Source organism: Hordeum vulgare, chromosome 4H (assembly GCF_904849725.1).
Source record: "Hordeum vulgare subsp. vulgare chromosome 4H, MorexV3_pseudomolecules_assembly, whole genome shotgun sequence".
Taxonomy (NCBI): domain Eukaryota; kingdom Viridiplantae; phylum Streptophyta; class Magnoliopsida; order Poales; family Poaceae; genus Hordeum; species Hordeum vulgare.
This window is the reverse complement of record NC_058521.1, coordinates 385909575-385981663: the sequence shown is the minus strand read 5'-3', so window position 1 is coordinate 385981663 and position 72089 is coordinate 385909575.

The following is a 72089-nucleotide window of genomic DNA, read 5'->3' as shown; positions in this document are numbered from 1 at the left end:
CACTGTCCCTAGTAAGCCTCTAGTTGACTAGCTCGTTGATCAAAGATGGTCAAGGTTTCCTGGCCATAGGCAAGTGTTGTCACTTGATAATGGGATCACATCATTAGGAGAATCATGTGATGGACTAGACCCAAACTAATAGACATAGCATGTTGATCGTGTCATTTTGTTGCTACTGTTTTTTGCGTGTCAAGTATTTGTTCCTATGACCATGAGATCATATAACTCACGGACACCGGAGGAATGCTTTGTGTGTATCAAGCGTCGCAACGTAACTGGGTGACTATAAAGATGCTCTACAGGTATCTCCGAAGGTGTTCGTTGAGTTAGTATGGATCGAGACTGGGATTTGTCACTCCGTGTGACGGAGAGGTATCTCGGGGCCCACTCGGTAAACAACATCAGACACAAGCCTTGCAAGCAATGTGACTTAGTGTAAGTTGCGGGATCTTGTATTACGGAACGAGTAAAGAGACTTGCCAGTAAACGAGATTGAAATAGGTATGCGGATACTGACGATCGAATCTCGGGCAACTAACACACCGAAGGACAAAGGGAATGACATACGGGATTATACGAATCCTTGGCACTGAGGTTCAAACGATAAAGATCTTCGTAGAATATGTAGGATCCAATATGGGCATCCAGGTCCCGCTATTGGATATTGACCGAGGAGTCTCTCGGGTCATGTCTACATAGTTCTCGAACCCGCATGGTCTGCACACTTAAGGTTTGACGTTGTTTTATGCGTATTTGAGTTATATGGTTGGTTACCGAATGTTGTTCGGAGTCCCGGATGAGATCACGGACGTCACGAGGGTTTCCGGAATGTCCGGAAACGAAGATTGATATATAGGATGACCTCATTTGATTACCGGAAGGTTTTCGGAGTTACCGGGAATGTACCGGGAATGACGAATGGGTTCCGGGAGTTCACCGAGGGGGGCAACCCACCCCGGGGAAGCCCATAGGCCTTGGGGGAGACACACCAGCCCTTAGTGGGCTGGTGGGACAACCCACAAGTGCCCTATGCGCCAAGGAGAAGAAAATCAAGAGAGAAAGAAAAAAAGGAGGAGGTGGGAAGGAAGGGGGACTCCCTCCCACCAAACCTAGTCCAACTCGGTTTGGGGGGGAGAGTCCTCCCCCTTGGACTCGGCCGACCCCCTTGGGGCTCCTTGAGCCCCAAGGCAAGGCCCCCTCCCTCCCACCTATATATACGGAGGTTTTAGGGCTGATTTGAGACAACTTTTGCCACGGCAGCCCGACCACATATCTCCACGGTTTTACCTCTAGATCGCGTTTCTGCGGAGCTCGGGCGGAGCCCTGCTGAGATTAGATCACCACCAACCTCAGGAGCGCCGTCACGCTGCCGGAGAACTCATCTACCTCTCCGTCTCTCTTGCTGGATCAACAAGGCCGAGATCATCGTCGAGCTGTACGTGTGCTGAACGCGGAGGTGCCGTCCGTTGGGCACTAGATCGTGGGACTGATCGCGGGATGGTTCGCGGGGCGGATCGAGGGACGTGAGGACGTTCCACTACATCAACCGCGTTCACTAACGCTTCTGCTGTACGGTCTACAAGGGTACGTAGATCACACATCCCCTCTCGTAGATGGACATCACCATGATAGGTCTTCGTGCGCGTAGGAAATTTTTTGTTTCCCATGCGACGTTCCCCAACAGTGGCATCATGAGCTAGGTTCATGCGTAGATGTCTTCTCGAGTAGAACACAAAAGTTTTTGTGGGCGGTGATGTGCGTTTTGCTGCCCTCCTTAGTATTTTCTTGATTCCGCGGTATTGTTGGATTGAAGCGGCTTGGACCGACATTACTCGTACGCTTACGAGAGACTGGTTTCATCGTTACGAGTAACCCCCTTTGCTCAAAGATGACTGGCAAGTGTCGGTTTCTCCAACTTTAGTTGAATCGGATTTGACCGAGGAGGTCCTTGGATGAGGTTAAATAGCAACTCATATATCTCCGTTGTGGTGTTTGCGTAAGTAAGATGCGATCCTACTAGATACCCTTGGTCACCACGTAAAACATGCAACAACAAAATTAGAGGACATCTAACTTGTTTTTGCAGGGTATGATTGTGATATGATATGGCCAACGATGTGATGTGATATATTGGATGTATGAGATGATCGTGTTGTAATAGAAATATCGACTTGCACGTCGATGGTACGGCAACCGGCAGGAGCCATAGGGTTGTCTTTATAACTAACGTTTGTGCTTGCAGATGCGTTTACTATTTTGCTAGGACGTAGCTTTAGTAGTAATAGCATGAGTAGCACGACAACCCCGATGGCGACACGTTGATGGAGATCATGATGATGGAGATCATGGTGTGACGCCGGTGACAAGAGGATCGTGCCGGTGCTTTGGTGATGGAGATCAAGAAGCACGTGATGATGGCCATATCATGTCACTTATGAATTGCATGTGATCTTAATCCTTTTATGCACCTTATTTTGCTTAGAACGACGGTAGCATTATGAGGTGATCTCTCACTAAAATTTCAAGACGAAATTGTGTTCTCCCCGACTGTGCACCGTTGCTACAGTTCGTCATTTCGAGACATCACGTGATGATCGGGTGTGATAGACTCAACGTTCACATACAACGGGTGCAAAACAGTTGCGCACGCGGAACACTCGGGTTAAGCTTGACGAGCCTAGCATGTGCAGACATGGCCTCGGAACACATGAGACCGAAAGGTCGAGCATGAATCGTATAGTTGATATGATTAGCATAGAGATGCTTACCACTGAAACTATTCTCGACTCACGTGATGATCGGACTTGAGATAGTGGATTTGGATCATGTACCACTCAAATGACTAGAGAGATGTACTTTTTGAGTGGGAGTTCTTAAGTAATATGATTAATTGAACTAATTGTCATGAACATAGTCTAATGGTCTTTGCGAATTACGATGTAGCTTGCGCTATAGCTCTACTGTTTTTATATGTTCCTAGAGAAAATTTAGTTGAAAATTGATAGTAGCAAACTTTGCAGACTGAGTCTGTAAAACCGAGGATTGTCCTCGTTGCTACGCAGAAGGCTTATGTCCTTAATGCACCACTCGGTGTGCTGCACCTCGAGCGTCATCTGTGGATGCTGTGAAACATCCGACATACACGTTTCTGATGACTACACGATAGTTCAGTACAAAAATACTTAATGGCTTAGAATCAAGGCGCCGAAAACATTGTAAAACGTCACGGAACATAAGTGATGTTCTAAAGAGATGAAACTGTGATTTCATGCTTGTGCCCTTGTTAAGAGGTACGAGACCTCCGACAAGATTCTTTGTCCACAAAGTAAAGGAGAAAGGCTCAATCGTTGAGCATGTGCTCAGATTGTCTGAGTACGACAATCGCTTGAATCAAGTGGGAGTTGATCTTCCAGATGAGATAGTGATAGTTCTCCAAAGTCACTGCCACCAAGCTGTGAGAGCTTCGTGATGAACTATAACATATCAAGGATACATACAATGATCCTTGAGAAATTCGCGATGTTTGACACTGCGAAAGTAGAAATCAAGAAGGAGCATCAATAGTTGATGGTTTGTAAAACCACTAAGTTTCAAGAAAGGCAAGGGCTAGAAGGGATATTTCGTGAAACGGCAAAACAGTTGCTGCACTAATGAAGAGACCCAAGATTGAACCCAAACCCGAGCCTAAGTGCTTCTGAAATGAGGGGAACAGTCACTGAGGCGGAGCAACTCTAGATACTTGGTAGATAAGAAGGCTGGCAAAAGTCGAAAGGGTTGTATTTGATATACATGATGTTGATGTGTACTTTACTAGTACTCCTAGTAGCATGAGCGTATTGGATACCGGTTCGGTTGCTAAGTGATTAGTAACACGAAATGAAAGCTATGACATAACGGAGACTAGCTAAAGGCGAGGTGACGATACGTGTTGGAAGTGTTTCCAAGGTTGATATGATCAAACGTCGCACGCTCCCTCTACCATCGGGATTGGTGTTAAACCTAAATAATTGTTATTTGGTGCTTGCGTTAAGCATGAACATGATTGGATCGTGTTTGTTAGAATTCAGTTATTCATTTAAGGAGAATAATGATTACTCTATTTTCTTGAATATTCACCTTCAATGGTTCATTGAATCTCGATCGTAGTGTTACACATGTTCATGATATTGGTGCCAAAAGATACGAGTTGATGATGATAGTACCACTTACTTGTGGCACTGCCGCTTGAGTCATGTTAGTATAAATTGCATGAAGAGGCTCCATGCTGATGGATCTTTGTACTCACCTGATTTCGAATCACTAGTGACATGCAAATCATACCACATGAGCAAGGCCTTGTTTTCATTGAGATGAAATAAGATAGTAACTTGTTGGAAGTGATACATTTTGATGTATGCAGTCCAATGGGCGCTGAGGCACGTAGTGGATATCATTATGTTCTTACTTCACTGACGATTTGAGTAGATACAGGAGTATTTACTTAATGAATCACAAGTCTGAAATGTTGAAAAGTTCAATTCCGTTTCAGAGTGAAGTTCGTCGTAACAAGAGGATAAACTGTCTACGATATGATCATGGAAATGAATATCTGAGTTACGAGTTTTGGTACACAGTTGAGACAATGTGGAAATTGTTTCGCAGTTCATGCCACCTGGAACATCATAGTGTGATGATTTGTCTGAACGTCATAGCCACGCACTATTTGGTATGGTGCATACTGTGATGTCTCTTATCGAATTACCACTATCGTTTATGAGTTATGCATTAGAGACAACCGCACTCACTTTAAATAGGGCACCGCGTATTTCCGTTGAGATGACACAGTATAGACTGAGGTTTAGAGAAATCTAAACTGTCATTTCTTGAAAGTTTGGGGTTTCGACACTTATGTGAAAAAGTTTCAGTCTGATAAGCTCGAACCCAAAGCAGATAAATGCATCTTCATAGGATATCCAAAACAGTTGGGTACATCTCCTATCTCAGATCCGAAAGCAAAGTGTTTGTTTCTAGAAACGGATCCTTTCTCGAGGAAAGGTTTCTCTCGAAAGAATTGAGTGGGAGGGTAGTGGAACTTGATGAGGTTAATGAACCATCACTTCAACCAGTGTGTAGCAGGGCGCAGGAAGTTGTTCCTGTGGCGCCTACACCAATTGAAGTGGAAGCTAATGATGGTGATCATCAAGCATCTGATCAAGTTACTACAAGCCTCGTAGGTTGACAAGGTCGCGTACTGCTACAGAGTGGTACAGTAACCCTGTCTTGGAGGTCATGTTGTTGAGCAACAGTGAACCTACGAGTTATGGAGAAAGCGATGGTGGGCCCAGATTCCGACAAATGGCTGGAAGCCATGAAATCCAAGAGAGGATCCATGTATGAAAACAAAGTGTAGACTTTGGAAGAATTACTTGATGGTCATAGGATTATTGAGTAAAATGGATCTTTAAAAGGAAGACAGACGATGATGGTGATAAGTCACTATTAAAAGCTCGACTTGTCGCAAAGATGTTTTCGACAGATAGTTGACTATGATGAGACTTTCTCACTCGTAGCGATGCTAAAGGTCTGTTATAATTATGTTAGTTGTTGATGCATTATTTATGAAATATTGCACGTAGGATGTCAAAACATTGTTTTCTCGACGGTTTCCTTGAGCAAACATTGTATGTGATACAACCAGAAGGTTTTGTCAATCCTAAAGATACTAGCAAATATGCAAGCTCCAGTGATCCTTCAATGGACTGGTGCAAGCATCTCGGAGTTGGAATATACACTTTGATGAGATGATCAAAGATTTTGGGTTTGTACAAGGTTTATGAGAAACTTGTATTTCCAAAGAAGTGAGTGGGAGCACTATAGAATTTCTGATAGGTATATGTGGTTGACATATTGTGGATCAGAAGTAATGTAGAATTTCTGTAAAGCATACAAGGTTGTTTGAAAGAAGTTTTCAAAGGAGTACCTGGATTACGCTACTTGAACGTTGAGCATCAAAGATCTATGGAGATAGATCGAAAGCGCTTAATAGAAGTTTCAACAAGATGCATGCCTTGACAAGTTTTTGAAAGAGTTCAAAATAGATCAGCAAAGAAGGAGTTCTTGGTTGCGTTGTGAGGTGAGAATTTGAGTAAGACTCAAAACCCGACCATGGAAGAATAAAGAATAGACGAAGGTCGTCTTCTATGCCTTAGCCGTAGAATCTGAAGTATGCCATGCTGTGTACCGCACCTGATGTGTGCCTTGACTCAAAGTCTGTTGAGAGGTACAGAGAGTGATCCATGATTGAATCACTAGCAGCGGTCAAAATTTATCCTTAGTAAATAATGGACTAAGGAATTTTTCTCGATTATGGAGGTGGTTAAAGAGTTCGTCGTAAAGGGTTACGTTGATGCAAGCTTTGACACTAATCCGAATAACTATGAGTAGTAAAATGGATTCGTATAGTAGAGTAGATATTTGGAGCTTTTCCGAATAGCACGTAGTAGCAGCATCTATAAGATGACATAAAGATTTGTAAAGAACGCATGGATCTGAAAGTTTCAGAACCGTTGACTAAAACCTCTCTCACGAGCAAGACGTGATCAGACCCCATAACTATATGGGTGTTGGATTCGTTGGAATCACATGGTGATATGAACTAGATTATTGACTCTAGTGCAAGTGGGAGACTGTTGGAAATATGCCCTAGAGGCAATAATAAATTAGTTATTATTATATTTCATAGTTCATGATAATCGTTTATTATCCATGCTATAATTGTATTGATTGGAAACACAATACTTGTGTGGATACATAGACAAAACACTGTCCCTAGTAAGCCTCTAGTTGACTAGCTCGTTGATCAAAGATGGTCAGGGTTTCCTGGCCATAGGCAAGTGTTGTCACTTGATAATGGGATCACATCATTAGGAGAATCATGTGATGGACTAGACCCAAACTAATAGACATAGCATGTTGATCGTGTCATTTTGTTGCTACTGTTTTTTGCGTGTCAAGTATTTGTTCCTATGACCATGAGATCATATAACTCACGAACACCGGAGGAATGCTTTGTGTGTATCAAACGTCGCAACGTAACTGGGTGACTATAAAGATGCTCTACAGGTATCTCCGAAGGTGTTCGTTGAGTTAGTATGGATCGAGACTGGGATTTGTCACTCCGTGTGACGGAGAGGTATCTCGGGGCCCACTCGGTAATACAACATCACACACAAGACTTGCAAGCAATGTGACTTAGTGTAAGTTGCGGGATCTTGTATTACGGAACGAGTAAAGAGACTTGCCGGTAAACGAGATTGAAATAGGTATGCTGATACTGACGATCGAATCTCGGGCAACTAACACACCGAAGGACAGAGGGAATGACATACGGGATTATACGAATCCTTGGCACTGAGGTTCAAATGATAAAGATCTTCGTAGAATATGTAGGATCCAATATGGGCATCCAGGTCCCGCTATTGGATATTGACCGAGGAGTCTCTCGGGTCATGTCTACATAGTTCTCGAACCCGCAGGGTCTGCACACTTAAGGTTCGACGTTGTTTTATGCGTATTTGAGTTATATGGTTGGTTACCGAATGTTGTTCGGAGTCCCGGATGAGATCACGGACGTCACGAGGGTTTCTGAAATGGTCCGGAAACGAAGATTGATATATAGGATGACCTCATTTGATTACCGGAAGGTTTTCGGAGTTACCGGGAATGTACCGGGAATGACGAATGGGTTCCGGGAGTTCACCGAGGGGGGCAACCCACCCCGGGGAAGCCCATAGGCCTTGGGGGAGACACACCAGCCCTTAGTGGGCTGGTGGGACAACCCACAAGTGCCCTATGCGCCAAGGAGAAGAAAATCAAGAGAGAAAGAAAAAAAAGGAGGAGGTGAGAAGGAAGGGGGACTCCCTCCCACCAAACCTAGTCCAACTCGATTTGGGGGGGGGGAGAGTCCTCCCCCTTGGACTCGGCCGACCCCCTTGGGGCTCCTTGAGCCCCAAGGCAAGGCCCCCTGCCTCCCACCTATATATACGGAGGTTTTAGGGCTGATTTGAGACAACTTTTGCCACGGCAGCCCGACCACATATCTCCACGGTTTTACCTCTACATCGCGTTTCTGCGGAGCTCGGGCGGAGCCCTGCTGAGATAAGATCACCACCAACCTCCGGAGTGCCGTCACGCTGCCGGAGAACTCATCTACCTCTCCGTATCTCTTGCTAGATCAAGAAGGCTGAGATCATCGTCGAGCTGTACGTGTGCTGAACGCGGAGGTGCCGTCCGTTCGGCACTAGATCGTGGGACTGATCGCGGGACGGTTCGCGGGGCGGATCGAGGGATGTGAGGACGTTCCACTACATCAACCGCGTTCACTAACGCTTCTGCTGTACGGTCTACAAGGGTACGTAGATCACACATCCCCTCTCGTATATGGACATCACCATGATAGGTCTTCGTGCGCGTAGGAAATTTTTTGTTTCCCATGCGACGTTCCCCAACAAAATCCTATAAATATAGAAATATCTAGCAATAACCCTAGACGAGAAGTTCCACCGCTGCAAGCATGTATATCCACGGGGGCCCGTCCTGACACCCTGCCGGAGGGGGAGATATTCTTCGGTGGCCATCTTCATCATCCCGGCGGAGGCCCATGAGTTGGGAGTAGTCCACCCTCAGGGTTGAAGGTTTGTAGAGTAGCTATGTGTTTAATCTCTCTCTCTCTCTCTCGTGTTCTTGAGATGTCACGATCTTGATATATCACGGGCCTTGTTAATATAGTTGGATCATTTGGTGTTTGCCCATGCTATTGTTGTGATGAATTGAATCTTTCACTTCAAGATTTCGTTATGCTGGATCGAATATTCAGGTTTGAGAGCACATATTAGATTTTTTGCATGCGGATACCCGTAGTGACATTTGGGTATTCAAGTCATTCACTTGATAAATGTTGTGCCATCAACTCGCTGATTCCAGGGGTGACAATGGGGCAATCTAGGCATAGGGGTTGATTGCATGTTTTCATATTATGTTGTGTGATAGAAATCTTGTTGTGCTCCTTGAAGTTATTTGTGTTGGATTTAATATTATGAATGTGAATTTGTTATGTCATTATTTTAGTATGAACTCTTGATAGATCGATCGGAAAGGATAACTTGTTATCTTAGTACGAACACTTGGGAAGATTGATCGGAAAAGAATAACCTTGAGGTGGTTTCGTACCCTACAAACAATTTCTTTTTATGTTCTCTGCTAGATAGGAACTTTGGAGTGACTCTTCATCGCACGTTGAGGGATTGTTATGTGCTCCAATTATATTATCACCGTTGAGAGATTGCACTAGCGAGAGTACGGACCCTAGGCCTCATTTTCAAGCATTGCAATACCATTTATGCTCACTTTTGTCACTTGTTACCTTGGTATTTTTATATTTCCATATTACAAAAAACTATATCTACTATCATTACTACACTTGTATCACCATCTCTTCACCGAACTAGTGCACCTATACAAATTACCATTGTATTTGATGTGTTGGGGACACAAGAGACACTTTATTATTTTGTTGCAGGGTTGTTTGAGAGAGACCATCTTCATCCTACGCCTCCCACTGATTGATAAACCTTAGGTCATCCACTTGAGGGAAATTCGCTATCGTCCTACAAAACACTGCGCTTGGAGGCCCAACACGAGTCTACAAGAACAAGTTGTGTAGTATACATCACGCCTTCCCACAGATGTTTGTGGATATGGATGCGGTTTGACAAACACATAGTCGCGTTGATGAAAATTGTGTTATGTCCATTTCTTATCGTCTTGAGCCTTCCTCATCTGATGGCACAATCAAGATCTTGTTTCAAAACCTGCTACATACTTGGTGTTCCTCTAACCATTCATTCAAGGCAGTAGTCTTGCAGGTAGAAGCGGACGTAATCCCCAGTGCCTGGGTTCATGACCATAAAGATAAGCAAAAGGAGATGTCTTAAGAGTTGAATGATAGCTGGAATTGTACTAGAATTCTGCAAGAAGTAAGAACTGGTTCCATTTGCTCGGACATGTGTGGATGAAACATCTCAAAAAAAATCTCCAAACAATGATTGACCCTTTCTGTTAGACCGTCAGTATGGGGATGGTAAGGTGTACTCATCTTTAGTTCAGTACTAATTGTATGAAAGAGCTCCATCCAGAATTTGCTGGTAAAGACTGGATCATGATGTGAAATGATGGCAGCTGGTAGTCCATGAAGCTTGTATACATTGTCCAAGTAAGAGTGTGCTACTTTAGCTGTTGTGAACGAGTGTGACAGAGGAAGAAAATGTGCATATATGGTGAACTTATCTACGACTACTAGCATGCAGTTAAACTTGTTGGACTGAGGTAAGGCATCAATAAAATCCATGGTAACAACTTGACATGCTCCTTCAGGGAGCGGTAATGGCTCAAGCAAGCCCGGATACCTGACATGCTCCGGCTTAGCCTGTTGAAAAATAATGCATGATTGGATGATAACCCACAAGTATAGGGGATCGCAACAGTTTTCGAGGGTAGAGTATTCAACCCAAATTTATTCATTCGACACAAGGGGAAGCCAAAGAATATTCTCAAGTATTAGCAGTTGAGTTGTCAATTCAACCACACCTGAAAGATTTAGTATCTGCAGCAAAGCATCAATAGCAAAGAAGTGTGATAGCAACGGTAGCAACGGTAACCAGTAGCAGCAAAGTGACAGTAGTAGCGGCAGAGTAACAGCAGTAGCAACACAGTAACAGTAGCAGCAGTGACAGCAGTAGCAGCAAAGTAATGTAGCAAGGACCAGTAGGAAAAACTCGTAGGCATTGGATCGGTGATGGATGATTATGCCGGATGCTATTCATCATGCAACAGTTGTAACACGGAGAGATATGAAACTAGCTCCAGTTCGTCAATGTAATGTAGGCATGCATTCCATATGTATTCATACGTGCTTAGGGAAAAGAACTTGCATGACATCTATTGTCCATCCCTCCCATGGTAGTGGGGTCCTAATGGAAACTACGGGATATTAAGGTTCTCCTTCTAATAGATAACCGGAACAACGCATTAGCACTTCGTGAATACATGAACTCCTCATACTATGGTCATAAAACATAGTAGGTGACTACAACTTGCAAGATAGGATCAAGAACACACATATATTGGCGAGAACATAATAGGTTCAGATCTGAAATCATGGCACTCGGGCCCTAGTGACAAGCATTAAGCATGGCAAAGTAGTAGCAACGTCAATCTCAGAACATAGTGGACACTAGAGATCAATCCCCGTCAAAACTAACTCGATTACATGATAGATCTCACCTAACCCATCACCGTCCAGCAAACCTACGATGAGATTACTCACGAACGGTGAAGAGCATCACGGAATTGGGGATGAAGGAAGGTTGGTGATGACGATGGCGATGATCTCCCCTCTCCGGAGCCCAGAACGGACTCCAGATCTGCCCTCTAGAGGAAGAATAGGAGGTGGCGGCGCCTCCATATCGTAAAATGCGATGAACTCTTCTCCTTGATTTTTTTCTGGACGAAAGGGACTAAATAGAGTTGAGATTGGAGGCAGTGGAGCAGCGTGGGCCCCACAAGCCTGCCAAGCGCGACCAGGGGGGCCGCGCCAGGTGGGCTTGTGGGCTCTCAGCTCCACCCCTCCGGTTGATTATTGCGCCAGTATTTTTTATATATTCCACAAAAATTCCCCGTAAATTTCCAGGTCATTCCGAGACCTTTTATTTCTGTGCAAAAACAACACCATGGCAATTCTTTTTTAAACAGCGTTAGTCCGGGTTAGTTCCATTCAAATCATGCAAATTAGAGTCCAAAACAAGGGCAAAAGAGTTTGGAAAAGTAGATACGACGGAGACGTATCAACTCCCCCAAGCTTAAAACCTTGCTTGTCCTCAAGCAATTCAGTTGACAAACTGAAAGAGACAAAAGAAAAACTTTTACGAACTCTGTTTGATCTTGTTGTTGCAACTATGTCTAACTCATATCTAGAATTTCAGCAAGATCACAAGCTAACCACATAAGCAAGTCTCACGGTAAACTCATACCAATAACGTAATCAACTAGCGAGCAATAATAATAAGTTTCAAACGTAAGCACTTCAATCAAAACAATCATAAAGCAGTATGAACAGATGGTATCTCGCTAGCTCTTTCTGAGACCGCAAAACATAAATGCAGAGCACCTTCAAAGACCAAGGGCTGACTAAACATTGTAATTCATGGCAAAGAAGATCCAGTCATAGTCATACTCAATATCTGTCAAAAGCAAAGCGTAAAAATGACAGAGGTGCTATCTAATTGGTGCTTTTATAAGAAGAGGATGACTCAACAGGAACATAAATAGATAGGCCCTTCGTAGAGGGAAGCATTGATTTGCAGAGGTGCCAGACCTCAAGCTTTGAAAACAGAGATAATAATTTTGGGTGGCATGCTTTCATTGTCAACGCAATGACCAAGAGTTCTCACCATCTTCCACGCTACACATGCTATAGGCTGTTCCCAAACAGAAAAGTAAAGTTTTGACTCCCCCACCATCGAGCAATCACACTCCACGACTAGCAGAATACTCGGGTGACGTCCATACCAACATCAACCTAGAGGGAGTTTTGTTTGCAATTATCTTTTCGATTTGAGCATGGAACTGGGCACTCCAATTACCGGCCCCTTTCTCCTGAGTTATTGTGAATAAACACATATCGAGGATAACACGCCTAGCATGGGAGATACTGATAGCCCCCTGTCACCACATGAGCGGTTCGGGCATGCAAAACAGATTATTTCTTGAAGGTTTAGAGAATGGCACATGCAAATTTACTTGGAACAGCAGGTAGATACCTCATATAGGTAGGTATGGTGGACTCATATGGAACAACTTTGGATTTATGGAAGTGGATTGACAAGCAGTATTCCCGCTTAGTACAAGTGAAGGCTAGCAAAAGACTTGGAAGCGACCAACTAGAGAGCGACAACAGTCATCAAAATGCATTGAGATTAATCAACATTGAGTGCAAGCATGAGTAGGACATAAATCACCATGAACATGAATATCATAGAGGCTATATTGATTTTGTTTCAACTACATGCGTAAACATGCGCCAAGTCAAGCCACTTGAATCATTAAAAGGAGGATACCATCCTATCATACTACATCATAGTCATCTCAAGATTCATGCTGGCATGCAAGGCAAACCATTATAAGCTCCTAGCTAATTAAGCAAGGCACCAGAAACTATGATCTCTAAGTTGTCATTGCAAACATGTTTCTCTAACAACAAAGCTGAATCAGGAATGATGAGCTAGTCATATTTACAAAAACAAAATAGATCAAGTTCATACCAGCTTTTCCAGGCTCAGTCACTTCATCATATATCGTCATTATTGATTTTCACTTGCACGACCGAATGATGTGAACAATAATAAGAGTGATCGTGCATTGGACTACGCTGGAATCTGCAGGCAAACAGAAAGGAGAAGACAAAGTAATATGGCTCTTTGACACATAAACAAATATGCATGCGAGAGCCACTAAACATTGTAACCATGGTCTTCTACCTTGACACAAAGAAAAACAAAACTATTTACACGGGAATGCTCCCAACAAGCAAAAGAGGAACAAGAAAATCTTTTTGGGTTTTTCTCAAACTAGACAAACACATGAAAAGAAAACGAGAAAAAGAAATAAACTAGCATGGATGATACAGTGGCAAAGTGTGAACACCGACTAACAAAGTGAAAGTGTAAGCAAGAATATAAAGTCACTGAGAAACACGTACTCCCCCAAGCTTAGGCTTTTGGCCTAAGTAGGTATACTCCCAAGGATGGTCCGGGCGATACCCAGAATCATAACGGGGGTTGTACGGGAGCGTTGCAGCCACTGCCTGAATAGCTGCCTCACGGAGGCGAGCACACTTTGCCTCCCTCTCATACTCCTCTGCCTCTCCTCTGTATAGGAGGGATTCATCATCCCTCTCAAGGAACTGATAGCGTGTCAAAGCGGCGCGATCAAGGAAAGCTGTATGGCGTGCAGGATCTCCTTCACGGATGGGTACTCCAAGAAAATTTGCTATGAGAGTGGCATAGATCCCACCAAAGAAATCCCCTTCATTAGCATTATTATTCAGCCTCCTTGCTATTATAGCTCCCATGTTGAAACTTCTATCACCCGTTACTGCACTCTTAAGAATACTAAGTTCAGGTGCGCAGAGGTGGCAATGCTCAATCTTGCCGTTAATGCATTTACCTATGAAGAGGGCAAAGTAATGCAAGGCAAGAAAATGAATGATCCCCATGGTAGCCTGTGTAATATCTCTAGTTTCTCCGACAGTTATACCAGAGAAAAAATCTCTAACCAAAGATTTAGGAGGATCATTGAGACTACCCCAAACAGGTATCTTGCAAATTCTATTGAAATCCTCTAAATCCATGTAATATAATTTGTCATAGAGATCAAACAATACGGATGTGTCACGGCGAGCTGAAAATTTGAATCTACGAACAAAAGAGGCAGTGAGAGAAGCATTCTGTTCTCATTTATCGAAGATGAATTCTTCGAGTCCGACGTTGTGAACAAGTGTATCAAACTCGTCTTTGAAACCTGCCTCAATTATGAATTCATTAGAAGGCCATTCACATGGTTGTACCTGTGCGTTCCTTCATTGGTAGGGATCGGGCTCCCGAATCGCGAGACTGGGACCTCTCTTGCTTGAGGAACCACCATGATAGTTTCTCCTGAACATCTTACTTTTTTGAAATTTTAAGTGACTCTAAGGAAAAGTGAAAAAGGCCCAACGAAACTCATAGCAACTACTCGACAAGTGCCTAGAAGCCGTATCATGCATCAAAACTACTTGGGAACAGCTAAAATTAGCATGCAATGCTCAAGAACGGGGTCACCAAGGCAGCAAAAATACGCAACGTATAAGGCACTAGAGCAAAATCTAATTGGACCAATGGAGGAGTTACATACCAAGGAGCAATTTCCCCAAAACAGCTTGGTGAATGGTGCTTGGCACAAGGAGATTGAAAATCCCAGCAAGAAGAGAAAGAACACGGGTTTGAGCTGTGAAACAATTTTTTCTGAAGGTAGGAGAAGCAGATGGGAGCTAGAATGAGTGGAGGGGTGCACGTGGGCCCCACAAGCCTGGGTGGCGTGGCCAGGGGGGTGCACGCGCCTCCAGGGCTTGTGGCCCACTGGTGCAGCCCCTTGACTAGCTCTCCGTCTCAGTATTTTTCAAAAATTCCAGAAAAAATCATACTTGATTTTCAGGACGTTGAGAGAACTTTTATTTTCGGGGTACTTTTCTAAGGGATGCTAAAAGCAGAAAACAGGGAAAACTAAACTAAATCTATAATTTTTGTTCTAAGCAACCGAAGGTGAAAGCTTGGAACCGAGGTTTGTGACTCCTCGATTCATCCATCTCATGGTCATCGAAAGAAATCTGTCAATGAGGTTGATCAAGTCTCCTTGACAAACTTTTTCGAATCGCAAAAGGAAACGTAGAATGTTTCGAATAGTCACTAGGCTACCTCAATGGGGATGTGGATATCCTGAACAATCAAATCATACTTCATCTTGACAGTAGGTATAGGGAATTCAAAGCTCCCAATAAGAATCGATGAAGTTTTCTCGATAGCATTGATGCAATGTACTCAATATTGTTTCTTCGGAAAGTGCAGCGTATGCTCATTACCGTTGACATGGAAAGTGACATTGCCTTTGCTGCAATCTATAACAGCCCCTGCAGTGTTTAAAAAGGGTCTTCCAAGGATGACCGCCATGGCATCATCCTCGAGAATATCCAGAATAACGAAGTCTATTAAGATAGTGACGTTAGCAAGCACAACAGGCACATTCTCGCAAATGCCGATAGGGAAATCATTTGATTCGTCGGCCATTCGCAGAGAGATTTCAGTGGGTGTCAACTTATCCAGTTCAAGCCTACGATAAAGAGAGAGAGGCATAACACTAACACCGGCTCCAAGGTCGCATAAAGCAGTTCTAACATAGTTTCCTTTAATGGAGCAAGGTATAGTGGGCACTCCGAGATCACCTAGTTTCTTAGGAGTTCCACCCTTGAAGGTATAATTAGCGAGCACGGTGGAAATCTCAACTTCAGGTATCCTCCTCTTATTAGTCAGAATATCCTTCATGTACTTAGCATACGGAGACATTTTGAGAATATGTGTCAAACGCATTTGCAGAAAGACAGGTCTAATCATTTCAACAAAGCGCTCAAAATCCTCATCATCCTTTTTCTTGGATGGTTTGGGAGGAAAGGGCATGGGTTTCTGAACCCATGGTTCCCTTTCTTTACCATGCTTCCTAGCAGCGAAGTCGTGCTTATCGTATCTTCTATTATTAGGTTGTGGGTTATCAAGATCAACAGGTTCAATCTCCACATCCTTATCATTGCTAGGTTGAGCATCTTCATGAGCATCACTATTGATATTATCATTAGGCTCATTTTCATCACGAGATTGTGTTTCGGCATCAGAGACAGACACATCGTTTGAACTCTCAGGTGTAGCAGCAACAAGGTTGCTAGCGTGCAAGTTCCTATCATATTTCTTATTCTTTCTAGGATGACTAGGTGCATCAGTGCTAACTCCTTGAGAATCTTGTTCAACTCTCTTAGGATGACCCTCAGGATACAAAGGTTCCCGAGTCATTCTACCGCCTCTAGTGACGACTCTAACAGAATTGTCATTCAACTCATTGAGCAAGTCATTATGAGCCTTAAGTACTTGTTCTACCTGAGTAGTAACCATAGAGGCATGTTTACTCAAGAGCTTAAGATCATTGACGTTTCTGTCCACACAAGCACTTAAATGACTAAGCATACGAGGATTCTGTTCCAATTGTCTGCTAACGTAATCATTGAAACTTTGTTGTTTGGCAACAAAGTTATCAAATTCATCCAGGCATAAGCTAGCAGGTTTATCAAAAGGAATATCACTTTCATTGAATCTACGAAGATAATTTACCTCTACTACCTGTATCGGGTTATCGAGACCATGGATCTCTTCGATAGGTGGTAGATTTTCGACATCTTCAGATTTAATGCCTTTCTCATTCATAGATTTCTTAGCTTCCTGCATATCTTCAGTATTGAGGAATAGAATACGTCTTTTCTTCGGAGTTGGCTTAGGAGGTGGTTCGGGAATAGTCCAAGCATTCTCATTGCACAAGATATTATTCAATAGGATCTCAGCTTGTTCTAGAGTTCGTTCCCTAAAAATACAACTATCACAACTATCTAGGTGGTCTCTAGAAGCATCAGTTAGTCCATTATAGAAGATATCAAGTATTTCATTCTTCTCAAGAGGGTGATCAGGCAAAGCATTCAGTAGCTGGACGAGCCTCCCCCAAGCTTGTGGGAGACTCTCTTGTTCAACTTGCGCAAAGTTGTATATTTCCTGCAAGGCAGCTTGCTTCTTATGGGCAGGGAAATATTTCTCAGAGAAGTAGTAGATCATATCCTGGGGGCTACGCACACAACCAGGATCAAGAGAAGTGAACCAAGTCTTAGCATCATCCTTTAGCGAGAAAGGAAATAGCTTAAGGGTGTAGTAGTGGCGAATCTTTTCCTCACTCGTGAATAGGGTGGCTACATTGTGCAGTTTGGTAAGATGGACTACAACCGTTTCAGATTCAGAACCATGAAAAGGATCAGATTTGACCAGAGTGATTAACTCAGGGTCGACAGAGAATTCATAATCCTTATCGGTCACAAAGATAGGCGAAGTAGCAAACTTCGGGTCGTATTTCATCCTAGCGTTCAAAGATTTTTATTTCCACTTGAGCAGTAATTTCTCAACATCATAGATATCCTTACAAGCACAAAAGTCCTCAGCTATATCTCCCTCCATAACATAACCCTCAGGCATATCAGGCAATTCATATCTAGGAGAGCTAGTTCTAACAGGCAAAATAGCGGGTTCTACTTCAATAGTATCAGCAGTTTCAGAAGTATCATCACATCTAGCAGCAACTCTAGCAATTTGTGCATCAAGGAATGCACCTAGTGGCAAAGCGGTATCAAGCATAGCATGATCATAAGCATCATGGGCAGCAGAAGTAGCATCATCGAGCACAGGCGACATATCAAGATTTCTAGCAGGAGGTGGTGTCGAAAACTTACTCATAACTGAAGGTGAATCAAGTGCACAGCTAGATGACAGTTCCTTACGTGTCCTCGTAGTTGAGGGCAAGACTTTAGTTCTTGGATCTTTCGGATTCCTCATAGTGACCAGCAGACGTAAATCCCAAGTGACTTAGAGAATATAGTTGTGCTTCCCCGGCAACGGCGCCAGAAAATAGTCTTGATAACCCACAAGTATAGGGGATCGCAACAATTTTTGAGGGTAGAGTATTCAAACCAAATTTATTGAATCGACACAAGGGGAAGCCAAAGAATATTCTCAAGTATTAGCAGTTGAGTTGTCAATTCAACCACACCTGAAAGATTTAGTATCTGCAGCAAAGTATGAGTAGCAAAGTAGTGTGATAGCAACGATAGCAACGGTAACCAGTAGCAGCAAAGTGACAGCAGTAGCAGCAGAGTAACAGCGGTAGCAACAGAGTAACAGTAGGAGTAGTGACAGCAGTAGCAGCAAAGTAACGTAGCAAGGACCAGTAGGAAAAACTCATAGGCATTGGATCGGTGATGGATGATTATGCCGGATGCTATTCATCATGCAACAGTTATAACACGGAGAGATATGTAACTAGCTCCAGTTCATCAATGTAATGTAGGCATGCATTCCGTATGTAGTCATACGTGCTTAGGGAAAAGAACTTGCATGACATCTATTGTCCATCCCTCCCGTGGCAGCAGGGTCCTAATGGAAACTACGGGATATTAAGGTTCTCCTTTTAATAGAGAACCGGCACAATGCATTAGCACTTCGTGAATACATGAACTCCTCATACTATGGTCATCTTCGGGAGTGGTTCCGGCTATTGTCACTCCGGGGTTGCTGGGTCATAACACATAGTAGGTGACTACAACTTGCAAGATAGGATCAAGAACACACATATATTGGCGAGAACATAATAGGTTCAAATCTGAAATCATGGCACTCGGGCCCTAGTGACAAGCATTAAGCATGGCAAAGTAGTAGCAACATCAATCTCAGAACATAGTGGATACTAGGGATCAATCCCCGTCAAAACTAACTCGATTACATGATAGATCTCATCCAACCCATCACCGTCCAGCAAGCCAACGATGAGATTACTCATGAAAAGTGAAGAGCATCATGGAATTGGTGATGAAGGAAGGTTGGTGATGGCGATGGCGACGATCTCCCCTCTCTGGAGCCCAGAACGGACTCCAGATCTGCCCTCCAGAGGAAGAACAGGAGGTGGCGGCGCCTCCGTCTCTTAAAACGCGATGAACTCTTCTCCTTGATTTTTTTCGGACGAAAGGGACTAAATAGAGCTGAGATTGGAGGCGGTGGAGCAAGTGGGCCCGACAAGCCTGCGAGGCGCGGCCAGGGGGGCCCGCGCCTGGTAGGCTTGTGGGCTCTCAGCTCCAACCCTCCGGTTGATTCTTGCGCTAGTATTTTTTATATATTCCAGAAAAATTCCCCGTAAATTTCCAGGTCATTCCGAGAACTTTTATTTCTGTGCAAAAACAACACCATGGGAATTCTGCTGAAAACAACGTTAGTTCGGGTTAGTTCCATTCAAATCATGCAACATAGAGTCCAAAACAAGGGCAAAAGAGTTTGGAAAACTAGATACGACGGAGATGTATCATTCGACATAGTCACGTATGTGCTCTTTCATTTTGGGCCATGCAAAGAGTTGTCGCGGTCGTCTAATAATAACCAGAAACCCAGAATGGCCCGAACAGAGCGATCATGAAAAGCATGCATGGTCTTGTGCTGGAGTTCCAGAGCTCCCCCAGCCAGATCCTTTTAATGAAGTATAGTATGCCATTGCCTATACCGAATATCTTTTTGGGATCAGGTTGGACATCCAACTCAGCAAAAATATTCTGAACTTGTGGATTAGCAGCATAGCGAGCAGTTACTTCAAACAACCATGAGGCTTGGCACATGGAGATAGCTCCACTAGTTTGAGAAGTGTATTATCCCCGAGATAATGCATCAGGAGTATTATTAGTTGAGCTCTACGTGTAACATATCTTGTACCAAAGAACAAGAAGTTTTGTAAAAGCTTTCTGCTGCCGGGCTTGCTCATGTAGGCTATGGAGTGCCCACCCTGTTGTAGAACTGCACCCACACCATACTCACATGCATTGGTGTCAATAGTGAAAGGCTGACTAAAATCAGGAAGTTGGAGAACAGGGTGCAAAAATGAGACTCTATTGGAGAAATTGGAATGTTGCTTCAGTTTCATAAGTCCAGATAAATGGTTTGTTTTTCCTCAACAAATTGAACAAGGGTCGAGCAATGATGCCGAAGTTCTTGATGAACTTGTGGTAGTAACCTGAGCGACCCAAGAAGCTCGTGACTTCTTTGGTAGAGGAAGGTGTTGCCCACTATTCAATAGCTTTAAATTTGCTCGGATCAGTAGCGACTCACTCTTCAGTAATAACATGACTAAGATAAGCAATTTGACGCTGTCGAAATGAACACTTGGATTGTTTCACATATCATCGATCTCGTTTGAGGAGCTGTAGACATTGTGTTAAGTGAAGAACATGATCAGAAAAGGTTTGACTAAAAACTAGTATGTCGTCGAACAAAATGACGACACACACATGTAACAGAGGTTGAAGTGTTGTGCTCATTGCGCCTAGAAATGTGGGTGGTCCTGCTGCTAATCCAAAGGACACGACATGGAATTCCCAGTGCCCGGTGTGCGTTTGAAATATTGTTTTGTATTCCTCTCATTTAGCGAGACAAATCTGGTGATACCCAGCGTGGAGGTGTAAGGGATCACTAGAAAGGATGTCTAGAGGGGGTGAATAGACTACGTGACAAATTAAAACCTAGCCTTTTCCCAATTTTAATTGTTGCTAGATTTTAGCATTTATAACAAGTCGTACACACCCTACACATGCAGGTCTACGAGTATAGAAGCGGAAAGTAAATACATGCACATGCAAATTAAGGAGTAGAGTTTAGGAATATCAAATGCAAAGATGTACACGGTGATTTTTGGCGTGGTTCTTATTGGAAATATGCCCTAGAGGCAATAAAAAATAGTTATTACCATATTTACTTGTTCATGATAATTGTCTACCATCCATGCTTTAATTGTATTGATTGGAAACTCGGATACATGTATGGATGCATAGACAACAACGTGTCCCTAGTGAGCATCTACTAGACTAGATCTTGATCAAAGATGGTTAAGGTTTCCTAACCATAGACATGAGTTGTCATTTGATAATGGGGTCACATCATTATTTTACTAGGAAGCTTTCGAAAGGTTCCAAAAGGTTCCGGAGGAGTCCGTAGGGGTCCCTCCAGCCCTAGGATGTGCATGGGTTGTAAGGGCGCGTCCTAGCCTTGGTGGGCCAGCCCCAAGGGCACATGCGGCCTGGGGGTTGAAAACTTGAAAGGCAAGGCAACTAGAAGGTGCCTTGGGGAGGGAGGACTCCTCCCTCTTGCCCGCCCCCCTCGTGCCTCTTGCCTCCTATAAATAGTGGAGGGAGGTGAGGGCTGAACACAACAAGTCCTCTACCTTGACGCAACCCTCTCCTTCCCGTCTCTCATGTTTTTCCTCGTTCGTAGTTCCGGAGGCGCTTGGCGAAGCCCTGCTAGGATTGCTCCACCACCATCTCCACCATGTTGTCATGTTGGTCAAGATCCCATCTACTTCTCTGCCCTCACTTGCTGGATCAAGGAGGCGGAGATGTCATCGAGCCACACGTGTGCTGAACGCGGAGGTGTCGTCCGTTTGGCGCTAGATTGGAACGGATCGTGATTAGATCGTGAAGACGTACGACTACATCAACCGCGTTATATATGCTTCCACTTAGCGATCTACAAGGGTATGTAGATGCACTCCCCCTCTCGTAGATGTTGATATCCATAGATTGAGCTTGGTGAGCGTAGGAATTTTTTTGTTTCCCACACGACATTCCCCAACAATTTCGATAAGTGGTGCTACCATACGCCCATGTTGATGGAGACTTCAACCCACAGAGGGTAACGGTCGCGCGAGTCCATGAAGGGCTCAACCCACGAAGGGTCTACAAAGAAGCAACCTTGTCTATTCCATCACGGCTTTCGTCCGTGAAGGACTAGCCTCACTCGGGGTAGATCTTCATGAAGTAGGTGATCTCCTTGCCTATACAAACTTCATACTTCAACTCCACAACATGAAGTAGGAGGCTCCCAAGCGACACCTAACCATATGTAGGTTCCTTGGGCATCCCCAAGCTTATGTTCTTGCTGCTCCTAATTTTCCTCATATTGGTATCTCACCCAAAACTTGAAAACTTCAGTCACACAAAACTTAATGGAACTTCGTGAGATGGGTTAGTATGATAAATATAGATCATTCACTTAGGTAATGCCAAGACAAGATTCATAGTTCTTATCACATGATGCCTACTATATTATATCGTTCCCATAATTTATATCACTCAATATAAGTTATGGAAACACTAAAACAAGCAAACTATGCATGCAAAACAAGAATATGTCAAAAACAAAACAGTCTATGAAGACCTGAATGAAAACCATACTTCCCTAGTAGTACAAATTCTAAAAAATTAGGGCAACACGCAGAATTTGCATACCAAAATTTGTAAAAATTTCAGAATTGTTTACACTCTAGTAAAATTAGAAAAATTCTGCACTGGATGTAAAAGTTTCTCGTTTTGCACAGAAACAAAAAAACAAGAATCCACACTATCCCAAAGGCTTTACTTGGCACTTTATTGAAATAAAAGCTATAAAACATGATTACCATACTAGCTTAATTATGTGAACACAAAAAACATAAAGTAAATGTGTTGGGTTTTCTCCCAACAAGCTCTTTCCCTTAATGCCTTTTAGCTAGGCAAGATGATTTTAATGATGCTCGTATAGCAACAATAGTTGAAACATGCAAGAGATCATCGTGAATCACATGGCAAGCACATTTAACTCTAACTCACTTCCTATGCATAGGGATTATGCAAGCAAAAAATTTAATGTAGCAAGGATCAACTTGCATAGGAAGGCAAAACAAGCATAACTTCAAAACCTTGAACACATAGGGGGGAAACTTGATATTATTGCAATTACTACAAGCATATGTTCCCCCCTCATTATAACTTTCAATCGAGTCATGAAGGAATTCAACAATATGACTATCGCATAAGGCATTCTTTTCATGATGAACAAGCACATAATTTTTTTACTACACTATGATGCCCTCGATTTAATCGTACGCTAATCATACACGCAAATGCGTACAATAAAACTCAAGGACTCACGGGAAGATATCACAACACAACTCTAGACACAAATAAAACATACAATCTTCATATTACAAGCCAGGGGCCTCGAGGGCTAGAATACAGAAACTCGATAAATACACGAGTCAGCAGAAGCAACAAAATCTGAGTACAGACATAAACGTGGGGTGCCTTAGAGAAGGCTAGCACAAAAGAAAAACGATCGAACGAGGCGGGGCCTCCTGCTTGGGAACCTCCTAACTACTTCTCGTCTTCAGCGACCTCCACGAAGAAGTCACCATCGGGGCAGGCGTCGGCAGGAAACTCCATCTCCTAGCCTCCAACATCTTGTCGCAGCAATGGATCAAGGGGGCAAAAGGGGGAGCAAAGCAACGGTGTGTACTCATCCAAAGTACTCGCAAGACTTACATCAGAACTAAGCTAAGTATGCATCAGTATCAAAGAAGGGGTTTATATGTGGACTGACTGAAGCAAAGCAAGAATAGAGAGAAGGCCTAGTCCTATCGAAGACTAGCATCTTTAGGGTCTTGCAGCAATAGACAAGAGTAGAACAGTGTAACACAATTAATAGTCATATTGTTGCAGCAATATTAATATGAGGTCACGCCCAGAGATGCTCCCTCGACTCCCTGCGAGGAAGCAACTCCCAGGACAACAGTTCCAGTTAAGTAACAATTGTAGTTGTATAAGATCAGGGCACAACTCCAAGTCGTCCTGTAACCATGGACACGGCTATTCGAATAGATAAGTTCTTCCCTGCAGGGGTGCACAACATATTCGCCGACGCGCTCGATAACACTCTGGCCGGACACACTTTTCTGGGTTATGCCCGGCCTCGGAATATCAACACGTCGCAGCCCCACCTAAGCTCAACAGAGAGGCCAGCCCGCCGGTCTAACTCCTAAGCACAAAGGGTTCATGGGCCCACTTGCCCTTTGCGTTCCTACATGATGCGTGGGTGGCCGATGTCAGTCCTAGCACCCCTTAATACAAGAGCGATGCATCTTGGGACCACTCGGGAGCGCGCCCCTCCATCGCTGACGACTGAAGAGCTTCGGCTGATACGGCGACGTTGAGTACCCATAATTCTTTCCGCGCAGACGGTTAGTGCGTAATAAGGCCTTCCGACCAACCCAGATCAAATACCCAAATCCATTATCATTTTAATTAAGTCATGGACACAAACACGCGGTAATCCACCCGCCTAACATCTGTTAATCAAAGATCCCAGTAACATGGTCAAGTAACTGTGTGGTTGTAACATCAGGGGGGATCCGAGGCATCACCCTCGTTGGATACCGAACGATGTAACCGTCAAGGTGGAACTAGAGGAATCACCCTCGACGGTCCCACACTTGAGGGTTTGCACGACAGAGACATCGTCGGGAATGGTGAAAGAGGAATGACCCTCGATAACCACGACCGACTAGCCGTACTACAGAGATATCATCATGATTACTTCGCGAGGTGTCACCCTCGGTACCTGATAGTAATTCTGTAGCGTCATACAACTAAGGGGTGTAAGTGTTGTGTCGGGTCTGGCTCGTCGATCAGGGATCGAGACTCGACAATTAAGTGGGGCAACTGAACTAAGGGGTTAGAGGCGATGACTGATCAACCAATACTAAACTGTTAAAGCTGCAGGTATTGAAAGTAGTAGTTCATCAAAATTAGGCTAAGCATCAGATATAGGAGCTAACTACAATAGTAGCAAAATTCTAATGCAAGCAGGAGGCAGAAAGACATAGACGATATAGGGATGATCAAGGGTGATTTGCTTGCCTTGTTGCTATGTGGAAAAGGGTTGGTCGGCAGGCTCGTAGATGTACCCGGCAGCAGCGTCAGTCTCGGGGTCTATAGGTAAGAGGGGGGAGAAACAATAAATAACATCAACATGTGTAACACGATGCAAGACATGGTAACACGCAGTTCATAGACGGGATGGGAGAATATCAGATGATATTTCCCGGGTCCCTGGCTACTACCGGTCAGACTGAAAATGATGAAAAAGTTCCATGTTTGCTATGCTAGGGACGCGTGACAGATGAATAGACCGCGGGTCCGGGTTCGTCTCGTTCTGCTGATCAATTTTCATGTTGAAACTATTTTCATCAGAGTTGCGGATTATTTTATATTAATTTCAGCAGTTTTTAACCATTTTTGAAATTAACAGAATTAAGTTGAATCAAAATGCATTTACTGCATCAGCATAACATCAGCATGATGTGAGGAGTCAACAGACCAGTTGACTAGTCAACCTGACGTGTGGGACTCACTGTCATTGACTGTTTAGATTCACTAACGGATTAATTAAGTTAATTAGGTCATTAAGTTAATTACACTTCATTAGTTAATTTAAGCACACTTAATTAGGTTAATTAAATTAGTTAACTAATTAATCATTTATTATTATTATTTTATTTATTATTACTTACTTATTTATTTTTCCATTTATTTTTTTTAAATTAAACAGTTTAGGGGGGTGGGGCCTTGTGTCATAGAGAGTGGGGGGGCTGGCCCTACTAGTTATTGGCCCATGGCCACACACACACACGCACAGGCCAGCCATAGGGGCTTGCCTGCGGCAGTGGGGCGGCGGTGGGTGCGAGGGGGCGAGGCCCTCGTTGGTGAACGACGGCGGCAGGGGGCTTGACAAAGGCGGCTACGGGCGCGCGAGGGCGCCGCCGCGCGGGGCGCAGCACAGACGCGGCGAGCGCGACCAGGCGCGGGTGGAGGCGCGCGGCGAGAGGATGCACCTGCGCGTGGGGAGCAGGGCATTGGACATGGTCGACGGACGCGGAGGGAGAGGGGAGGGAAGGGAGGAGCCCCGGCGGCTCACCGACGACGTGCAGTGGAGTGATGACCCACAAGTATAAGGGATCAATCGTAGTCCTTTCGATCAGGAACAGTGTCGAACCCAACGAGGAGTAGAAGGCTGTGATAGATAGTTTTCAGCAAGGTAATAACTGCAAGCACTGAAAGTAGCGGTAACAAGTCATGGTGTAGTGAGGTGAAACGTAGCAAGTGAAAAGTAAAAAGTAACAAGTAGTAGCAACGGTGCAACAAAGTGGCCCAATCCCTTTTGTAGCAAGGGACAAGCCTGAACAAAGTCTTCTAGGAGGAAAAACACTCCTGAGGACACACGGGAATTTCTATCATGCTAGTTTCATCATGTTCATGTGATTCGCGTTCGTTACTTTGATAGTTCGATATGTGGGTGGACCGGCGCTTGGGTACTGCCCTTACTTGGACAAGAATCCCACTTATGATTAACCCCTCTTGCAAGCATCCGCAACTACGAAAGAAGACATAAGAAAACGTCTAACCATAGCATTAAACTAGTGGATCCAAATCAGCCCCTTACGAAGCAACGCATATACTGGGGTTTAAGCTTCTGTCACTCTAGCAACCCATCATCTACTTACTACTCCCCAATGCCTTCCTCTAGGCCCAAAGATGGTGAAGTGTTATGTAGTCAACGTTCACATAACACCACTAGAGAAAAATACAACATATAGCATATCAAAATACCGAATGAATACCAAATTCACATGACTATTATCAGCATGACTTATCCCATGTCCTCAGGAACAAAAGTAACTACTCACAAAGCATAATCATAATCATGATCAGAGGGGTAAAGAGTAGCATCAAGGATCTGAACATAAACTCTTCCACCAAGTAATCCAACTAGCATCAACTACAAAGAGTAATCAACACTACTAACAACCTTACAAGTACCAATCGGAGTCGCGAGAAGGAGATTGGTTACAAGAGATGAACTAGGGTTTGGAGAGGAGATGGTGCTGATGAAGATGTTGATGGAGACGACTCCCCTCCGACGAGAGGAGTGTTGGTGATGACGATGGCGAAGATTTCCCCCTCAAGGAGGGAAGTTTCCCCAGCAGGATCGTCTTGCCGGAGCTCTAGATTGGTTCTGCTCAGTATCCGCCTCGTGGAGGCGGAGAATCCATGAAAAATCTCCACCCTCATTTTTTTCCTGGACGAAACCCTTCATATAGCAAAAGAGGGGGGCCAGTGGGCCACCAGGGTGCCCACAAGCCCAGTAGCCGCCACCAGGGGGTGGCGGCTACCAGGCTTGTGGGCCCCTGGTAGCTCCCCTCTGGCACTTCTTTCACCCAGTATTTTTTATATATTCCCAAAAAAATCCACGTTGATCTTCAATGCATTTGGAGTTGCGCAGAATAGAGGACTCAGACTTGCTCCTTTTCTAGTCCAGAATTCCAGCTGCCGGTATTCTCCCTCTTCAAATAAACCTTGCAAAATAAGAGAGAAAAGGCATAAGTATGGTACCACAAAGTAATATAAGGGTCCATAAAGCGATAAATATCAATATGAAAGCCTGATGCAAAATGGACGCATCAACTCCCCCAAGCTTAGACCTCGCTTGTCCTCAAGCGAAAACCAAGATCCATAAACATGTCCAGCTGTTTAGGGATGAAGGTGTCGATAAAACATAATACGGACATGAGGGCATCATGATCACACATAGAACAACAATACATCATAAAGATTCTTATGGGAAAGTAACAATTCCTTCACAAAGCAATGTATGAAGCAAAAACCTTACCGAGAAGTAGCCAACAACAGTCCATAGTCATTGAAGTAGTTGCAATTTATCATAACATCAGAAAGAGTCAAAAAAGAGCTTGTAAAGCAAAACCACATACTCACGTGGTACTCATGGTATCAAAGTTTCAGCTGGACAGAGAGAAAGATAGGGGCTTATAGTTTTGCCTCCCAACCATTTACCTCAAGGGTAAAGTCAACAATAATAAAGCATAAGTACTCATCTCCAAGTTGATATATGAATATAGATCTTTCCCTAGCATGTGACAGTAGCCAAGACAAAGGCAAAATAAGGAATTGGTGAAGATCACCATGACACTTTCAAGGGCAAAAAGTAAAGGTACAAGATAGGCCCTTCGTAGAGGGAAGCAGAGGTTGTCATGCGCTTTTGAGGTTTGGATGTGTGTCCTCTTAGTGCGGAGGAACGTCACTTTACATTGCCTCCTGTGATAACGAACTTTATTATGCAGTCTGTCGCTTTTATGTCTTTCTCATCACAGGTTCGTACAAAGCTTATTTTCCATACATATTAGAGAGCAATTTTATTGCTTGCACCGATGATAACTTACTTGAGGGATCTTATTCAATCCATACGCAGGTATGGTGGACTCTCATGGCAAAACTCGGTTGAAGGTTTATGGATGCACAAGTAGTATCTCTACTTGGTGCGGGAGTTTTGGCTAATATGAGGTGGAAGCAATCGTCACAAGCTAAGGGATCTCTAGGCATATAACATTGTTTGGAACCAAGCAAACACAATTCATTATGTTGTCTTCCTTGTCCAACATCTACTTCTAAGCATGTAATAATTTGGTGAGTTCTCACAATTGTAAAAAGTGTCTAAGATGATATATTTATATGTGAACCTCTTTTTCTTATTACTTCTTATTAATTGCAACAATGACTGGGGTCTATGTTGGTCTATTCTCAACAAGTTTCAATCATCATACTTGTTTTATGTGAAGCTATCACTTTCCATAAGATCAACTCATGATCTTTCATGCTATCATTCTTTTAATACTTTTGATCACGGCACAAAACAAAGCCCTTGACTAAGATACTCTTTATTATATAGCTCGCAAGCTCGAATACATCGGGGGAGACACAAGGCAAAAGACTCAAACTAAACACTAAAGACTTATTCCACTAAGAGAAGAAATAAAAACTGAAAAGGAAAGAACTAAAACAAAGGTAAAAGCAAAAGATATAAAGGTGATACGATACCAGGGCAACTCCCCCAAGCTTGGCAAAAGCCAAGGGAGTTGCCCATACCAATGCTTAGTTGTCTTCCTTTGGTGGTGATGGTGGTGGTGCTGTTGAAGTAGTCTGATCCTCCGTCTTCCAAGGCATAGGTGCTCCATCACGGCAGGCTGAACGAGTCGCCAGAATCCTCAAATCTGCAGCCAACCGTATTGATTTAAATCTATACTGATACTCACAGTTTTGGTTCTGCAGGTCATAGATCTGGCCCTGAAGTTGATCAACCCTGCCATAGAGCCTAGAGAGGTGCTTCCCGATGTCAATGGCATCCATCTTGTGATTGTTGGTGAAGTCCGTCATCATCATGTGGTTGGCGTTGAGTCCATGCTCCACCATCCCTTGGTACTTGAAGACTTGTTGCTCCATTGCTTCAAGCCTCATCTCCATGCTTTCGGTCTTCTTAGGCCCCTCAATATCACGGATGTGCAACATCCCCTCACTCATCTTGATAGATTGAGGGTGTTTCAGCACTTCCGTGAGGTAGGGATTGATGACCTTCTCGAAGATCTTGTCCTTAGGAGCTTTTGGGGAAGTCATGACGATCTAGATCTGCAACAGAAACAGGCTCGAAACAAAAAAAGAGGAAAACTGCATGATACGGAGATCGAAACCCTCGGGCGTATATATAATGATTGTTTCTGGACCAAAAGGAGTGCTCCACAAGAAAACGGAGTCCGGAAGGCACACGAGGTGCCCACAAGCCCTGTAGCCGCCGCCAGGGGGCAGGTGGCGGCTACCAAGCTTGTGGCCGCCTCGTACGCTCTCCGGACTACTTTTTATTTTTCTATTTTTCCATAAATTCCAAAACGGAGAAAATTTCCTATTGGAAAATTTTCGGGGTCCAATTACTTACCGAAAAGCATACCTCTTCGTTTTCATGGTCTGAAATAGGCTGATAAACATCCCTTATGTACTCCTCTGGAGTTATGATATTGATGATATTGGTCTCAACATTTATGGTAGAATCAGAGATATAATGCTTGATTCTTTGCCCATTTACCACTCTAGGAAAATTACCTTCCATGTTATTGATTTTGATGGCACCGGAACGATATACTTCCTCGACAACGTAAGGACCTTCCCATTTAGAGAGAAGCTTGCCTGCGAAGAATCTTAAGCGAGAATTATATAGCAGGACATAATCACCTACATTGAACTCTTGTTTTGTATTCTTTTATCGTGCCATCTCTTAACCTTTTCCTTGAACAACTTGGCATTCTCATATGCCTAGGCCCTCCATTCATCTAATGAGCTGATATCCAACAACCGCTTCTCACCGGCAAGTTTGAAATCGAAGTTGAGCTCTCTGATTGCCCAATAAGCTTTGTGTTCCAGTTCAAGAGGTAAATGACAGGCCTTACCGTAAACCATTTTATACGGCGACATGCCCATGGGATTCTTATAAGCAGTCCTATAAGCCCATAGTGCATCGTCAAGTTTGCTAGACCAATTCTTACGAGATCTATTGACAGTCTTTTGTAAGATCAATTTGATCTCCCTATTACTCAACTCCACTTGACCACTAGACTGAGGATGATAAGGAGATGCAACTCTATGGTTGACATCATACTTAGCAAGCATCTTGCAGAAAACACCATGAATGAAGTGTCAACCGCCATCAGTCATCAAATACCTAGGGACTCCAAATCTTGGGAAAATGACTTCCTTAAGCATCTTAATAGAGGTGTGATGATCAGCATTTCTAGTGGGGATAGCTTATACCCACTTGATGACATAATCAACAACAACTAAGATGTTGTGGGGACCCCGACTAGCAAGTTGAGTTCGCCGTGCCCAGTGACCCCGAGGATCAATGTTCACTGAACACAGATACTGAATAATAGAGTCTTACATCCAAGTACCAAATTATTACATCAAACGACCAGAAGGTCAGGTTGAAGAGCAAGGCCTAAAGCCAAATAAAGGGATACATCGAGTAGCGGAAACTCGTAAGGGCTAAGTGGTGCCCATGCCATCAAGCCTACACCGACAGGCATTCTGACTCGGAAGCGTCCTAGATCGCAGGTCCGTCTCCGACGGCGTACTCATTGCCAAACTCCGGTCCTTCCATGTTTGGTCAATAACATAACCAGTGGCAAGCCAATGAGTACTTTGAATGTACTCGCAAACAGCCCATGACATATTACAGGGTAATGAATAACAGTAATAGATATCTCGATTGGAATGCGATGTGGTGGTATGATCAAGTATATGCAACGAGTTAAACAACTACTTTAGAAGAACAGGTTACAGATATCATCATCTCTGCTAAGGGTTGAACACACCGGGTTCACCCTATATGCCAAGTCATCGGACTTGTCATGATCTCAAGGTATTAATGAGGGCTAAACCATCCGGGTTTACCCTATATGTCAAGTCAGCGAACTTGATCATATTATTGCGATTATCATGATTATAACGACACCTTTTTAACACCACACACACACACACACACTTGGTTTATGCGGAAACTCATGACGTAGTTTAAGAAGCACCACCCAACTTTCGTTGACCGTGGACACGGATATTTGAATAGTTTACACTCTGCAGAGGTAGTACGCTGGACCCACGAGAAACGGAATACTTCCGGGTTATCCACGACTCACGGTATATCACATATACCCGAGGTAAGTATCCGATCATCATCTTTCCCCTGACGATACTAGACAAAGAGATCCACTCGATTGGTACCCAGCCCACATGTTGTACGTCTTACGAGCACCGACTCTGGACTGTATCAACCATGCAGGGACCAACGGTGTGCCTGGTACTCATAATAATGGCATAGTCGTCCTACCTGGCACGACCACATCATGAGAGTGACACCGATCACTCCCGCCACTAGTAATGTGGCTCTTTGCTAGCACCGACCAGAGTAATCAACAAAGCCCGGTCCCATAAAGGGGTATCGTGGTCGTACTGGGTAAGGTTGGGACGGTCGACACATCATAAATCTAATCCATTTCAGAAACCATACTCACACCAAAATCACCGGTGCATCACTTCACCAAAAGTGATCACCAACTCATCATCACCTTCCGGCATTAGTGGCACCCGACGGGGTTTTCATAAACTCTTTATTTAACTCCACATCATGCTCATGATAGAATGCTCTATTATTACTTGTCAACATGATAATATCATGACCCTCACGGGGTCAAGCTCAATGCAGTGATTAACTCTACTAGACAACATGACAGTAGCAAGATCCTCGTAGATGGTAGGATCAAGCTCATCATGTTTATGCTCCGAGGAGCCATGTAATAACACTACTATAATTGCAAGTGCTCCGACGAAGCCTTCGGTACCATCACATCGGTGATGAACCGGCATCGTGATCACATGCAACGAAAAAATACTTGTTATACTAGCATGCTTCATTTTATTTACTTAAGTCATGGCAAAAGGGCATGCTTGCCTTGGTCAGCTAGGTATCCGGGGCCTTCGAGGTCTTCCGCTCCGGATCCTCTGTCACTCGGTAATTCTACCGTCGAGAAAGGAATAAATAAATACTAGCTTTTACTAAAACAGTTCACAAGGTGCTTTTAAAAATGTTGCAAGGCTTGAATAAATTCAGGTTATTATTTTGAAAAATGTTCCTTACTGTTTTATTAGCTAAGCATATTTATTTAAAAGCAAACAGAAGCAAACAAGTGCTTTTTAATATCATTTTATTATACCAAAGTAGTTTCTGTTATTGATAAATGTCAACTATTACAGAATTAAATACTATTCATTTTTAGAAAAATACTGGTGGAAGAATTATATTTTTCTACTGGCTAAATCTTTTTATAAAAATCATTAAGTTTGCTGGATTAAAACAAAAGGAAAAGGCCAGGGAAACAGATCCAGCCAGCCCAGCCAACAGGCCTGGCCACCAGGCGCGCGCGGGCCAAGTTCAAACCTGACCTGCAGGCCCCTGGGGTCAGCATCAGCGGCTGCGCGCGCTGGCTGCCCTAGCACACCGACAGGTGGGCTCCACCTGTCGGGTCCTTCTCCTACCTTTGGCCAGAGAGGTGGAGATGGACGCCGGCGAGGCTGCCGTTGTCCTCAGGCCTAGCTACGAACGGGAACGGGTTCCACGTGCCTCCGCCTACCTGCTCGTGGTCGGGACATCACCGGAGGTGGTCAGGGTCGCCGGCGACGAGGTGCTCGTGGAGGAAGGTTTTCGGGCTCGTGTTGAACTAGGGGCTAGAGGTATGGATTTGCTCGGGAGAGTTAGGGGAAACGTTCCTGGTGTCGAGGGGAGTGTAATGAGAGGTCGGGCAGCGCAGGAGCCGACGTGTAGCCGGAGATCGACCGGAGCTCCGAGGCGGAGGGGCCTCAGTCGATCTCAAGCACCGGGGCTCTGCGAGCTCGATTGGCTGGTTAGGGAGTGTCTACTGGTTGTGCTGAAGCTGCTTGGAGGGTGCTGGAGTGCCGGGGGGGTCTATTTATAGGCCAACGACGGTGACCCGACTCGGGCACGCCGGTGACTCACCGTGGCACGCGTGCAAGCACAGTCAGGTGTTGGCCGTGAAACCACGGGTTTGGGACGTGGTTTAGGGACTCCTGATGCAACGGCCGCACAAGGAAAGTGAGTGGGGACGAACTGCAGCGACCGTGCATGCTCGGCCGCGTCGGGCGCGCACGGGCACGTGTCGCCTGAGCTCTTGCGCGAGGGGGAGAGGGTCCCTGGGGTAGCTTTTCACTGACGAGCTGTCGGGGGAGCGCTTGGACACTACTGGGGAGGCTGGGACGGGCCGGAGCGTCGGCCCCTTGCGGGTGGCTCTCTGCAGCGCGCCCAGAGCGCAGTTTTGCATGCCATGGCATGCTGGCTCGCTCTGGGGCACTTGGGACGTGTCCTCCATGTCATGAGTGTTGCTGGGAGTGTGCCTAGTTGCTGTGGTTTAGTGGGAGCTCGAGCTAGTCAAGGGAGCAAGGAACACTAGTGTAGCCAGTACTGTCCTGCAGCTTACATTGGAGTTCTTGTCACTTGTGCTTGGAATTGGGGAGGGGCTGGTTGACTGGGTGCTCAGGGTGTTCTGGTGCTCAAACCCACCAAGTTTGGGGCCTTGACATTGGGTAAAATAGTGGCTAGGAAGGTTTTTACCTTCCTGTCAGTAGGTGTTCGACAGTGACTTGGGGTGCTTCCACTCCACCACTGTAGATGAAACTTAACAGGTTTGGTCTTGGGGTAAAAACATGGGGTTCCACCAAATATGAGCTCCATTGAACAAGTTTGGCTTTGCAAACATGAAAATGTCTCAAGGTGACCAGTACTGTCCCTTACAAAGGAAGTGTGGGCAAACAGAGTCTCACAAATCCCATTTTTGGTGTGGAGTCCTCATTTGGGGTGTTAAACACCTGTGCAAAGTTTCAGCTCCATTGGAGAAACTTTGCAATGTAGAGTTGTTCCAACTCTACTCTGGACAGAGATGGTTTTGGGCTCTCTAAGTGCACTTACCCACCTTGGATCAAGGTGAGAATTTAGGTGAGCACCTAATATGGTTTGGGAGGGCTCGTGTAATTTTATGGTAATTTACTGAGATACTTTCCTTTGGAAACATCTCAAAAAGCTAAAACAGACAGAAATGGTTTTCAGGGTTTTACTCAAATAATATTAATATAAAATAGGGTTGCAAATCTTATGTATGGAAAATATATGTCCTTCTGAGCTTCCATGAATTTACTTAGAATTTTCTAAGGCAGGAAAGAAATTTTCCTTGTGGAATTATCATTACTGGCCTTAGAAATAGACATAGATATAAAATAGGAAAATAATATTTTAAATCACCAAATAATGTTTTTAATGAGTGAAAATGATATTAGGATCAGATCACCAACTTTAGTTGGAAGTGCCACTTGGCTTCATGAGCTAGTAGTGTATCCCAACATGGTGAAGATGATCTTGATGCAAGAGAAAAAGGGTTTTTGATGAGAGCAAAATAATAAGTTTTTCATGGGTTTGAGTCATCACACAAGCAAGCATACACTCCAACAAGGGTTGACATTGCACTCGCAACATTATTTGAAAAAATTTTAACAAGCTCTGATTTTTGCAACACAGAAAACTTGGGATGAAAAACAGGGTGTGACAGACCTATCCCCCTTACAAGAATCTCGTCCCCGAGATTCCTAAGCTAAGCATTAAACAGCTCGGGAAATTCTGATCGGAGATAGTCTTCATGCTCCCATGTGGCTTCTGCTTCGGTATGGTTGCTCCACTGAACCTTGAAAAACTTGATGGTGCGGCTTCTGGTGCAACGCTCTGCTTCGTCCAAAATGCGGATCAGTCTCTCGCGGTAGGTAAGATCCGGTTGAAGGTCAATAGCTTGATGGTCAATTTCCTTGTAAAGATCGGGACGGTTCGACACTTGCAAACACTTCCTGAGTTGTGACACGTGAAACACGTTGTCCACACCCAAAAGTTCAGGAGGTAGCTGTAACTGATAAGCTACTTCCCCGCGCCTTGCCGTGATCTTGAAGGGTCCAGTGAACCTTGGAGCTAGCTTCCCCTTGACGTGGAAACGCTTGGTCCCCTTGAGAGGCGTGACTCGCAAGTACACTTGGTCTCCAGGAACAAACTCCACGTTTCGGCGGCGAGGGTCCGCATAGCTCTTCTGCCTTGACTTAGCTGCCTCCAAGTTCTCTCGGACAAGCTGAACCTTGTCCCCTGCTTCCTGCAGTGCTTCTGGCCTGAAAACTAGCCCTTCACCGGTTTCGGACCAATTGAGCGGGGTGTGGCATTTCCGCCCATATAATGCTTCGAATGGGGCCATTTGAAGACTGGACTGGTAACTGTTGTTGTAAGAGAACTCAGCAAATGGTAGGCAGTCTTCCCACTTGGCACCATGGGCCAAAACACAAGCGTGGAGCATGTCCCCAAGTATCTGATTTACCCTCTCGGTCTGTCCGCTCGTCTGAGGGTGGAAAGCCGTACTGAAGGAGAGTTTGGTTCCGAGAGCTTCTCGAAACTTCTTCTAGAATCTTGAGGTGAACTGCGTGCCGCGGTCGGACACAATCTCTTTGGGAACTCCATGGAGACTCACCACTCGATGAATGTACAGACTGGCGAGCTGGCTGCCGTCGTAAGTGGTGTTAACGAGGATGAAATGGGCCACCTTGGTCAAATGATCAACTACAACCCAAATGGAGTTATGACCCTTATTCGACCGGGGCAACCCGGTGATGAAGTCCATGCCGACTTTATCCCACTTCCATTTTGGAACTTGAAGAGGTTGTAGCAATCCAGCGGGTCGTTGGTGTTCATCCTTGACTCGCTGACATACATCGCATTTAACGACATAGGAGCCAATTTCCCTCTTCATGCCATGCCACCAGAATCGTTCTCGGATGTCTTGGTGCATCTCGGTACCACCTGGATGTATAGAGTACGGTGTGTCATGTGCCTCTTGCAGGATCAAGTCCTTAAGTTCGGCCTTATTGGGTACGCATAAGCGTTTCCCATACCACAATATTCCTTGCTCATCAATCGAGAATCCTGGGGCTTTGCCTTCTCGCACCTTCCTCTTGAGGCCTTCGATACTCTTGTGCCCCTTGTGGGCTTCCTTGATATCGTCTGCCAGAGTAGGCTTGACTTCGAGGTTGGCCAGGTACCCTGGTTCGACTATCTCAAGTCCTAAGCCCTCCATCTCTTCATACAAGGCGGGTAACCTTTCCTTGAGCGCGACGTTCAAGGAGCCTGCCTTCCGGCTCTGGGCATCGGCTACCACGTTCGCCTTGCCGGGATGGTACTGAATGCTGAGGTCGTAATCCTTGATTAACTCAATCCATCTCCGCTGTCTCATGTTTAGCTCTCTCTGGGTGAAGATATACTTCAGACTTTTGTGGTCTGTATATATCTCACATCGCTTTCCCAGAAGGTAATGTCGCCACGTCTTCAGAGCATGCACTACTGCTGCTAGCTCTAGATCATGGGTGGCGTAGTTCTCCTCATGCGGTCGCAGTTGCCGAGACAAGTATGCCACGACACTGCCATCTTGCATCAGGACTCCACCGAGCCCGGTTCCCGAGGCATCACAATATATCACGAATTCCTTGTTGATGTCTGGGTAGCCAATACCGGAGCGGTAGTTAGCCTCTTCTTCAACTCCTGGAAGCTTGCTTCACACGCCGGGGTCCACTCGAACTTCCGGCCATTCTTCAAGAGCTGAGTCATAGGTCGAGCGATGCTGGAGAATCCCTCGACAAACTTGCGGTAGTATCCCGCGTGCCCGAGGAAACTCCTGACATCCTTCACGTCCTTAGGTGATTCCCAGTTGGTCATTGTAGAAATCTTGGACTAATCCAGGGCTAACCCGTGTGCCGTCAGGGTATGACCCAGAAATCCAACTTCGTTCAGCCAGAACTGAAACTTGCTGAATTTGGCATAAAGTTGGTGCTCTCAAAGCTTTCCCAAAACTAGCCTTAGGTGTTGTTCATGCTCTTCTTCGGACTTGGAGAAGATTAGTATGTCATCGATGAACATGACAACAAACTTGTCCAAATATTCCATGAAGACCTTGTTCATGAGGTACATGAAGTAGGCTGGGGCATTTGTCAAACCGAAGGGCATGACCGTGCATTCATACATACCATACCGGGTCACGAGTGCAGTCTTGGGTATATCTTCTGGTCGGATCTTCAAATGGTAGTATCCCGATGGGAGATCGATCTTGGAAAATACCCTAGCCCCGTTTAACTGGTCAAACAGATCTTCGATCTTGGGAAGAGGGTACTTGTTCTTAATTGTTACTTCATTAAGGGAACGTAGTCGACGCAAAGTGGAATGGTACCATCCTTCTTTGAAACAAACAGAACAGGTGATCCCCAAGGTGACGCACTCGGACGAATGAACCCTTTCCTGAGTTGCTCATCCAGTTGTTTCTTCAGCTCTGCCAACTCCTCGGAACCCATCCTGTAAGGATTTTTATAAATAGGCCTCGATCCGGGCATAAGCTCAATGATGAACTCAATGTCTCGGTCAGGAGGCATTCCAGGTAGCTCGTCAGGAAAGACGTCCGGGTATTCACAGACTATAGGCACTCGATCAAGCTCTACCTCGGAGAGACTGTTGATTCGAGGTGCGTGAGCCGATACTGGTTCGGAGATGAACTTGACCTTGACCCCTTGGTAGCTTATCATGGTAATGGCTCTGTTGGCACAGTCCAAAAGACTCTGGTGCTTGGCCAACCAATCCATACCGAGGATTACTTCCACACCTTGTGATTTAAGCACAATGAGGTCTGCCAAGAAACTCGTCCCGTTGATAACTAGCTCGACCCTTCTACACCCTAGGTTGGTCCTTAATACTGCTCCCGGGGTTTGAATTGCCATCTTTCCGCGGAGTAAAGTGGGTTTTAAACCGCATTTCTCCGCAAACCCATGAGTAACAAAAGAATGCGAAGCACCACAATCAAACAACACTGTTGCTGGAGTTGAGTTGACGAGGAACGTACCCAGAATGCAGTCCGGGTCTTCCTGTGCTTCTTCTGCAGTGATGTGATTGATCCGGCCCCTACCATTGAACTGTTGGTTGCGGGGGGCCTGGTTCCTCCCTGGTGCACCTTGACCGGGGTTGGGTGCATTGGGACGCGGTGCGTCGGGCTTCTTGTTGGGGCACTGCCTGGAATAGTGCCCAGTCTGACCACACCCAAAGCAGGTGACTTGCCCTGCAGGGTTGGTTGTCACATCCCTGACACCTTAAGCAAGTTAGTCTTGTGCTCATGTCTTCTTTGCATTTGCATCTAAGAAATTGTCAACAAGAACAAAGAAAGAGGTGAAGGAAAAACTCAAACCCTAGCCACTTCTTTAAACAAAGGAAATCTCAAACTAGTTAAAATCAATGAACCCAAAATGGCCTCAAGAAATGTTCAAACTTTCTGATAAATCATGAAAGTAAATGAGCATTGGAAAAACTATTTTCTTGACACTTTAAGCATTTTAAATAAATGCAAAAGCTACTGGTTTCAAGTATTAAATTTGAAAACAGAAACTTTAAATTTGCAAAAATGTTGAAAACTTTGGTAATAGTTGGAAATATTCCAACAAATATTTAGGTGTGTTTAAAATAGTTTTACAAACCATTTTGGAGCTGAAATAAGTAGCAAAACAATAGTTAGCAAAACAGAAACAAAATAGAAAAGAAAGAAGAGAAAGAAAACCCTTACCTGTCGCCTGAGGAGGCCCAGCCCACCAGGGGCAGGGTCGTCTTCTTCCTCTGCCTTCTCGCAGAGGGGAGATCGACCACGGCGGCCCCCTCCACCTCCTGCTTCGCCGTGGCGAGCTCCAAAGCCCCCCGGGACAGCGCGACAACGGAGTTATCCTCCCCGAGGCCGACCCTATCCATTCCCCAGCACCAGTTCCCCCCTCCTCTCGGATCTTTCCTCCCTCCTGCTGCCGCCATTACCACGAGCTCGAGCTCGAGCCGCAGCGCCTCTAGCCACGGGAACCTCCCTCCGAGTAGTCCAGCAGCTTCGCCTGGTCGAGCTGGTCCTCCCTGCAGAAGGCGAAGTCTCCCCGAGCTCTGCGTCGCCCCCAACGCCATCGTCTTCCACCTTTGGCCGCCGGCAAATCGACGGTGAAACGCCGGCAACAGCCCTTCCCCGAGCCGTCTAAGCCCTGCTCTGCACTCCCCGTGAGCATGCGGTCATTTCCCCTCTCTTGCCCCTCGGATCCGAGCCCCCTAGCCACTGGACCTTCGAACCCGTACTCCGACCGTCGCCCCGGCTCGTCGCCGGCTTACTCCGTCCACCTATAGCCCTCCCTGAGGCCAGCAGTGGATGTGGTCGAGCCTGGAGATCACTCCAGTGCTCTCAGCTTCCTGTTCCGAGCACCACAGCGCTTTCAGCATGTCTCCGGCGAGGTTCCGCCGCGGTTTTGGTCGCCGCCGGCCAGCCTCCGGCGAGGGCCGACGTGGTCAAGCTAATCCAGTAATTAAAACGCTTAAACTCTCGCTGACAGTGGGCCCAAGGCCAAGTCAACTTAGTTAAGGGGCCGGTCAGCGCGGGTGTAACCCAGAGAGGCTGACCAGTGGGTCCCCCTGTCAGGTTTGACCTGAACAGGTCGGCTGACCTGCTGATGTCAGGCTGACGCAATAAAGAGAATTTCGAGTATAGAAATAATTCCAGAAATGTTTAAAACTCAAAAAAATCATAGAAATTAATCTGTAACTCCAATGAAAATAATTTATATATGAAAAAGTATCAGAAAAATTCAAGGAATCTGAATATGCTATTTTCAATCTTGTTTGAAAAAGTTACAGAACCCTAACATGTAGAATAATGAATAATTCAATTCTTATAATTACTTTATAAATGGAATTTGGAAAATATTCAAATTTCATTATGAAATGACATGATCACACACTGTCCTAATTACAAATCAGTATCTTAACATGACCTATCATGCATGTTAACATCAATTTGATCTGAGCATCAGGTCGAATCAATTAAATCGGTATCCGAGAATACCCCGTTTGAATTGATATTTGAATGTGATTCAAATCAACTCAAACCCAACACATGATGATTATAATAGTTTATCATCTTGCATTCTCATGCCATGCTCATGCATCATCTTGTTTGCATATGATTGTTATTGATTGTTGCCATTCATTTCGGTAGGCTCCGCACCCCCGGATTCCACCGAATATCCGTCTGACGGATATTGTCCCTCCTCTGAGCAACAAGGCAAGCAACCCTTTTGATCATCCCGATAATTCCCATGTTCTTGCTCCTGCACTTATTTATTGCATTAGAATCAAATGCTTCAACTGCTTTTGCCACGTTAGTTGAACCCACTTCCTTTGCATGACCTAACCTTGTCACAGTAAATAGCCGAACCTTGCAACCTAGCATACCTGGTAGTTGCTTGAGCTATGTTGTGCCTTATCCTGCTATGCATGCTATGCTTAGAGTTGTGTATGGTCTGTCATCTGGGAGATGAACAGAATTGTGAGAATGTGTTCGATAAGCAAAGGTTGTGTGTTGAACCTGACTTGGTAAAGGTACCGGTGAAAGGATGTGTAGGAGTACATGGCGGGTTGTTTCATTGGAACCGTCCATAGGAACTGAGTTCCGTGTATGTAATCCAGGACTAGATACTACCACATGCTGGGCCCTGAAATATGACCCCGCTCGGCCTATTAATCGCGTAGTACTCGGTCCAGGAGTTGCAAGTAGTTTCTGGTGTTTATAGTAATGCTCGAGGCCGTGCATGGTGCTGACCTGAGAGGTGGGCCGTGATGCGGTAGGCAGTGGCACGGTGTACCAAGTGGCACTCGGATGGTGGGCTTGGGAACCCTGCGCACATCATTTGAGGCCGTGGCGGAAACCTCGGCCTGACTTTCGTACGGGTTACTCTCAGATAGGCGATAAACCTGGACTAGGTACTAGTGTGGTTATCGGTCGTGGCCGACTCCCTCGCCGGGCTTTCGCTTGAAGGTTGCCGAGGTGCATGACGTGCACATGGCGATAAGTGGCGAGAGCGTGTGTGACGAAGTACACCCCTGCAGGGTTATGATCTATTCGAATAGCCGCGTCCGCGGATATGGACTACTTGGAGACATATGTTGTTCATAGATAACTTCAATGGCTACTCATAAAATTGCCAAGATAAGCGTGAGTGTCGTGGACGGCATTTCTGTATGGAGACGGAATGATTCCACGATAGTGTATTGTTGTGGTGTTAGTGGACTCGTGTGCGAGAAATCAAGTTGTCAAAATTATTTAAAAATGCAAGTTGTCTAGCCACGAGTCAAATGCTGGCTTTCCGCATGAAACCCCACAATACCTTCTTGATACCTTGCATGAGTAGTTAGATATCCTAAAGTCTTGCTGAGTACCTTCGTACTCATGTTTGCTTAATAAATGTTGCAGAGGTTGCTAATGACCCTAATGGAGGGTTCTTCGTAGACTTCGACGACGACGAGTAGCTGGTGTCCCAGCTACGATCTGGCCCTACGTTGGATCTGTAGTATAGTCAGGCCATGTGCCTTCTAGTTGCCCTGTCTGTACTCAGACAGTTTAAACTCTTCCGCTGGCTTGTAACTGAATGACTGCTATTATGGGTCGTGAGACCCTTAATGTGTAATATTATGTGTGTGGCTCTTCCGAGCCTCTTAAATAAAGGTTGTATGTTTATGGTTATGTTGTGATGCCATCGATGTATCTATACATATCGGTATGCCATGCGTACGTGTGTCGTACTTGATATGTATGGGGTTCGATTACTTAGTCGTGAACTTTAGTAGCACTCCTTACAAGGAAATGCCCCTTTGTGATCCAATGAGCCTTGGTAGTTCCCTACTGCTCCGGACACATTGGTTGACCGGCATGTGTCCTTCTTAGCTGCTGTGTCTGTCCCCTTTGGGGAAATGTCACGCGATCTAATGGAGTCCTTGTAGCTTGCTACGACTCGTCTACATTCGCTGATGACCGACACCTGCTTTGTTGGGTCATGTATGCCTGTCCTTGTGCGGTACTGCCACTTTGGTTTATGACTAAACATGTCGATCCGGGTTCTTTGAAATTGGAATGCTAGCAACACTATTGCATACGTGAGTCAAAAGACGCAAACGGTCCCGGCTAAGGTAAGGTTGCAGCCGTGGAGTTAACCGTGCGTGAGACCGCAAAGGGATGCGATGTGTTAAGGCTAGATTTCTATGGCTTAGGATCGGGGTCCCGACAGCGCTGGTATCAGAGCCTGACTGACTGTAGGATTACTAAGCCAAACTGGTCGAAGTTGAGTCTAGAATTTCTTTAGTTATATATATAACGGAATTGTTTGTGGAAGGGAACGTAAGACTCTTGTTCTCTTCTCAAGTTATTCTATTCTGGTCATCCTCGTCTTTTCTGCGGGAATTAAGGACTAGGTTAGTCATCTTCTTCTAGGCTCGTGTTTCTGATTGGTAGATTATAGGATTACGGGTCACGAGATATTGGGTTTCTGTCATTCCTAGGAAAAAGGAAGTAAGTTTGATGATCAGAGAGTTGAACTTGATAGTGAGTGGTTACGCTATTCCATTTTTGGGTTGTCTCAAAATTCGTTTTTGAGCATTTACAGCCGTTATGCTTCCCAATTTCTCATTCGGAGCTCTAATGCTTTTGCATTACTCTCTGTTTACAGATGCCTGGTCGTCCTTCTCGTCAGGTGGTACGTCTGACCAGGTGCATTGATGTGCCGGGTCATACGGCCATGCTGGTCAGGGTGATGTCGGTGTGCGGTTACCGCTGGTACCCCGAGTACACAGTGGAGGAACAGTACCGAGACTTCAACCAGAGCCAGTACATCTGCACGTATAGGGTATTTCCAGACTACCCTGGAGCTGAGAAGCCAATCCATTGGTCCTATGGGTTGGGGGTCACCGTTGACATGGCAGTACAGGATGCTGCCTATTCAATGCTGACCATTATGAGAGCGAGACATGCACTGCTGCAGAATTCAGAGTTCTGCTATGTTCCGGCCTCTCAGCCTGGTGAAGAGGGATACCTCAGTGGAGTCTATTTTGATTCTTCTATGGAGGATCCACTACTGCAGTCCACTGTTGAGATACTAGAGAACAGAGATAGGGATGCTCGTGCTCTCCGCATGGAGCTTTATGCTACCCGTGCCCGTCTGTGGACGGCTTTGACGCAGCTGGCACCGGTAGTCCAGACAGGGTATGGAGAGATGGAGATGCTGAACCCTGTTAGGACCCATCTTCCGGCCCACGTTGACTGGCCAGCTATAGGAGGAGTCACACCTCTTCGGGGACCCCTCTTACCACCAGTCAGAGGACCAAGGCCACATCCGTGTCCTTATGGATCCCAGGGGTCTCAGGCTAGAGTGTTTCTTGATCCGCAGGTTGAGCTTCTAGGTCATGGAGGTAATCTCTATGAGATGTTCTATGCGGATGCCTGAGGTGTGAGCAGAACGATAGTATGGTAGTAGCCGTACGTTCACAGTCCTGCGTGACTTGTGAAGTATGCCTGTGATGTGAAATGAATTCCGGAGGCCTAGATAAATAATGTATAGGAAGCTTGTAAGCCTCTGATGAGTAGTTTCATAATCTCAGTAGTTTGCTCTTTGGTTAAGGTTGTACTGAACTATGTAAGGGTGTGTATGAACCATGGTGTATATATAGCAGTTGCTTGTTACCATGCTGTTCGGATATTCATTTCCGCATTCCGCGTGTTCAGTACATTCTTAATCCATAGCTAGTATTGATATGATATTGGTCTAAGCTATGAGTTTCTTTGTCAGGATGGTGTTCACCAGGTTGAACCGTGCCCCTGCTCATGAGCAAGGCGAGGGTAGTCAAGCGTTGCAGGAAGACCTGCCTCACCCGCCTTCTGTGGTGGAAGTGATGCTTGAGGCAGAAAGAAACAAAAGGGAGACCAACCGACTGCTAGAGCGTATTGAGCAGAATACGGCTCGACAACCTAGGAATGCCGCAGTGTCCCTCAATGACTTTGTGAAGCTGAATCCTCCAAAGTTTCATCATTCCGTCATCCCCTCGACGCTGACGACTGGCTGTGCAGCATCTCACGCAAAATTCGCTCTGCGAATGTGTCTGAGGCCGACAAGGTGACCTTTGCGGCGTATTTCCTGGAAGGACCCGCCAATCTGTGGTGGGAGAACTTTGAAGCTATGCGTCCCGCTGAACCAGTGGCCACATGGGCAGACTTCAGTGCAGCTTTTCGTCTGCATCATATTCCAAAGGGCCTGATGGACAGAAAGAGAGAGGAGTTATGTGCCTTCACTCAGGGCAAGTTGTCTGTGGATGCCTATAGCCGCGAGTTCGGTAATCTCGCCTGCTATGCAACAGAGGAGGTGTCTACTGACGCCAAGAAGCAAGCAAGATTCCGTAAGGGTCTGAGCCCTGAGCTTCGTCGTGATCTGCGCCTCCATGAGTGTGCAAGCTTTCAAGCCCTGGTCAACAAAGCGATCAGTGCCGAGACTGGTCATACTGACTTCGAAGCCACAAGGAAGCACTCCCGTGACTTTGGCTCGTCTTCTGGTTCTGCGTTTCCAAAACGCAAGCTGTGGGTTCCAAACAGTTCTCTACCGCCAAGATACACTCCGAGGCCATCCTACGTGGCGCCTCAGAAGAATCAGGCCAACCCTCCAGCAAAAGCTTATGGTGGTCCAGCTAGCAATGCTGCACCACGCACCAACCAAGTGATATGCTATAAGTGTGGAGAACCAGGGCACTATTCCCGTGAGTGTCCTCAGAATGTGAGTGCCAAGCAACCCGGAAAGTCCGTCGGGCAGGCCAAGTCGGGCAAAGCTTACTATGTGAAGCCAACTCCTGCACGTGGCCGTGTGAACTATGTGTGAGCAGAAGAAGCTGCACAGGATCCCGACGTCATGCTGGGTACGCTTCTTGTTAATCACCACCCAACGTCTGTTCTCTTTAACACTGGGTCTTCTCATTCCTTCATTTCAGAAAGTTATGCACAGTTGCATAACATGTCTTTTTGTGATATGCCAATCCCATTGGTTGTCCAAACCCCTGGTAGTAAATGGCAAACCTCTAGGATAACCTATGACAATGAAATTCTAGTAGACAGACTACTTTTTCTAGCCTCATTGATAGCCTTGAAATCTTCGGATATTAATATCATCTTGGGCATGGACTGGATGTCAGCTCACTATGCCAAGATTGATACTCATTCTAGAAATGTCCAGCTTACCCATCCCTCGGGTGAGATAGTAAATGTCTCTACTCGAGTTGCCAAATGCCAACTCTATTCCTTAAATGCCAACCCTCTTACGGAACTTGAGGACATTCCGGTAGTCCGTGACTTCCCGGATGTTTTTCCAGAGGAACTGCCAGGAATTCCACCTGACAGAGCTGTATAGTTTGTGATAGATCTTGTTCCAGGAACTGTCCCAATAGCCAGAAGACCATATAAGATGGCACCCCTGGAGCTAGCCGAACTTAAGAAGCAATTAGATGAGGCCTTGAACAAAGGTTTCATTCGTCCTAGCTCTTCTCCTTGGGCTTGCCCCGTCCTCTTCGTCAAGAAGAAAGACAGAACGGATCGGATGGTTGTAGATTACCGACCAGTTAATCTGGTCACCATAAAGAACAAGTATCCGCTCCCCAGGATCAACCACCTGTACGATCAGCTCGCTGGATCCTCAGTCTTCTCCAAAATGGATTTGAGGTTGGGATACCATCAAATCAAGATTAAGAACGGGGACATTCCAAAAACGGCTTTCGTGACTCGTTATGGCCAATACGAGTACACCGTCATGTCCTTCCGTTTGACCAATGCCCCAGCCACCTTCTCTCGTCTCATGAATTCAATCTTCATGGAGTATTTGAATAAATTCGTCGTGGTATACCTCGATGATATTCTCATCTACTCGAAGAACGAACAAGAACATGCCGAGCACCTAAGGCTGGTATTGATGAAACTTCGAGAGCATCGCCTTTATGCAAGTTTTCAAAATGTGAATTTTGGTTACCAGAAGTGACCTATCTGGGTCACGTAATCTCTGGTAAGGGTATTGCTGTCAATCCCGAGAGAGTTCAAGCTGTCCTTGACTGGACTCAACCTGAATCGGTTAAGCAAGTTAGGAGTTTTCTTGGTCTAGCGAGCTATTGTCGCCGCTTTGTCGAGAATTTCTCCAAGGTTGCAAAGCCTCTAACTGAACTCCTCAAGAAAGATAAAAAGTTCGAGTGGACACCACAGTGTGAGCATAGTTTTCAGGAACTGAAAAGACGCCTGACTTCCGCACCTGTGTTGCTACCACCAGATTTTTCTAAGGACTTTGTTATCTATTGCGACGCCTCGCGACAAGGATTAGGTTGCATTCTCATGCAAGATCGTCATGTGATCGCATACGCATCTCGACAGTTGCGTCCACATGAGGATAATTATCCCACACATGACCTTGAGCTTGCAGCTGTGGTCCATGCACTAAAAACCTGGCTACATTACCTTTTGGGTAATCGTTGCGAAATATTCACCGATCACCAAAGTCTGAAATATATCTTCACCCAGCCGTATTTGAATCTCAGGCAAAGACGGTGGGTTGAGTTGATCTGGGATTACGACTTAGGGATAACTTACACCCCGGGGAAGGCCAATGTTATGGCCGATGCACTAAGTCGTAAATCTTATTGTAACAATTTGATGCTACAACAAGGTCAACCACATCTCCATGAGGACTTTCGGAAGTTGAATCTTCATATCGTTCCTCAAGGATTCCTTTCTACCCTGGTGGCGAAGCCTACTCTTAAGGATCAAATTATAGCTGGTCAAAAGCGTGACAAGGGTATATCACGGATCAAGGAGAATATTTTTAGCGGAAACGCTAAAGAATTTTCCATGAACGATCAAGGTGTTGTGTTCTTCCAGAATCGTCTAGTGGTTCCTAAGAACCCACATCTAAGGCAGTTAATCCTTAAGGAGGCTCATGATTCTCCTCTCACCATTCATCCCGGTAGTACTAAGATGTATCAGGACCTACGCCAGAGGTTCTGGTGGACTAGGATGAAGAGAGAAATTGCTGAGTTCGTTGCTAATTGCGACGTTTGTCGTCGAGTTAAGGCAGAACATCAAAGGCCTGCTGGCACCCTTCAACCTCTAGCTATTCCTGAATGGAAATGGGATAAAGTTAGCATGGATTTCATTACCGGATTTCCCAAGACCAAGAAAGGAAATAATGCTATCTTTGTGGTCATTGACCGTCTTTCCAAACTGGCTCATTTTCTTCCCGTTCGTGAGAGTATAACAGCTAGCCAGCTAGCAGAGTTATATATCTCCCGAATAGTGTCTCTTCATGGTGTTCCCCTGGAGATTAACTCGGACCGTGGAAGTATCTTTACTTCTCGCTTCTGGGAAAGCTTTCAAAATGCCATGGGGACTCACTTATCTTTTAGCACTGCTTTCCATCCCCAATCAAGTGGTCAAGTAGAAAGAGTGAATCAAATCTTAGAAGATATGCTCCGAGCTTGTGTTATTTCGTTCGGTATGAATTGGGAGAAGTGCCTTCCATTCGCCGAATTTGCTTATAACAATAGTTATCAATCAAGCTTGGGCAAAGCCCCTTTTGAAGTTCTCTATGAACGAAGATGTCGAACACCTCTTAATTGGTCAGAAACCGGAGAGAGGCAACTCTTTGGCCCGGATATGATCCAGGATGCAGAAGAGCAAGTTCGCATTATTCGTGAAAAGTTGAAAACAGCCCAGTCTCGTGAGAAGAGCCAATATGATCGTCATCATAAGGCTGTGACCTTTGAAGTTGACGAGAAGGCTTACCTTCGGGTTACACCTTTGAAGGGTACCCATCGATTCGGTATCAAAGGCAAATTGGCTCCTCGTTACATTGGTCCTTTTCGCATTCTTGCCAAACGAGGAGAAGTTGCCTACCAGTTGGAACTTCCTCCACATCTTTCCAAGGTTCATGATGTTTTCCACATCTCGCAAGTCAGGCGTTGCTTTTCGGATCCTATCCGTGAAGTGGACCACGAAACGCTTGATCTCCAAGATAACCTTTCATACCGAGAATACCCCGTGCGTATTCTTGATCAAGCTGAGCGTACCACTCGACGTCGAAATCTCAAGTTTCTTAAAGATCAATGGTCAAATCATTCTGAAAAGGAGGCAACTTGGGAAAGAGAGGATCGTCTCCGACTTGAGTATCCTACGTTATTCCCGACGACTTCTAAATCTCGGGGCGAGATTCTCTTGAGTGGGGGTGAGTTGTCACATCCCTCACACCTTAAGCAAGTTAGTCTTGTGCTCATGTCTTCTTTGCATTTGCATCTAATAAATTGTCAACAAGAACAAAGAAAGAGGTGAAGGAAAAACTCAAATCCTAGCCACTTCTTTAAACAAAGGAAATCTCAAACTAGTTAAAATCAATGAACCCAAAATGGCCTCAAGAAATGTTCAAACTTTCTGATAAATCATGAAAGTAAATGAGCATTGGAGAAAACTATTTTCTTGACACTTGCTGGGCTTTCGCTTGAAGGTTGCCGAGGTGCATGACGTGCACATGGCGATAAGTGGCGAGAGCGTGTGTGACGAAGTACACCCCTGCAGGGTTATGATCTATTCGAATAGCCGCGTCCGCGGATATGGACTACTTGGAGACATATGTTGTTCATAGATAACTTCAATGGCTACTCATAAAATTGCCAAGATAAGCGTGAGTGTCGTGGACGGCATTTCTGTATGGAGACGGAATGATTCCACGATAGTGTATTGTTGTGGTGTTAGTGGACTCGTGTGCGAGAAATCAACTTGTCAAAATTATTTAAAAATGCTAGTTGTCTAGCCACGAGTCAAATGCTGGCTTTCCGCATGAAACCCCACAATACCTTCTTGATACCTTGCATGAGTAGTTAGATATCCTAAAGTCTTGTTGAGTACCTTCGTACTCATGTTTGCTTCATAAATGTTGCAGAGGTTGCTAATGACCCTAATGGAGGGTTCTTCGTAGACATCGACGACAACGAGTAGCTGGTGTCCCAGCTACGATCTGGCCCTACGTTGGATCTGTAGTATAGTCAGGCCATGTGCCTTCTAGTTGCCCTGTCTGTACTCAGACAGTTTAAACTCTTCCGCTGGCTTGTAACTGAATGACTGCTATTATGGGTCGTGAGACCCTTAATGTGTAATATTATGTGTGTGGCTCTTCCGAGCCTCTTAAATAAAGGTTGTATGTTTATGGTTATGTTGTGATGCCATCGATGTATCTATACATATCGGTATGCCATGCGTACGTGTGTCGTACTTGATATGTATGGGGTTCGATTACTTAGTCGTGAACTTTAGTAGCACTCCTTACAAGGAAATGCCCCTTTGTGATCCAATGAGCCTTGGTAGTTCGCTACTGCTCCGGACACATTGGTTGACCGGCATGTGTCCTTCTTAGCTGCTGTGTCTGTCCCCTTTGGGGAAATGTCACGCGATCTAATGGAGTCCTTGTAGCTTGCTACGACTCGTCTACATTCGCTGATGACCGACACCTGCTTTGTTGGGTCATGTATGCCTGTCCTTGTGCGGTACTGCCACTTTGGTTTATGACTAAACATGTCGATCCGGGTTCTTTCACATTGGAATGCTAGCGACACTATTGCATACGTGAGTCAAAAGACGCAAACGGTCCCGGCTAAGGTAAGGCTGCAGCCGTGGAGTTAACCGTGCGTGAGACCGCAAAGGGATGCGATGTGTTACAGGCTGGATTTCTATGGCTTAGGATCGGGGTCCCGACATTGGTCTTGACTACACCGTTGTTCGGCGGTTTGTCTACTGGCTTGACTTGCTGCTGAGGCTGATAATTCTGGCGAAACACCGGGTACTTGTACCATTGCTGCTGAAAGTTGGGTCTTGTAGGTGCTGACTGCCACGGTCTTGGTCTTGCGTTACCGGGTCCTCCACTGCCTATCAGCTTGCGCTTGCGGGTGTCGTCCATTGCACGATTCTTGTCTTCCAGCATAAGCACTTTGTTAACCAACTCGCTGAAAGTCTGGCAGTCGCAAACCACCAGCTGGTATTGCAGGGTCTGCTGTAACGCTTCCATGAAGCGTTCCACCTTAGCGGCCTCAGTGTTAACATCTTCAGGTGCGTACCTCGACAAGAGATTAAACTTCTGCAGCTACTCCTTAACAGTTCCACTGCCCTGCCTCAAGGCTCGGAATTCCCGCTTCTTATTGGTCATCAGTCCAGGCAGAATGTGAGCCCCACGAAATCCTTCCTTGAACATCTCCCACGTGATGACTTGCCCTGCCTGCATGATCTGGAATCCATCCCACCATGCCCTGGCGGTGCCTCCGAGACAGTGAGAAGCATAAAGGACCTTCTCATGATCATCCGTCCACTTTACCAGCGCAAGGAGGACTTCAATGGTGCGAATACAGTCATCAGCGTCCAGGGGTTCAGTCGATTCCGTGAATATGGGGGGGCGTAGTCCGCATGAACTCAGAAAGAGTAGAGCGACCACCGCCATACTCATTCCGCGGCGGGTTGTCCACCAGGACTTGGGTCAGCTGCTGGATAGCGGCATTGCTGGCTTGACGCTCCTCTCGAAGAGCTTGAAGGAATTGAGCCATCGTCAAGTTCTCGGGAGGAGGTGGTGGTGGAAGGTCTCTAGGTTGCTCGTGGTGACCTCCAGCGTGAGCCTCTCCTTCGGTTCCCTGCGGCGTCCCTGAGGAGCCGGCGCCGGTGTTGCCGAAGGTGTTGTTGCGGGTTGCGTTCACCATCCTGTCATAGAAACAGACAGGTCAAAATGCCACCTTGCTCGGGAGTACAAGGATTTGCTCCTAGTAAGAGGGGGGTCCAATACGTGCATGTGCCAAGTTTTTGAAACCAAAGTTTTTGACAAACTGGAAATTGCATTCATGACAACTAGGTGACGTGGTCACTTATAGACTGCCCAAGGCAATAGGTGACTTACATCAAGGACACATATGCAAATTAAAACGGATACAAGGATACCCTATACTCGGGTACTCTGATTGCCTACGCTAAAGCCTACGCGATGGACTGCTCGGTCTCAAAGGCGGACTCAACAGGATCCTCATCTTCATCAACATCCTCTTCCTTTATAGGAGTGGAAGAAAGAATCCGCATGTCTCGGCGTCTCTTGGGCGAGGCGGCGAAGATCTCAGTGTATTCTTCCGCTGTCAGGTGGCGACTCTCAAGAGGGACTGCCCGGATGGGTAACACACCACCCCTAGTGGCAACAGCTGCCCTCCCTTCAGGTGCGCTTGCCTTCTTTACTTTGCGGTTCTGCATCTTCTCAGTGTGGAGCAGGCCTTTGACTACGTGCAGCTCTTGGCGAAGCTTGACTGATTCCTTAACCAGGAAGTGTGTCAGGGTGTCTGACGAGAGATTGAAGTAGGTCTGAAACCTCAGTGGCATCCCATCCTCCGTGGCGGGAGTGAGTATCCAACTCCCATCCACTCCTTCCTTAATGAAAGGTGGTTGACGAGTGACAGGCGCATTAGCCATCTCAGGGAGGATGCTGCGGAGTTGCACGAGCGCCTCTCGTTGAGCCGTCTCCACTGCCAACATCAGCTCTCCCATCTGTGGTCCTTCAAAGAACCAACTAGACGGGGAGTCATTAGCCTTCACTATCACGTCCACGTGATATTCCTTGGTGTCGGCGTTGACCCAGTGCTCGTGGTAGAGGAAGATGGGCGTGCGGCGTACGTGGCACTTCTCGAGACAATCCACCAGAACTAGTGGAAAGCCGGTCTCCAGAAGCGTCTCAGGTACAACAGCCATCTACAAGGCATAGGAGAGAAGTCAGGAGGTTGTATGTGCAAGAGTCTTGTGCAAGGCTGGCGTCCTACGTTCTCGGCTAACGTCCATGCTATCTAAGGCTTCCTATAGTCAGGATGGCTCTGATACCAGTTCTATGGGGACCCCGACTAGCAAGTCGAGTTCGCCGTGCCCAGTGACCCCAAGGATCAATGTTCACTGAACACAGATAGTGAATAATAGAGTCTTACATCCAAGTACCAAATTATTACATCAATCAACCAGGAGGTCGGGTTCAAGAGCAAGGCCTAAAGCCAAATAAAGGGATACATCAAGTAGCGGAAACTCGTAAGGGCTAAGTGGTGCCCATGCCATCAAGCCTACACCGACAGGCATTCTGACTCGGAAGCGTCCTAGATCGCAGGTCCGTCTCCGACGGCGTACTCATCGCCAAACTCCGGTCCTTCCATGTCTGGTCAATAACATAACCAGTGGCAAGCCAATGAGTACTTTGAATGTACTCGCAAACATCCCATGACATATTATATGGTAATGAATAAGAGTAACATATATCTCGATTGGAATGCGATGTGGTGGTATGATCAAGTATATGCAACGAGTTAAAGAACTACTTTAGAAGAACATGTTACATATATCATCATCTCTGCTAAGGGTTGAACACACCGGGTTCACCCTATATGCCAAGTCATCGGACTTGTCATGATCTCAAGGTATTAATGAGGGCTAAACCATCAGGGTTTACCCTATATGTCAAGTCACCGAACTTGATCATATTATTGCGATTATCATGATTATAACGACACCTTTTTAACACCACACACACACACACACACTTGGTTTATGCGGAAACTCATGACGTAGTTTAAGCAGCACCACCCAACTGTCCTTGACCGTGGACACGGCTATTCGAATAGTTTACACTCTACAGAGGTAGTACGCTGGACCCACGAGAAACGAAATACTTCCGTGTCATCCACGACTCGCGGTATATCACATATACCCGAGGTAAGTATCCGATCATCATCTTTCCCCTGACGATACTAGACAAAGAGATCCACTCGATTGGTACCTAGCCCACATGTTGTACGTCTTACGAGCACCAACTCTTGACTGTATCAACCATGCAGGGACCAACGGTGTGCCTGGAACTTATAATAATGGCATAGTCGTCCTACCTGGCACGACCCCATCACGAGAGTGACACCGATCACTCCCGCCACTAGTAATGTGGCTCTTTGCTAGCACCGACCAGAGTAATCAACAAAGCCCCATCCCATAAAGGGGTATCGTGGTTGTACTGGGTAAGGTTGGGATGGTCGACACATCATAAATCTAATCCATTTCTAAAACCATACTCACAGCAAAATCACCGGTGCATCACTTCACCAAAAGTGACCACCAACTCATCATCACCTTCGGGCATTAGTGGCACCCGACGGGGTTTTCATAAACTCTTTATTTAACTCCACATCATGCTCATTATAGAATGCTCTATTATTACATGTCAACATGATAATATCATGACCCTCACGGGGTCAAGCTCAATGCAGTGATTAACTCTACTAGACAACATGACAGTAGCAAGATCCTCGTAGATGGTAGGATCAAGCTCATCATGTTTATGCTCCGAGGAGCCATGTAATAACACTACTATAATTGCAAGTGCTTCCAAGAAGCCTTCGGTACCATCACATCGGTGATGAACCGGTATCGTGATCACATGCAATGGAAAAATACTTGCTATACTAGCATCCTTCATTTTATTTACTTAAGTCATGGCAAAAGGGCATGCTTGCCTTGGTCATCTAGGTATCCGGGGTCTTCGAGGTCTTCCGCTCCGGATCCTCCGTCACTCGGTAATTCTACCGTCGAGAAAGGAATAAATAAATACTAGCTTTTACTAAAACAGTTCACAAGGTGCTTTTAAAAATGTTGCAAGGCTTGAATAAATTCAGGTTATTATTTTGAAAAATGTTCCCTACTGTTTTATTAGCTAAGCATATTTATTTAAAAGCAAACAGAAGCAAACAAGTGCTTTTTAATATCATTTTATTATACCAAAATAGTTTCTGTTATTGATAAATGTCAACTATTACAGAATCAAATACTACTCATTTTTAGAAAAATACTGGTGGAAGAATTATATTTTTCTACTGGCTAAATCTTTTTATAAAAATCATTAAGTTTGCTGGATTAAAACAAAAGGAAAAGGCCAGGGAAACAGATCCAGCCGGCCTAGCCAGCAGGCGCGCGCGGGCCAGGTTCAAACCTGACCTGCGGGCCCCTGGGGTCAGCGTCAGCGGGTGCGCGCGCTGGCTGCCCCAGGACACCGACAGGTGGGCTCCACCTGTCGGGTCCTTCTCCTACCCCTGGCCAGAGAGGTGGAGATGGACGCCGGTGACGCTGCCGTTGTCCTCAGGCCTAGCTAGGAACGGGAACGGGTTCCATGTGCCTCCGCCTACCTGCTCGTGGTCGGGATGTCACTGGAGGTGGTCGGGGTCGCCGGCGATGAGGTGCTCGTGGCGGAAGGGTTTCGGGTTCGTGTTGAACTAGGGGCTAGAGGTATGGCTTTGCTCGGGAGAGTTAGGGGAAACGTTCCTGGTGTCGAGGGGAGTGTAATTAGAGGTCGGGCAGCGCAGGAGCCGACGTGTAGCCGGAGATCGACTGGAGCTCCGAGGCGGAGGGGCCTCGATCGATCTCGAGCACCGGGGCTCTGCGAGCTCGATTGGCTGGCTAGGGAGTGTCTACTGGTTGTGCTGAAGCTGCTTGGAGGGTGCTGGACCGCCAGGGGGGTCTATTTATAGGCCAACGACGGTGACCCGACTCGGGCACGCCGGTGACTCACCGTGGCACGCGTGCAAGCACAGTGAGGTGCTGGCCGCGAAACCACGGGTTCGGGACGTGGTTTAGGGCCTCCTGATGCAACGGCCGCAAAGGGAATGTGAGTGGGGACGAACTACAGCGACCGTGCATGCTCGGCCGCGTCGGGCGCGCACGGGCACGCGTCGCCTGAGCTCTTGCGCGAGGGGGAGAGGGTCCCTGGGGTAGCTTTGCACTGAGGGGCTGTCAGGGGAGCGCTTGGACACTAGTGGGGAGGCTGGGACCGGTCGGAGCGTCGGCCCCTTGCGGGTGGCTCTCTGCAGCGCGCCCAGAGCGCAGTTTTGGCATGCCACGGCATGCTGGCTCGCTCTGGGGCACTTGGGACGTGTCCTCCATGTCCTGACTGTTGCTGGGAGTGTGCCTAGTTGTTGTGGTTTACTGGGAGCTCGAGCTGGTCAAGGGAGCAAGGAACACTGGTGTAGCCAGTACTGTCCTACAGCTTAGATTGGAGTTCTTGTCACTTGTGCTTGGAATTGGGGAGGGGCTGGTTGACTGGGTGCTCAGGGTGTTCTGGTGCTCTAACCCACCAAGTTTGGGGCCTTGACATTGGGTAAAACAGTGGCTAGGAAGGTTTTTACCTTCCTGTCAGTAGGTGTTCGATAGTGACTTGGGGTGCTTCCACTCCACCACTGTAGATGAAACTTAACAGGTTTGGTCTTGGGGTAAAAACATGGGCTTCCACCAAATATGAGCTCCATTGAACAAGTTTGGCTTTGCAAACTTGAAAATGTCTCAAGGTGACCAGTACTGTCCCTTACAAAGGAAGTGTGGTCAAACAGAGTCTCACAAATCCCATTTTTGGTGTGGAGTCCTCATTTGGGGTGTTAAGCACCTCTGCAAAGTTTCAGCTCCATTGGAGAAACTTTGCAATGTAGAGTTGTTCCAACTATACTCTGGACAGAGAGGGTTTTGGGCTCTCTAAGTGCACTTACCCACCTTGGATCAAGGTGATATTTTAGGTGAGCACCTAATATGGTTTGGGAGGGCTCCTGTAATTTTATGGTAATTTACTGAGATACTTTCCTTTGGAAACATCTCAAAAAGCGAAACAGACAGAAATGGTTTTCAGGGTTTTACTCAAATAATATTAATATAAAATAGGGTTGAAAATCTTATGTGTGGAAAATATATGTCCTTCTCAGCTTCCATGAATTTACTCAGAATTTTCTGAAGCAGGAAAGAAATTTTCCTTGTGGAATTATCATTACTGGCCTTATAAATAGACATAGACATAAAATAGGAAAATAATATTTTAAATCACCAAATAATGTTTTTAATGAGTGAAAATGATATTAGGATCAGATCACCAACTTTAGTTGGAAGTGCCACTTGGCTTCATGAGCTAGTAGTGTATCCCAACATGATGAAGATGATCTTGATGCAAGAGAAAAAGGGTTTTTGATGAGAGCAAAATAATAAGTTTTTCATGGGTTTGAGTCATCACACAAGCAAGCATACACTCAAACAAGGGTTGACACTGCACTCACAACATTATTTGAAAAAGTTTTAACAAGCTCTGATTTTTGCAACACAGAAAACTTGGGATGAAAAACAGGGTGTGACAGATGTGAGTATACCCATTGGAACTCGGGAAGGGTCCCATATAATCAAAGCCCCACACATCAAATGGTTCAATGACAAGTGAATAGTTCATAGGCATTTCCTGACGTTTATTGATGTTCCCTATTCTTTGGCATTCGTCACAGGACAAGACAAACGTACGGGCATCCTTGAAGAGAGTGGGCCAATAGAAACCTGATTGCAATACCTTATGAGCAGTTCTATCTCGAGCATGGTGTCCTCCATAGGCTTCGAAATGACACTTCTGCAGGATCTGTCCCTGTTCATGTTCAGGCACACAACGTCTAATAACACCATCTACTCCTTCCTTATAAAGGTGAGGATCATCCCAAAAGTAGTGTCTCAAATCAAAGAAGAATTTTTTCTTTTGCTGGTAGGTCAAACTGGGTGGTATGTATTTGGCTACGATATAGTTTGTGTAATCAGCATACCATGGTGCACTATGTGAAGTGCGGATGACATTTAATTTCTCATCAGGAAAGCTGTCATCAATGGGTCGTGGGTCATCAAGGACATTCTCTAGCCTGGACAAGTTATCTGCTATAGGGTTATCAGCACCCTTTCAGTCAACAACATGCAAATCAAATTCCTGTAGCAGGAGAACCCATTTGATTATCCTAGGCTTAGTGTCCTTCTTCTGCATAACGTACTTAATAGCAGCATGGTCAGAGTGAATAGTGACTTTGGAGTCAACTATATAAGATCCGAACTTTTCACATGCAAACACGAGTGCTAAAAACTCCTTTTCCGTAGTGGCATAGTTTCTTTGGGCACTGTCTAGAGTTTTACTAGCGTAGTGAATAACATTCAACTTCTTGTCAACTCTTTGTCCTAGAACAGCACCAACAGTATAATCACTAGCATTGCACATGATTTCAAAGGGCAAGTTCCAATCAGGTGGTTGAACAATAGGTGCAGTTATCAAGGCCTTCTTAAGTATTTCAAAAGCTTCCTCACAATCCTCATCAAAGACAAAAGGAACATACTTCTGCAAGAGGTTGGTGAGAGGCCTAGAAATCTTAGAGAAGTGTTTAATGAACCTTCTATAGAAACCAACATGACCTAGGAAACTTCGTATATCTCTGATATCTGTGTGACAAGGCATTTTCTCAATTGCATCAACTTTAGCCTTATCAACTTCAATGCCTTTCTCAGAGATTTTGTGTCCTAAGACGATGCCTTCATTAACCATGAAGTGGCACTTCTCCCAGTTCAAGACGAGGTTGGTATCTTTGCATCTCTGTAAGACTCGATCAAGGTTGCTGAGGCATTCGTCAAAGGAAGAACCGTAAACGGAGAAATCATCCATGAAAACCTCAACAATCTTTTCACAAAAGTCAGAGAATATAGCCATCACACATCTTTGATAGGTGGCAGGTGCATTGCATAAGCCAAAAGGCATACGTCTATAAGCAAAGGTACCAAAAGGGCAGGTGAAAGTGCTTTTCTCCTGATCAGATTGTGCAACAGGTATTTGCGAGAAACCTGAATAACCGTCTAGAAAGCAGAAGTGTGTGTGTTTAGATAGCCTTTCTAGCATTTGGTCGTTAAATGGCAAAGGATAATGGTCTTTCTTGGTTGCCTTGTTCAGTTTCCAGAAGTCTATCACCATCCTATAGCCAGTAATAATCCTCTGTGGGATTAGTTGATTCTTATCATTAGGAACGACGGTGATACCTCCCTTCTTAGGTACGCAATGTACTGGACTTACCCAATCACTATGAGCTACAGGATAAATGATTCCTACTTCCAGAAGCTTTAATATTTCTTTTCTCACGACCTCTTTCATCCTAAGATTTAGTCTCCTTTGATGATCAGCAACTGGTGTAAAATCAGGATCAGTTTTAATCTTGTTCTGACATAGAGTAGGACTAATACCCTTAAGATCATCAAGAGTATATCCAATAGCCGCACGGTTCTTCCTCAAAGTTTTTAATAACTTCTTCTCTTCGTGATTCGAGAGGTGCGAACTAATAATAACAGGATATATCTCCTTCTCATCAAGGTAGGCATACTTAAGAGTATCTGGTAACTGTTTTAGCTCGAAAACAGGATCACCCTTTGGTGGGGGAGGATCCCCAAGCAGTTCAACAGGCAGATTATTCTTGAGAATAGGATATTGTTCTAAAACAATTTTATCTATCTCATCTCTTTCATCCATATGCATATCATTTTCATGCTCAAGCAGATATTGCTCTAAAGGATCGATAGGAGGTACGGCAACAGAGGCAAGAGCAATGATTTCATCCCTACCAGACGACTCTTTTTCATGGGGTTGTCTTCCGAACTTGGAGAAGTTAAATTCATGAGACACACCCTCGAAACTAACAGTGACAGTCTCTTTAATGCAATCAATGTGAGCATTGACAGTGTTGAGAAAGGGTCTACCAAATATGATGGGACAAAATCTATCTTGTGCAGTAGCAAGGACGAGGAAATCAGTAGGGTACTTCGTCTTACCGCACAAGACTTCTACATCTCGCACAATTCCCACAAGGCAGATAGTGTCTCTATTAGCTAGCGTAATAGTGACATCAATGGGTTCTAACTCAGCAGGTGCGATCTCATCTTTGATTTCATCGTATAGGGACCGGGGTATTGCACTAACACTAGCACCCATATCACATAAACCATGATAACAGTGATCTCCTATTTTGACAGAAACAACGGGCAGGCCAACTACGGGTCCGTATTTGTCTTTCGCGTGAGGTTTAGCAATTCTAGCAGCATCTTCACAGAAGTGAATATTATGTCCCTCAACATCGTCGGATAGAAGATCTTTGATGATAGCAATGCTAGGTTCAACTCTAATTTGCTCAGGGGGTGTAGGTGTTCTAATGTAGCCTCTACGTATCACAGTTGAAGCTTTAGAACGATCCTTTATCCTAACAAGGAAAGAGGGTTTCTCAATGTAAGCATTGGGAACAACAGGATCATTATAGGTAATGGCTTTCTCTTCAACTGGATTGGGTTTAACAATGTTGACTTCTACAGGAGGATGATACTTAAACCACTTCTCTTTGGAAAGATCAACATGAGCAGCAAAAGATTCACATAGAGAAGCTACTATCTCAGAGTCAAGTCCATACTTAGCGCTAAAATCTCTAGAAGTGTTTGTTTCAACAAAAGATTTAACGCAATCAAACTGGAAATTCATACCTGACTCCTTACCTTCTTCAAGCTCCCAATCTTCAGAGTTACGTTTGATTCTTTCCAATAAATTCCACTTGTGGTCAATATCCTTCTTCATAAAAGAACCGGTACAAGAAGTGTCAAGCATGGTACGATCATCTTGAGAAAGCCGAGCATAAAAGTTTTGGGTGATAATTTCTCTCGAGAGCTTATGATTGGGGGCATGAATATAGCATTGATTTAAGCCTCCCCCAAGCTTGAGCTATGATTTCCCTATCACGAGGCCAAAAGTTATAAATATAATTTCGATCACGATGTACTAAATGCATAGGATAAAACTTTTGATGAAATTCCAATTTCAACCGATTGTAGTCCCATGATCCAGTATCATCACATAGCATATACCATGTCAATGCCTTATCCTTCAAAGATAAAGGAAAGACTTTCTTATTTACCTCATCCTCGTGCAAACCTGCAAGATTAAATAAACCACAAACTTCATCTACATAGATTAGACGCAAGTCTGGATGTGATGATCCATCTCCTGTAAAAGGATTAGCCAGCAGTTTCTCAAGCATACCCGAAGGAATTTCATAAAAGATATTTTTAGTAGGTACCTCAGGTTGAGGAGAAACTCCTCATGCTTCCGTTCGTGGTGAAGATACCCCGAACAAATTCCTCAAAGGAACAGTTTCCATAGTGACAAGTGACAATAAATTTCAACACGATGTATAAATGTTTCCTTGCCAAATTCCACGTACTAGAGGCGCTTCGCTCCCGGCAACGGCGCCAGAAAAGAGTTTGGATGACCCAAAAGTATAGGGGATCAATCGTAGTCCTTTCGATAAGTAGGAGTGTCGAACCCAACGAGGAGAAAAAGGCTCTGATAAACAGTTTTCAGCAAGGTAATAACTGCAAGCACTGAAAGTAGCGGTAACAAGTGATGGTACATGTAGTGAGGTGAAACGTAGCAAGTGAAAAGTAAGAAGTAACAAGTAGTAGCAACGATGCATCAAATTGGCCCAATCCCTTTTGTAGCAAGGGACAATCCTGAACAAAGTCTTATAGGAGGAAAAACGCTCCCGAGGACACACGGGAATTTCTGTCATGCTAGTTTCATCATGTTCATGTGATTCGCGTTCGTTACTTTGATAGTTTGATATGTGGGTGGACCGGCGCTTGGGTACTGCCCTTACTTGGACAAGCAACCCACTTATGATTAACCCCTCTCGCAAGCATCCGCAACTACGAAAGAATAATTAAGACAACGTCTAACCATAGCATTAAACTAGTGGATCCAAATCTGCCCCTTACGAAGCAACGCATAGACTGGGGTTTAAGCTTCTGTCACTCTAGCAACCCATCATCTACTTACTACTCCCCAATTCCTTCCTCTAGGCCCAAATATGGTGAAGTGTTATGTAGTCGACATTCACGTAACACCACTAGAGGAAAAGACAACATACAACATATCAAAATACCAAACGGATACCAAATTCACATGACTATTATCAGAATGACTTATCCCATGTCCTCAGGAACAAAAGTAACTACTCACAAAGCATAATCATAATAATGATCATAGGTGTAATGAGTAGAATCAAGGATCTGAACATAAACTCTTCCACCAAGTAATCCAACTAGCATCAACTACAAAGAGTAATCAACACTACTAGCAACCTTACAAGTACCAATCGGAGTCGCAAGACGGAGATCGGTTACAAGAGATGAACTAGGGTTTGGAGAGGAGATGTTTCTGATGAAGATGTTGAAGGAGATGACTCCCCTCCGATGAGAGGAGTGGTTGTGATGACGATGGCGACGATTTCCCCCTCCGGGAGGGAAGTTTCCCCGGCAGGATCGTCCTGCCGGAGCTCTAGATTGGTTTTGCTCAAGTTCCGCCTCGTGGCGGCGGAGAATCCACGAAGAAGCTCCACCCTCATTTTTTCCTGGACGAAACCCTTCATATAGCAAAAGAGGGGGGGCCAGTGGGCCATATGGGTGCCCACAAGCCCTGTAGCCGCCGCCGGGGGGGGGGGGGGTGGCGGCTACCAGGCTTGTGGGCCCCTAGTAGCTCCCCTCTAGCACTTCTTTCGCCCATTATTTTTTATATATTCCCAAAAAATTCTACGTTGATTTTCAGGGAATTTGGAGTCACGCAGAATAGAGAACTCAAACTTGCTCCTTTTCTAGTCCATAATTCCAGCTGCCGGTATTCTCTCTCTTCAAATAAACCTTGCAAAATAAGAGAGAAAAGGCATAAGTATGGTACCACAAAGTAATATAACAGTCCATAAAGCAATAGATATCAACATGAAAGCATGATGCAAAATGGACGTATCAGGGGGCAATCGGCGTGGGGAGGGCGCGACGAAGAGTTTGGGGAAGCGCCGCTGGGGATGAGAGGTCGACGACGGGGCGCTGGCGTGGAGGTCGGGGCCGGCGTCGGGGAGGCAACGACGCGGTGGTGGCGGTGCGCGGTGGCGCCAGGGGGAGGGCCGGCAGCGTGGCGGGGAACCGGAGGGGCGACGTGGAGTGGGCTCAGTGGGGTGGTTCCGAGGTGGGTGCTAGAGGGGAGGCCGGCGGAGAGCTTGGCCGCGTGGCGGCGACGAGGCGATCGACGATGGGAGGAGGCGCCGAAGAGGCGCGGGGGGTGAGGGCGCCAGTGCGGGAGGCTAGAAGGGCGCGGTGGCTCTATTGAGGGGTGAGCCCGAGCGGGGCGCTGCGGCGATGTGGGGAGGGAAGGGTGACGAGGGGTAGATCCCCTTGTTGCATCGATGGGGAGGAGCGACGGTGTCCAGGCGATGGGGAGATGGGATCCAGGGGAGAGGAGCAACGTGGGGTTGGCCCCTAGCGCCCGTGGGGAGGTGGGAGGGAACGACGTGGGAAGGCCCTGGCGGCGGGGCAGGGAACGAGAAGTGGGGTGGGGAGCACTTAGGGTTTCCTCGCGGTCTTATAGCCCTAGGTAGAGGTGGCCGGTTGGGGCTAGGTTAGGTGGGCCGACTGGCCGAGTTGGGGTGGGCCTTTATTATTATTATTATTATTTTATTATTATTAGTTATTTATTTTATTTTATTTTAATTGTTTCTGTTTTAAATATTTAGGGGTTTTATAAAAACACCCGATTCAACTTTATAATATATTAGGGAATTTGTGTAACTCATCCGACATTTTTATTTTAAGATTCGAAAACTTTTCTCGTTCGACTTATTTTAAAATTTTGAATTTGACTCGGTTTCGACTAACACAAGATCAATGATAGAAATCAAAGTGACGTGGCATCATTAGCGTGGGATGTCACATACACACACAAGCAAAATTATTATCATTCATAGTAGTGGGAGCAAACTCAACGAAGTAACTATCATGATATAGTTGATTGATATAATCCACGTAAAAATTAAAATCATGATGACAAGTTTCATGATTATCCTTATTCTTTATAGCATAAATTTAATCACAATAATCATCATAAATAGGAGGCATGGTTTCATCATAATAAACTTGCTCATCAAAACCTTGGGGACAAAATAAAGCATCTTCGTCAAACATAGCATCCCGAGGCTTGTGGCTTTGCATATCATTAGCATCATGGATATTCAAAGAATTCATAACAACAATATTGATGTCATGCTCATCATTCAATGGTTTCACATTAAGCATTTACATAAATTCTTCCTCTAACAATTGAGCACAATTTTATGAACCATCATTTTCACGAAAGACATTGTAAAGATGAACAATATGAGACCACCTCAATTCCATGTTTTTAATTTTATTTTTATAAGCCAAACTAGTCATAAAATTTCAAGATCTAAAGATATACCTTCAATCATTGACCTCCTCGGCAACAGCGCCATAAAAGAGCTTGATGTCTAATACACAACTTGTTCTTGTAGACTCGTGTTGGGCCTCCAAGCGCAGAGTTTTGTAGCACAGTAGAAAATTTATCTCAAGTGGATGACCTAGTTCGTGCCAAGCTTGAGTTCACGGGTATGGGCACTCCCCTTAGATTGTGCCAAGCTTGGGGGAGACGGCTCGGTATAATATCACCATCACCCTTCCTTTTCTTTATCCATCCTAGTTTGATCTTTAGTTATTTCATGATCTAGTCAAATAAAAGTTCAGTTCAATATTTTTCCTTTGAGTGCTAGTTTCATGATCTATCTATCTATAGATGTAATCGAGTGAGAGTTATATAATAAAGTTTAGTTCAAGTTTTGATTCTCTACTTTCTTGTTGCAATCAAAATAAAGAAAATAATGAGAAATATCATATGCCAATCTTATAGTAAGTAGTGACATTGCATCAGGAAAAGTATAAGTGGTAAAATTTATTGAAGATTCACAAACATAGCATTGGTCGCTGATGCAACACTTGAAAGAATTAATAAGGGAAGAGAAGATTTACATGCAAATACACTATCCTTGACATCTTTTATGATTCTGAGCCCCCATTAATTATAATATGCCAAAACTATTGACATTGGACAAGGTAGTCAATGTAATGATTTATGCTTGTTCAGATTCGAATAGAAGTTATATTGTTATAGATCCTCTAACATGTGGTGCTTGCCTAATACCTTTGCTAGCCAAAAACTCCACACTTAGTAGAGATAATACGTGTGCATCCAAAACCTTAAACCCAAACCTATGTTTCAAGAGTCTACTATACCTACCTATGGATTGAGTAAGATCCTTCAACTATGTTGTCATCAGTGAACAAGCAATAAAAATTGCTTCTAAACATGTTTGATCATTTATAGTAAGGGAAATTAAGCGTTCTACAAACTTTTGATGGTGATAATCAAGGCGACGGACAGCATAATAAAGGTTGCCATGACAAGGGGCAATATAAAACATGATGTTCCTTGGCACTAAGGGATTTAGCATACAACCAAAAAGAGCATGACAACCTCTCCTTCCCTCTACGAAGGGCCTATCTTTTACCTTCATGTGTTTACTTTTGTGCAAGAGTCAAAGTATTTTCCTCTACCTCCTTTATCTTTTCTTTGGAAAGCATCATGTGGTGGAGAAATATCTAAACATATATATCCAGCTAAATGTGGATGGCATGAATTATTATTGTTGACATCACCCTCGAGATGAATACGTTGGGAGGCAACACTATAAGCCCCTATCTTTCTATGTGTCTGATTGAAACCTATTGCTCATACGTATGCGGTGAGTATTAGAAATCATAGAAGACTAAATGATGATTGAGTATGTATTCTTTCTTAAAAGCTCCGACATGCGACCCTTCCTGAAAATATGAGGAATTGTGTTGCAAAGTTGAATGAGAACATAGTTTGTTAGTTTTCAATAGAGTTTATGATTTATACTTCAATGATTGTGATGAATTTCTACTTGTTTATAAGAAGCCTTTATGATAAAGGTTATATGATGAAAATGTTGTGAGGAAGTATTTCATAAAGTTTTGTTTGATGTTATAATAATAAGCATGATGCTGCTATGTCCGTATTTTTTTTATCGACACCTCTCTCTCAAAGCATGTGGTCATGATTTTCACTATCGGCTTTCGCTTGAGGACAAGCGAGGTCTAAGCTTGGGGCGAGTTGATACGTCCATTTTGCTTCATGTTTTATTACTGTTATTTATAGTGTTTTTATGCTTTTATCCACTTGGAGGAGTAATTCTAATGCCTTTTCTCTCATAATAGGCAAGGTTTACATCAAGTGGGAGAATACCAGCATATGGAATTCTGGACTTTAAAAAGCTATGTCACAGATACCTATTCTGCACACCTCCAATTGAGATAATAATTTATAGGGATTTATTTTATAATATATAAAAAATACTTGAACAAAGAAGTGTCGGAGGGGGGGGGGTCGCCAGGCGGCAACTAGACACCAGGTCGCGCGAGGGACCCCTGACTCGAACTGATGTCTAGTGGCCTGCTGGCCCACCTCTAGTATATATTCTCCTCAAACCTAAAAAAATAAGGAAAGGACTTTCGAGACGAAGCGCCACTATCTCAAGGCGGAACCTAGGCAGGAGCACTTTTCCCCTCCGGTGGAGTGATTCCGTCGGAGGTACTTCCCTCCTGGAGGGGGAAATCGTGGCCATCGTCATCACCAACAACCCTATCATCTTGGGGAGGCCAATCTTCATCAACATATTCGCTAGCACCATATCCTATCAAACCCTAGTTCATGTCTTGTATTCAATCTTGTACCGAAACCTCAAATTAGTACATGGGGTGTGTCTAATAGTGTTAATTACATCTTGTACTTGATGCTTTATGGTTTACTTGGTGGAAGATTATATGTTCAGATCCATTATGGTATTCAATACCCCTCTGATCATGAAAATGTTTATCACTTGTGAGTAGTTACTTTTGTTATTTAGTCCATGGTATAAATATAGTTGCAAGTAGTCACATGAAGTTCATATTTGTTCGATATTTTGAGGATATGAATGTTGTGCTTCCCTTAGTGGTGTTATGTGAATGCCGACTACATAACACTTCACCATGTTTTGGCCTGAGGAATGCATTGTGGAGTAGTAATTAGAGGGTGGTTGCGAGAGTGACAGAAACTTAAACCCCAATCTACACACAACTTCGTAAGGGGCTTATTTGGACCCCTATATTTAATGTTATGGTTAGAATTTATTCTTAATACTATTCTTGTAGTTTGGATGCTTGCGGGAGGGTGAACCATAAGTGGGAAGTTTGTTCAAGTAAGAACAACACCCAAGCACCGGTCCACACACATATCAAATTATCAAAATATCGAATGCATATTAACCCAAAATGACGAAAGTGACTAGATGAAATTTCCGTGAGCCCTCAAAAATGCTTTGCCTATTATAAGAAATTATTCTAGCATGTCCTTTGCCACAAAAGGATTGTTCTACCTTTCTAGACCTATTGTTACTATTTTTACTTGTAACTTGTTACAATTATCTTGCTATCAAGCAACTTGTTACCACTATTGCAGTGCTTGCAGAAATTACCTTGCTGAAAACCGCTTGTTATTTCCTTCTCCTCCTCGTTGGCTTCGACATTTTACTTATTAAAAGGAATACGATTGACCCCCTATACTTGTGGGTCATAAGGCATCCCTATTATTGCCATACTCTTGTACAATGAAAAGCGAATAAGCACTCATCTTGAGAATAACCTATTTAAAATGGAAGATACCGACCACCCCTCGTTGCTTCATGAGCAGTACGAGCACACAAAACAAAAGTTTATTCTGAATATTAGAGTTGGCACATACAAATTTACATAGAACGACCCTCAAATACCACATATAGGTAGGTATGGTGGACTCATTTGGCACAACTTTGGGTTTACGATTTGGATGCACAAGCAGAATTCCTGCTTAGTACAAGTGAAGGCTAGCAAATAGATTGATAAGCGCCCAACCAAGGAACAAAAACCATCATAAGTGAACATTAAACTTACCTAACGCCGAGTAATGCAACACAAGTAGGATGCAATTTCATAACATAATTATTGACTTAATGTCCATGCATAGGGAATCACAAACCTTAACACCAATATTCTTACTAAAGCATAATTACTAATCAACATAACTCACATATTACTATCTTCATATCACAAAACTATTGGAAAGAACCAAGTTTAACATCCAATGATCTTCATGAAAGTTTATATTATATGTCCCCTAGATATCTATCATTTGGAACCAATTTCATTTAAAGAAAATTGGCATTGCTAATAACAAGTTGTCAAACAAATATAAGTGAAGAACGAGAGCACAAGTTTCTTTAAAATTTTCAACTCTCAAAATAATATAAGTGAAGGAAGAGAGGATTTCTTCGAAATTTCTACTAACTCTTAAAATAATCAAAGTGAAGCATGAGGGCATATTTCTTCAAAATATCAGCACCACAGTGCTAAAAAGATATAAGTGAAGTACTAGAGCAATTTAATCAAACTACTCTCAAAAGATATAAGTGAAGATCAATGAGTAGTCAAACAATTAAGTAGCTATGTGAGGACTCTCTCTAAATAAATATTTTAAGATATGATATTTTATTTGAAACAAAAAATAAAACAAAATACACTCCAAGAATAGCACATATCATGTGGAAAAATAAACATTTAGGCTCAACATAGGCTAGCTGATAGTTGTTGATAAAGAAAGGTGGGATGTATAATATCCCTAAGCTTAGATGCTTGGGACTTCTTGAAATATTTACTTGGGGTTCCTTGGTAATCCCCAAGCTTGAGATTTTTTTATCTCGTTCAATCCTCTCATATCCTGGTTTCACCTAAGTCTCAAAAACTTCATCCACACAATACTTGAAAAGGAACCGTGAGATAGGTTAGTGCACATAAGCATAAACCAACACTCTATGTAATGCCAGGAGAAGGTGCATAATAATTTTCAAACATTAGGTATTGTATACTATTATTTCCACAATTTTTATCTACCAATATAAGCTACGGAAACTATAGGATAAGTAGATAACAAAATTATGACAGCAATCTGTCTAAACAGGACAGTGTGTAGTAATCTACTTATAACTTGTACATTTTATCACAAAAGTTTTTTAAACTTTAGGAAATGATAAATAATTTGTATGAAAGTACTTTGTAAAAATTTCACAAACTTTACATGTTCCGGTAAAATATGATAATTCAAATACTATAGAAAAAGATTTTGTTTTTGTGCAGCACACATCACACATGTAATTCAAGCATTCTAAATGCCATTCTTGGAACTTTTTATTGAAAAACAAGATAACAAAGAACATATAACAGAGAACAACAAAATAAAATGATGCTCCACACAAAACACATATGATGTGACGATTAAAAATATAGCTCCAAGTAAGATATACTGATAATGTTGGAGATGAAAGAAGAGATGCCTTCCGGGGCATCCCCAGGCTTAGACACTTCAGTCTTCCTTGGATATTACCTTGGGGTTCCTTGGGAATCCCCAATCTTAGGTTCTTGCTGCTCCTTATTCTCCTCATATTGGTATCTCACCCAAAACTTGAAAACTTCAATCACACAAAACTTAACGAAACTTCGTGAGATGGGTTAGTATGATAAATATAAATCATTCACTTAGGTAATGCCAAGACAAGATTCATAGTTGTTATCACATGATTCCTACTGTATTATAACATCCCCATAATTTATATCACTCAATATAAGCTATGGAAATACTAAAACAAGAAAACTATGAACACAAAACAAAATCTATCAAAAACAAAATAGACTGTGAAGATCTGAATGAAAACCATACTTCCCCGACTCTAAGAATTCTGAAAAATTAGGAAACGCACATAATTTGCATACCAAAACTTTGTAAAAAAATTCAGAATTTTTTGGCTCTCGAGTCAAATCAGAGGAATTTTGCACTAGACGTAAATGTTTCTGTTTTTTGCACAATATCAAACAAACAAGTACCCACACTATCCCAAAGGCTTTACTTGGCACTTTATTGAAATAAAATCTGTAAAACATGATTACCACAGTAGCTTAGTCATGTGAACATACAAAAACAAAAATTAAAAATGTTGGGTTGTCTCCCAACAAGCTCTTTTCTTTAATGCCTTTTAGTTAGGCATGATGATTTCAATGATGCTCCTATAGGAATAATAGTTGAAACATGCAAGAGAGCATCATGAATCATATGGAAAGCACATTTAAGTCTAACACACTTCCTATGCATAGGGATTTTTCTAGCAAACAATTCATTGTAGCAGAGATCAACTTGCATAAGAAGGCAAAACAAGCGTAACTTCAAAACCTTGAACACATAGGGAGGAAACTTGACATTATTGCAATTCCTACAAGCATATGTCCCCCCCTCATAATAATTTTCAACACGAACAAATTAAACAATGTAACTATCACATAAAGAATTATTTTCATGACGCACAAGCATAGAATTTTTATTACTACCCACAGAAGAAAAATTCTTATCATTCATAATAGTGGGAGCAAATTCAACAAAATAACTATCATGATATACTTGATTGATATAATCCACGTGAAAATTAAAATCATGATGACAAGTTTCATGATTATCATTATTATTTATAGCACAAATATCATCACCATAATCATCATAGATAGGAGGCATGGTTTCATTATAATAAATTTGCTCATGAAAACTTTGGGGACAAAAAATAGCATCTTCATCAAACATAGAATCCCCAAGAATGTGGCTTTGCATATCATTAGCATGTTGGACATTAAGAGAATTCATACCAACAATATTGCTATTATTGTCATCATTGAACTATTTTGCATTAAGAATTTTCATAAATTCTTCCTCTAGAAATTGAGCATAATTTTCCGAACCATCCTTCTCACGAAAGACATTGTAAATATGACAATATGAGACCACCTAGATTCCATTTTGTTCTGTAATTTATTTTGTATAAACCAAATTAGTGATAAAGCACAAAACTAAAATATTCAATTGCGATATCTAAAGATATACCTTCAAGCACACACCTCCCTCGCAACAGCGCCAGAAAAGAGTTTGATGTCTCCTACACAACTTATTCTTGTAGACTCGTGTTGGGCCTCCAAGTGTAGAGTTTTGTAGGACAGTAGAAAATTTCCCTCAGGTGGATGACCTTAGGTTTATCAATCCATGGGATGCATAGGATGAATATGGTCTCTCTCAAACAACCCTGCAACCAAATAAAAAAAGTCTCTTGTGTCCCCAACACACCAAACACAATGATAAATTGTATAGGTGCACTAGTTCGGCGAAGAGATGGTCATACAAGTGTGATATGGATGATCGAAATATATTTTTATAATCTGAATAAATAAAAATAGCATGGTAGCAATTCATAAAACGCAGCACAAACGGTATTGCAATGCTTGACAATGAGGCCAAGGGTCCGTACTTTTGCTAGTGCAATCAACAATGCTAATATAATTGGATCACATAGCAATCCCTCAACGTGCGATACAGAATCACTCCAAAGTTCCTATCTAGGAGAGCATAAGAAGAAATTGTCTGTAGGGTACGAAACCACCTCAAAGTTATTCTTTCCGATCAATCTTTCCAAGATTTCGTACAAGAATAAAAAGTTATTCTTTTCGATCGATCTATTCAAGAGTTCGTAGTAAAATAGCACCATTGATACATATCAGTTAACCCAAATGTCATCTAGATACTCCAATGTCACCTCAAGTATCTGTGGGCTAATTATACGACACGCATTCAATCCAACACAAAGAACTTCAATGAGCGAAGATGGGCGTTGGAATCACGCGAAGATGGGCCACGGAGTGCCCACTAGGTAACAAGCCGCGCTAGAGGGGGACGGTGCGCCCTGGTGCCTAGTGGGCAGCGTGGACCTCCTATGGTTGGCTTCATTGGCCCCCTTGATGTCTTCTGGGTAGAAAAAAATCTCCAAAAACTTTCGTGACACTTGTACTCCGTTTGATATTGATTTTCTTCAAAGTAAAAAACAAGCACAAAAATAGCAACTCGCACTAGGCACTATGTAAATAGGTTAGTACCAAAAAAATGATGTAAATTTGCTATAAAATGATTGTAAAAAATCCAAGAATGATAATATAACATCATGGAACTATAAAAAAATTATAGATACGTTGGAGATGTATCACACATCATGGACATCTCATACTTTTTGGACATCAACCATCCAAACTTGTCACTAAAATGTGGGTTAGTAGTTCCAAAGATAATACCATCGACATAAATTTGGCACACGAATAGTTCACCATTAACACTTGTAGTGAATAAGGTTGCATCAATTTTACCAATCTCAAACCCTTTTGAATGATAAACTTCATTAGGCATTTGTACCAACCTCAAGGGGCTTGTTTAAGACCATATAAAGCTTTACGAAGTTTATAAACGTGATTTGGTTTCTTAGGGTTCACAAAGCCGGGACGTTGTTTGACATAAACTTCCTCCTCAATTTGACCGTTTAGAAAGGCACTTTTGATATCCATTTAGTAAAGAGTAATATCATGGTGATTGGCATAAGCGAGAAGAATATGAATGGCTTCAAGTTTAGGAACGGGGG